General features: G+C 34.8%; 1 long non-coding RNA gene across 2 annotated transcripts; it reads left to right on the top strand.

Moving 5' to 3' along the window:
* Positions 1 to 21,507: 21,507 nt before the first annotated feature.
* On the top strand, positions 21,508 to 61,293 carry LOC137855212 (uncharacterized). Of its 2 annotated transcripts, none has more exons than XR_011095600.1 (3): positions 21,508 to 21,647; positions 46,794 to 46,957; positions 58,879 to 61,292. It is a non-coding gene; the product is annotated as an uncharacterized lncRNA (long non-coding RNA). The 2 variants fall into 2 exon arrangements; XR_011095601.1 differs by lacking the exon at positions 21,508 to 21,647 and adding an exon at positions 45,443 to 45,919 and having other exon boundaries at positions 58,879 to 61,293.
* The last annotated feature ends 10,796 nt before the right edge of the window (positions 61,294 to 72,089 follow it).

Below are 72,089 nucleotides of genomic sequence, written 5' to 3'. Positions count from 1 at the left end.
TTTTCTATCTGAAACTCTGTTTTCTAAATTTCAGCTTGCAGTAAATCTTTTGTAAATATCTACCAAAAAAGCAAACAAATAAACAAACAAACAAAACTAATATAGTACATGAAAATACTGTCAGATCATCAACTACAAGAACACCAAGGAACAGTGCAAAAATTAGAACATAACATGTTTTCCTACAGAAACGTAGTCCATTGACAAATGTCAGTGATGGAATAGGTATATGTATACCTACACTAACTGCAGAGGCAACAAAGTATTTTCATAACAGTCTGTGAAAATGTATTTTTTCTTACAATAATATGTATACTTGACTTCTATTATCATTTTATCTCCTGCAACTCTTCAGAAATATGTAGCAGTAAAGTATCCCGAGTTGCTAATTAACTGAACAGACTTCCTATATGTTGGAGAAAGAATAATGAGACTATGTGTATATCAAGCTAACTTTGAAGAGAATAATAAAAATTATTTACTTTTTTTTTTTTTTTGAGTTTGCACTGGAATAAGTTTAGACTGTTTTTAATTGCATAGTTACATGACTTATGTAAAACAACGGTGATCTCATGACTGGAATATTAATACCAGCACATACAAATGTGAGAAGAGTTGTATGATAAAGTCTACTCAGAATACTTGAACATTTTTCTGACGAAGTCAGAAACAGGGATTTAACTTGATCCACATTATTTTTAAAAGTAATCCTCAAGAATAATTTTTTTTGTTATGGGGAAAATGTGGCCTGAACTATACCAAATATCCAGTGTTTTTTTATTTGTTTGTTTGTTTGTTTTATGGTGAGGAATACCAAAGAACTAGTATATTTTAAACAGAATATCTATCAGGGTATTTCTGATAAGCTAACAGTCTTTTCAATACTACTTTGGAAGTCTGCTGCTTCCTGGCCATCTTGGGGAGGCATCACTCTTACTCAGGAAAGAGGAGAGGTTGATAATATTCATTTCCATGCTTTCTTCTGATAGCATCCTCCCTTTATAACAGAGAAGATTTTAAAAGCCTGCATTAAAAAGTCAGGAATTTGGACACTTACAGTAAATATACAAATTAGAAATAATCACAGCATAAAGATCTTAATAATATGTCTCTGCCTTCCTCAAAATATTGTTTTTTAGGAAGAGATTCATAAGAACTATCTATACTATATATGCCCATGGTAGAAATGGTCCATAGGATGTCTTGCTGGACATTTATGTCCACTTTTATGTGAAGTTGTAGAAAGTAATAAAAAGTATAGATAACTTCCTATAGCATATGACAATTCAGTTTTCTGAAAATATTTAGACTGTAATTTAAAATGTCTGGATGTCACTGTCTCAATAAATAATAATAATAATAATAATAATAATATATATATATATATATATATATAAACTGATAGAACAACCTATTTTTAACAGAATTTAAGGAATGTGAAAAACACTTGTTTTCGCCCAGTGAAAAATACTTCTTCTAGTCCAGAAACAGGTTATGATTTTCCTTCCCCATTTTATAATTTCAGAAGCAAGGATATTCATTTTGTATATGCAAAACTGGATGAGCATTTCACTGATTTATATTATTATTATTGTTGTTGTTGTTGTTATTGTTGTTGTTGTTATTTCGTGGTGGGAGATAAGTCATACACTAACAAATCCAGAATCTAACTTAGACAACATAAGACAAACAGTCATTTTATAAATATATGTGTGGAAATAATGAAGATAAAAAATCGTGAAACTCTTTTGGATGAATCACTACTGGTAAGTAAAGTGACTTCTATTCAGAGAATCTTCCTCAGGTGTTTTCTTTTCATGTTTGCTAGTCTGTATTTCTCAGTTCACATATGGTGTTAAATTAAGCCTTGTGTCTGCCTGATTTGACTCTCTCCCTTTTTCATCAGATGCAGTGTTTTTGCCCCCAATCTTAGATATTTCCATTATATGTGCAGTGACTACTACAATAGTTTCTTAACATTTTAGTTTAAAATTCACTCTCACCTTTGACCTCAGAGGTTGTAGAGAACTTATTAGATTCAGTAAGAAAAATAAAGGATAAAATATGAATATTTTAATATATTCCTCTTAGGGTAGAAGTATCAGCTTGATCTTGAGTTAACCAGAAAAGGTCTTACCAATTTCTGTTACTGAAGAGTCTGCCCATTGTTTGGAAAACTGGGAATTATTTGCCCATTTCTTTCTAACTTCCAGCAATCTAGAATTTAGATTATAATACAGTTTAAATTGTACTATAGCTCATTTGAAATAAATCTATACATATCGATAGCATATTTTTATTATATTCAATGCTTAATTTTATTGTCTCATTAAAATTTGCAACTCCAGATGCCATTGCCATCACTGTAATAAAATATTCTTATTCATTTCAGAGAGTGAATGATAGTCGTAAAAGGAATATGTTTCAGAAGACTAGTTAGACTCCAATTTTGTATAAATTATCATGACCCAATTCATTCTTTAAAAAACATTTTTATTGTTTAATTCTGGATTTTTATTTATTTATTTATTTTAAATATGTTTAACTTTGGAATCAAGGATACAACTGGTTCATGAAATAATTTTGCAACAATTTATTAATTGTACAGAAAATAATTTTTAAAAAGCAGGAAAAACACACTGAGATATTGTGACATATGACCCTTTCAATAAGATTTACTGCTGTGTAAGAATGGATAGGGTCACCACGATCTTAAGATCAACTATGCATCATGGCAACAGTATATTGGGAGGAAAGTATCTACCAAATGAATGGGCAAGATGGAAACTGATCCAAAACTTAGATAATGCAATGTTTGCTGGTTAATTTGTTTTTCTGCAAGGGTTAAGCATATAAAACAAATGGGCAAGTTGGCTGATTGTCACTTTGATGATGCTCAGTTTGAGGGCTGTTCTTTTATTAGGCATTATCTCTGACAGCACTGCTATCAGAGATAACTGCTTAGATAAAGATAGTATATTGTTCTTACTAACAGGATCCTTTCTTAGAATTTAGGATCCTGCCTAACAAAAGTTGTTATTAAGAATATGCCTGTCTAGGACTTCAACAGTGAGTGCAGGTGGTACAGTTGCAATGTTAGAAATGTACAAAAAGTTTATTTCACTATAAGAGAAGGCCTTATTCTTTAAGTCCCCCAAACATGGAGAATTATATCCAGTAATATGTGTGCTCTTTTCTGACTGAACACTTCTTTCATGCAACAGATGCATACTTAGCATATTTGCATATAGCACTTGATTGAGGTGAGCTGTTCATATGCAGGAGGGCAAGGCTGCTCTCTAGAAAGATATTAGCAAGATGGAAGAATGAGGCAACAGGATCTCCTGAAGTTTGACAGATGCATGGGAAAGTCTTGCATTTGGGACAGAACATCTCTATGTGTTAAAGTAGACAGGCTAGAAAACAACTCATCAGTAAAGGACCTATGTGTTCTGATGGACAAGAAACCAAACTAGTTAGAAATATGCTCTTAAGATAATCGCTTGCTGGACTGTATTAACAAGAGGGTAACTCAACATTCACAAGGCCAAACTTGTATAACTCTGTCAAGCCTTGGTCCTCCAAGTACAAGATACATACGCAACATTTTGGCCCAGTGGAGTGCCACTAAGTTTGTCAGGCACCTGGATCAAATGTGATATGAGAAGAAGCTGAAGGAGTTTAATTTGTTTATCCTGAAGGATCAAAAACTAATGAGGACAACTAATTACAGTGTTCCAAAAAGCTGGGAGATCATATTAAAAAGCCAAAACCAGACAAGGCTGGGGAATCTCCATCCTTAGATATTTTAAAGACTCAACTGGATATAGAACTGAAAAAAAAACTGAGCAACTTTAAAATTAGAAAGATTTTGAGCACATGATCTCCAGAGAGTCCAAACCAAATAAAATTAGGTGATAAATGTCAAAAATGGTAGGTCCTTACAAGCAGTTCAGCAACTTTCAGTGATATACAACCTTTCTATCATTGTGGAAATAGATGTGAAAAATGTAAATGCACATACTATCTCTTTGAAATTTTCCTTGATAATTTGACATTGAATATTAAAAATGAGTCCAGAAGAACTAAGTATAATTTTATTTTATTTTATTTTATTTTATTTTATTTTATTTTATTTTATTTTATTTTATTTTATTTTATGTTTTGTTTAGCTAAAGGGCAAGTCCTTTTAACTTCTTTTAAGAAATAAATTGGGAAAAAATGGATAGCAATGGATAAAATCAAAACTTTTAAGATCCTCTATTAATGAGAATAACATTTGCATTCATATTTTACAAAGGTGGTTTGTAATTCTATTTCCCTGTATAACTGAATAATCAAAATAGACATAATAGCCAAACTGCACTAACTAATTAGTTCTGGTATCAGCCAAACAGAATAGAAATTTAATTTTGTTTTCTATTTCCTTAGTTTGATTTTACCAGTTATTACACAAATGGATTTCTCACTTAAGAAGCAGCAGAAATATCTTTAACATATTGGACTGTAAGAAGAAAATAATTAGGAACAGTGGTAATAGAAATAATAATAGAAAGTAGAGCTATTGTGTAGGGAAAAAATAAATAAATAAAACGTTGATAGAACCTCTGTGTTTAAGGGCAGAGTATGTGATGGTTATGATGGGAGGGGAAAGAGGAAAGAACCTTTTGGAATATTGTCTCTGAATAAAATCTGACAGCTTTGACTAAGGGTGAGTAAAGAAATATGTATTGCATGCATAGTATCTCATTTGTCTTGAAGAATGTAAACTATTTCAGAAATACAGATTCTGATTAAATAGATACCATTAGGAAACAAACAATATGTAATGAATGACTAAAGGTTCAAAGGAATCAGGCAGATTGGCAGATGCCACATACAGCAAATGAATTTTCAAACAAATGAAACCAGACAAATACCAGCTATTCATTTAATCCTTGGTGCAATTGTGTAACAGGTAAGTATTAGCTCCATGTAGGATATTTTTACTTGAAACATTTTGTTTCTTTTAGTTTCAGGATATTAATTCGATTCTATGATTAAAGAAAAGAGACACAGTCAAATTCTGTTTTTCAAATGAGTGAGCTCACATTTGGTTACATGTCTCAGTTTTACTGAGTGTGATTAGGAAACTGTGGTATTAATGCAATATTTTGGGAATTACACTCAGTTCGAATTAATTTTTTATGCAAGTTGTTATTTTTCATTCAATTTAGTGAAGAAATACCAGTAAAATGTAATGGAAAGACAACATTATTCAGGTATTTTTGTACATAATCTTTAAGATTATTATATATTATATATTATATATATAATATAATATTCCAGTGCCTATATACTATTATATCCATAATGATTCAAGTACACTGATAGTTATATAACTTGAAGAGTTTGCCTCTGAAATTTCTCAAATTCCTATCAGTATAATAGACAAAAGAGTGACCAGTCTTTAGTGCCTGTATGCAATTCAATACTGACATCATAAACACAGACACGTCAAATATAATTCTCAAAACATTTAAATGAATTCTAATGGAAAGGATTATAATCTCCTTACATATCCAGTCATGGCACTCCCATTGTATTTGACAATAGACCAATTACAGGAGTAGTGGGAATCAATCAAACAAACAAACAAACCAAACCAAACCAAAAACAAAATCAAACAAACAAACAAAAAACTGTACTGTTACCTGTGGGGGAAATAAGATACCACCTTTCTGAAAGACTATATTACTGTCAGTTTCAGACATTTTTCTTGATATTTGCTTATGTTACATAGATTCAGTAAATAACATATTTCATAACGTTTTTAGTCCATAAAACAAGTAGAAACTGCGAAGCAATATCCAAAGACATTCAGAACAATGTAAGAGGCTGATGGGCCTAAAAAGTATTCAATGCCCGATGATCAGAACACATTGCACATTTGTCTGTATTTTAAGGTTTTTCAAAAAAAAAAAAAAAAAGAAATTGTAGCAATTTTGGATTTTTTTTTTTTTTTATGGTTCAAATTATAAAGTACATTCAAACAAAGAAGTTTTGCACAGACTTTAATATAGGTGTTAAAGTTCATTGATAGAATAGGAATGAGAAATGATAGAAACAGGTCATCAGATGTGCAGGGATAGGATTGGGAAAGCCAAGGCACAGGTGGAAAAGAGCTTGGCAAGGGATGCAAAGAATAACCAGAAGGGATTCTGTAGGTACATTGCTCAGAAAAGAAAGGCCAAGGAGACTGTACCTCCTCTGATGGATGAAAAGGGTGAACTGGCAACAACAGACATGGAGAAGGCTGAGATACTCAGTAACTCTTTGCCTCAATCTTCACTGCTTACCTTGTCTCTTGTTTTCCTGAACCCATAGATGAGGGCTGAGGGAGCAAAGTCCCTCCCACTGTAAGCAAAGAGCAGGTTCGAGACCACCTGATGCAACTGCACAGGTACAAGTCCATGGGACCTGATTATATGCATCTGAGGGTCCTGAAGGAATTGGCTGATGTAGTTGCCAAACCTCTCTCCATCATATTTGAAAAGTCCTGACAGTCAGGTGAAATCCCTAGTGAGTGGAAAAAGGGAAATATCCCTCCCATTTTCAAAAAGCATAGAAACGGAACCTGGGAAACTAGACTGGTGAGCCTCACCTCTGTGTCTGGAAAAGATCCTTCTGGAAGCAATTTCAAGTCACATGAAAGACAAAAAGGTGATACAAGACAGCCAGCACGGCTTCACCAAGAGCAAATCGTACTTGACCAATCTGGTAACCTTCCATGATGGAGTGACTGCATCAGTAGACAAGGGAAGACCGACCGATATCATCTGCCTGGAATACTGTAAGGCTTTTGACACGGTCCCACATGATATCCTGATCTCCAAATTGTAGAGATATAAACTTGAAGCGTGGACCATTCAGTGGATAAGGAATTGGCTTGAAGGTCACACACAGGGTGTAGATCCGTGAAGACTGGTGTCCCTCAAGGGCCTGTTTTGGGACCAGTATTGTTTAATAACTTTATCATTGACATAGACAGTGGGATTGAGTTCACACTCAGCAAGTTTACAGATGACACCAAGCTGAGTGGAGCAGCTGATGCAATAGAAGGAAGGGATGCCATACAAAGGGACCGGTACAAGATGGAGAAGTGGGACCATATTAACCTAGTGATCTTCAACAAGTCTAAGTGCAAGATGCTGCACCTGGGTCAGAGAAATCCCAGACAGAAATACACAGAATCACAGAATTATCTAGCTTGGAAGAGACCTCAAGATCATCGAGTCCAACCTCTGACCTAACACTAACAAGTCCTCCACTAAACCATATCGCTAACTTCAACATCTAAAAGTCTTTTAAAGACCTCCAGGGATGGTGACTCCACCACTTCCCTGGGCAGCCCGTTCCAATGCCTCACAACCCTCTCGGTAAAGAAGTTCTTCCTCAGATCAAACCTAAAACACCCCTGGCGCAACTTAAGCCCATTCCCCCTCGTCCTGTCACCAGGCACGTGGGAGAACAGACCAACCCCCACCTCACTACAGCCTCCTTTAATGCACTTATAAAGAGCGATAAGGTTGCCCCTGAGCCTCCTCTTCTCCAGGCTGAACAAGCCCAGCTCCTCATAAGACTTGTTCTCCAAACCCCTCACCAGCTTTGTTGCCCTTCTCTGGACTCACTCGAGCACCTCAATGTCCTTCTTGTAGCGAGGGGCCCAAAACTGAACACAGTACTTGAGGTGCAGACTCACCAGAGCCGAGTACAGGGGGATGATCACCTCCCTAGCCCTGCTGGCCACACTGCTTCTTATACAAGCCAGGATGCTGTTGGCCTTCTTGGCCACCTGAGCACACTGCTGGCTCATATTCAGCCGACTATCAACCATCACTCCCAGGTCCTTCTCTGCCTGGCAGCTTTCCAACCACTCATCTCCCAGCCTGTAGCTCTGCTTGGGGTTGTTGTGCCCCAGGTAGAGGACCCAGCACTTGGCCTTGTTGAACTTCATGCAGTTGACCTCAGCCCATCGGTCCAGCCTTTCCAGATCCTCCTGCAGAGCCTTCCTACCCTTGAGCAGATTGACACATGCACCTAACTTGGTGTCATCTGCGAACTTACTGAGGGTGCACTCAATGCCCTCATCCAGATCATCGATGAAGATATTAAAGAGGACCGGCCCCAGCACCGAGCCCTGGGGAACGCCACTAGTGACCGTCCTCCAACTGGATTTGAATCCATTTACCACGACTCTTTGGGCCCGGCTATCCATCCAGTTTCTAACCCAACGAAGCATGTGCCAGTCCAATCCACGAGCAGCCAGTTTCTTGAGGAGAATGCTGTGGGAAATGGTGTCAAAAACCTTGCTGAAGTCAAGGTAGACCACATCCACAGCCTTTCCCTCATCCACCCAGCATATCACTTTGTCATAGAAGGAGATCAGGTTTGTCAAGCAGGACCTGCCTTTCATAAACCCATGCTGACTGGGCCTGATCACCTGGTTTGCCTGTAAGTGTCTCGTGATGACTCAAGATAATCTGCTCCATGAGCTTCCCCAGCACTGAGATCAAAGTGACAGGCCTGTAGTTTCCCGGTTACAGACAGAAGTACAGACTGGGAGAAGAACTCATTGAGAGCAGCCCTGCAGAGAAGGACTTCAGAGTCCTGGTGGACAAAAAGCGCATCATGAACCAGCAGCACAAGCTTGCAGCCCAGAAGGCCAACTGCATCCCAGGCTGCATCAAAAGAGGAGTGACCAGCAGGTCGAGGGAGGTGATTGTCCCCCTCTACTCTGTCCTCATGAGGCCCCACCTGGATTACTGCATCTAGGTTTGGGGTGCCCAGCAAAAGAAGGATCTGGATCTGTTAGAGTGGGTCCAGAGGAGGGCCACAAAGATGATCAGAGGGCTGGAGCACCTGTCCTATGAAGAAAGGCTGAGAGAGCTGTGCATGTTCAGCCTGGTGAAGAGAAGGCATTACCCAAAGGGTGATGTAATTGCAACTTCAGTACTTTTATACTTCTTATAAAAAAGATTGAGAGCAACTTTTTACTCAGTCAGATAATGACAGGACAAGGGGGAATGGTTTTAAACTAAAAGGGGGGAGGTTTAGAATAGAGGTTAGGAGGAAATTCATTACTCAGAAGGTGGTGAGGCACTGGAACAGGTTTTCCAAGGAGGTTGTGGTTGCCTCATTCCTGAAGGTGTTTAAGGACAGGTTGGATGAGGCCCTGGGGAACATGATTTAGTGGGTGGCATTCCTGCCCATGTCATGGAGGTTAAACTAAATGGTTTTAATGTTCCTGCTAAACCAAGTCATTCTATGATTCTTTGATTCTGTGATTCTGTGATCTGTTGAAATGCTGCCACTGATTTTTATTTTTTTTCCTAGTGGTATTATCTGCTTTTTATGTCTTTATAGGTGTTATTTATTGTTAAATTTTTAAATTGCCTTATCTGCGTGTCTATTATTTGTGCAAAGGCATTTAACTAGATTCCAGCCACTATTCTTATGATATTGATTGAAAAATTAACATTAACACAAAACTAATCCTAAATTAAATTAGAAATTTGTTTGTTTTTTTTTTTGGCTACAAATATTTGCTGACCGTATAAAATAGCTACACTCAACTCTACTTTGCCTATGGACATGGTTTTTTAATCTGCTAATGGAATATTTCTTATTACCTGAGAAATATTGCCAGGTTGAGATCCTTGCTAAATATGAATAATTTGGAAGTACTAGTAAGCAGATTTGTTACTTAAGGGGTAGATTATCACATGTTTCACATCTTGGCATTTCTCAACTATAGTTTATCTAAAAGGCAACAGCTTAAATCTTTATCATAGCCATCTGTTTTGCTATAACACTATAGTTGTAACATATAAAATGTGTTTCTAGCAATTTATCTTTTTTATATAAGGCTGATTCATAATTAATTATTGCCAATCCAACACTAGTATATTTTTTTCATATTTCAGTGATACCAAATTAGAATAGCATTAATATTTTCTGTCTATGCCCTCACAGAAGTTGTGGAATTGCTTCACAGAAGCTGTCATAATTTTTTGCCTGAACATGATTTAAAATTCTGTTAAAGAGATCTAGACTTACCACAGTTTATAAGTGATTACAGGCATTTCAAAGTGTATTAGTAGCATTTATTTCAAGAACAATTGTATCTTTTTGGGGAAGACTGAAACAAAAACATAGTTAGAGATATTATTGTTTAGGGATAGTGACATCCCTCCTTTGGAGTTATCAACTATGAAAGAAGTAGTAGACATTCAGTAGTACCTTTGAGATTCTAGACAGAATGGAAATATTATATGAATTCATCAGGCTGGTTATTGTCTTACATAAATTTGAAATGACACAAAGGGAATTTGAGTTCCTACCAAGATTAGTTGAAGTTGTGGTGCAATTCCATCATAGTTTTTAACTGGAAGTTTAACAAACACAGAAGTAATATTTAAAAATTCATGAACTTTCAATAGTCTTCACTGAATTGTAGCAATACTATATATGCTCTGTGGTATATTAACTTTGCATTATTTAGTATTCACTCTCTTTATATTCCTTTCCAACCAAGGCAATAAAATGCTAATTAAAAAACACATTTGTCACTGAGGAAACTTGAGATTTGTCTACAGTTTCAATGATTAATTAACTTTCTGTATGTCCTTAGGTATGTTGTGCCTTTAGACATACTGATAATCAGTATAAACATGCATTGGCAGAGATGGATCCTATTAGTGGGAATGTGCGGAGGCCACCTCAAAAAAAAAAAAAAAAAGGTAATATAAAAAGAAATAACATTATTTTTCCTTTCATTGAAGTAAGGTTTCCTGAAAAACAAAACAAAACAAACAAAAAAACAAAAACCAACCAAACAAACAAAAAAAACACATAGATGTTATTTCCATAAGCCAATTGGAGGAATATTTGAGGTTGAATGATCCTTCAAATCTGACTGTAAAACAGTGCTCAAATAAGCCTGTGTATGTATTCTGAGTTTGGACTTTTTCCTCTGGGGACACATATGTGTAGTGGGAGAGGGTATGATTTTTATCTGAAGTTTTCATTGATGTTTTACATCTTTTATTTCTCCTAAAGCTCTTTTTGACATGTTTCTCATCCATTGCTAGTTTCTGTATTAGAAAAAGAAAATATTGTGCACTAACTAAACAGAAATATAATACAGCTACGGTGAGAGCATGCTAAACCCTATATAAAGAATAGCTCTCAGAGGGGATATTAAGGCCAGAGTATATTTTGGTTCATATTTCTTCAGAATCTGTTTTGCTCTATACTGTTCCATTTTGAGATCTGTTTTCTCTAGGGAAGTTATAACACTTGCAGTTAAGTACATATGTGCTCTATAAAATAATCTTAAAATTAGACAGCAATCAATCAGTCAATTTGTGTTGAAATAAATTATATCTGGAAAAAAAAAAAAAAAAAGTGAACAAAAGTTACTGTACAAAATTGCCAGTTTTGCCAAATTCATGAGTTGAAGATTTCAGTTCAAATAGTTTTAAGGTTTTTTATATAAAACAAACTAAACAATAGTAAAAACAGTCCTTGGTTTTTAACAAGTTGAAAACTAAACATCCACTTTATTATAAATTTCTTTTGGCATTATGTTTTTGACTGTAGTGATCAAGAGGTTTTGATGTTCATTCATTTATTTCTTTGTGCTGGGGAAGTGGAGACAAGGTGCTCCCCAGGAAATAGAATTGAAGCAAAGCAAAGCAAAGCAAAACATAACATAAACAAACAAACAAGCTGGAATGAACATTTCTGTGTGTTCTTCTACTTTCACCCACTCTCCCTACATTATTAGGTATTAATTCCAGTTAATGCTGATATAAATAAAATGTAAGGTCTTTTAATATTAAGAAAAAGTTTTTTCCCTATCAAAGTTCTTATTTTTGTCAAATTAGTATTTCTGTTACTCTTCCCTTCCAGAAAGTAAGCTGGAAATGCTCAAGAGGTTGAGAGGGACACAGCCAAGACCCAAATTTGGACCCAAATGGACTAAAGGAATATCCCATACTACATGATACCATGTTCAGCAATAAAAGCTCAGGGAAAAGGAGAAAAGGAGGGACATTTGGAGTTACAGTACTTGTCTTCTCAAAAAAATATTACTTAAGATGAAGCCCTGCTTTCCTGGAAATGGGTGAGCATGTCTGCTGATGGAAAGTAGTGAATGAATTCCTTATTTTACTTTGCTTGTGCATGCAGCTTTTGCTCTTTTGCTTTACTTATTAAACAGTATTTACTTCATCCTGCAAGTTTTCACACTCTTACCCTTCTGATTCTTTCCCTTATCCCACTGTGAGCAAGCAGCCATGTAGGGCTTAGCTGATTACCAGGTATAAACCACAGCACTTTGTTCACTTAATATCACCATTTGCATGAAACAGCTAGAGAAATTTAGCTATCCATTGCCAAGTAATTCTTATTCAGGTAGTTATAACACTTTGTTTAGAAAACACTGCTGAAATTCAATCTATGCATGGGGCTAAAGATATATGTTAATAATTTCAGGTTTGAAAACACTGGCTTATGACATTGCCTGCAGGAGATTTTTTTCTCCTGGCACTTGGAAGGATGGCTGGGGGGGGGGGGGAGGGAGAAGTGGGGAGGGAAGTAAAAAAGTAAAGATAATAAGATCTTTCTAGATTACCCAGGTGTATCAGAAATCTTTTCTGTGAATTAGTGTCCTTTAGAGATCAAGCAACTGCAAAAATCAGACAGAGTTAAATGTTTGGACTTAGTTAAATGTTTAAATTAAATGTTTGGACAGAGTTAAATGTTTATTCTATGCTAAAGCGTTGTTTAATTTTGTTGTGATCTCTGAAAAAAAAAAAAAAGGAAAAGAGTACTATACTGTATTTTATTTTAATTGTTATTTTAATTTATAATGAAACATTTAAATCAAATACTGGATTTATTTCTAAAAGTTTACACAAGATTGAGCACAAGATACAGTTTTAATATTGGAGCTACCAGATTGAAACAATCTGGTTTCATACTAGTTGGGCAATTAAGCAACATAGCATATCTGGATTCTGTCAGTAGGGATTGAAAGGTTTTCTAACTAATATTTCAGTCCTTCTATTAACAATTAATTTTTCAAGAGTTGAGAGGACAGCTAAGATATTTTGCATTACTTTTTTTTTTTTTTTTTTATCAGGTACTAACATTTTATTTCCTTTTATAAAATGTGCAGAAGAACCCTTTTGACAGCATTTTCAAACTTAGTTTCCAAAGGTCAGAAAGTATTTTATTTTCTACTATGCATTGGATTTTGTATAAATTTTATATAGAAACATTTGTGTAAATAGCTTAGTAAAATATATGTTAAATGACCAATTTACTTATGTATAGCATTTGAAATCACTTTTAGAAGCTTTCCAACCGGTGAGTAACAGACTTCATTAAGTCTTACAAGAAGTTCGGCCTTTTGTTAGCAGGCAGTGGTTATCCAACTAGTACCTAAAAGGGCACAAGAAAGCTGGGAGGGATTCTTTGTCAGGGAATATAGTGATAGGAGTAAGGTTTAAAATCATTACAAAAAGCAATGGTTTTTAACTTAAAAAGCGTAGATTTAGATTAGATATAAAGAAGAAATTCTTTACTGTGAGATTGGTGAGGCACTGGAAGGCATTGCTCATAGAAGGTGTGGATGCCCCAATCCTGGAAGTGTTTAAGGTCAGGTTGGATGGGGTTTTGAGCAACCTGATTTAGTGAGAGGTATCTCTGTAGCAGGGGGTTTGGAAATAGGTGATCTTTAAGGTCCCTTCCAACTCAAACCATTCTATGATTTTATGATTCTATGGTTCTATGGTTCTTATATGATTATTATGGTTAATTTTGTTGTTATCATAATTCCTCACTTGCACTGCATTAGTGCCTAATACTCCTGGAACTGTGTTCCACAGTGTAGTACCCTCAAAAGCTACCATTTATGCTATTTACTTACCTAATTCTATACTGCAGATTTTATTGTGATTGTACATCATGTCTTTTAGGATATTACTAAGCAAAATGTAATTAATTTATCAGAAAACAGATTAAGAGGTGATAGTTTTAACTTAAAAAAAGAAGAGAGAATCTAAGAGCTAATCCACGAGCTATAGGAAAATAGTTTTTACTGTTATGATAATTAATGATGAAATAGAAAGCATTTAAGTCAAGACTGATGATTATTTTAGAGGGAGAACCAAGCTTAAGAATGAAATATAGTCTTGATTCAAAAATCAGTTGGCACAGGGAATTTTCTTATGCCTCATTCCCAAAGAGTCAGAGCTATTTATTTAAGCATAACAAGTACCTCTTTTGTTTTCTTTGTGTCATGGGAATTATTTTTTTTTCCTTTATATCTTAATTCCTAGTTATTTACTTACTGGCAATATGAATGATGTAACCATGACTTATCACTAAAAATTTCCAGGACTAGGGACTAGCCTTTGTTTAAGCCATAGCATGATGTAATGAGCAGGATGTGATGAGCAGAAAGTTGGTTCAAATGGGAAAAGAAAAATGAAGAAAAAAAAAAAAAAAGCTACAATTATTACTACCTTAGTTCTAAGATAAATATATATATATATATATATATATATATGGATTTTTTATTTTTCTAGATTTCAAAGTGCCTCAGAAATGAATTTATTTTAAAGTGAATAAAATAATTTGGCTCATGTAAGTATCCAAGTATTTTCTGGAGAATTAGGCTCCATTTGAATTAAAGCACAATGTCTTTTGACATCAATAAAGACTGCATTTCTAATCCCGCACTGAACTCATATGAGTAAATCCACCATGAACAAAAGGCATTACTCAGCCTTCAACAACACAGCTATTGTGAAAATTGTCAGCATCTCTGACCTGTTTCTAGAATGCAAATAGTGTCTGTTTATACCCTATACAACCATATATATTCAAAGATACTTTAGTCTTTCAAAATAGGTTAGATTCCACCCAAAATGCAATGCAGAAGAAAAGGCAACATTGGAAAAAAATAAAAATAAAAAAAATAAAAGGCAGAGAAAATCTGATAAACACTTTTTCAGAAAATATTAGGGGAATGTGGACTTGTTTGAGTCAGCATGAACTATTGAACATTAGGGCTTTTACCTGTAATGAAATAATTATTTCTTTTTTATTTTAAATACTACATAAAAGCTACTTAGAGGTAATGTGAGTTGCAAAATCAGAGTTTTTTTTGTTTGTTTGTTTGTGTTTGTTGTTGTTTTGCTTTTTAGCAGTTTGCAACTAAAAATGATATCTTCTTGAAGCCTAAAATTAAGTCTAAACTACTTCAGTAGTCTCAACATTAATGGAAAGAGAGAGCTATTTCTGGAAAATGAAGGTATATATAACTTCTGATACATATTGTGACTGTACATTTCCTAGGCTTATACTGGTAATTATACTGGATTCATCTTACTTAAAGATGGCCATCAAAACACTGGGCAAGTAGTGCAAGCTATTTGTTAAGACTTTCTCTACAGGCACTTCCAGAAGTGCCATTATGCTACTTCTGGCCAGAGAGAAATTGCAGAAGTGTAATTCAGACTAGACACTAAACACACAAAGTTATGAGAAAATTTTCACTGGACATTTTTTTAAAGGACTTTGTTAGAATTTGTCTGTAGCTAATAGTTCTGTGTACAGATATAAGTGGTATAGATATTTTTACATAGACAATTTACATCTTTTTACATATGTGATAAATATATTTAATTAAGAGCAGGTATACAAATGATAATAAGTATTCACCTTTTTCACCTTTTTATTTTTTTCACTTCTTTCCTAGGTGCTTCTCTCCCCACACTACACCAACAACAATGAATTAAATCATTGACAAGCTCTATGAGAAGTCTCATTGCCCATCTTCTTCCCAGCAGGTGAAATCTTCAATCCATTGACTTGATAGATTTTATGGAAGGATGGAGATCTTTTTTTCCTTGCAAATATTTTTCCACCCTATTCAAAATTCCTGTCAAAGGTTCTTTGTATATGTGAGCTTCACACACCTTTTTACACAAACTACTAAATGGATGAATGTAGCCATCCCTACATTATTGTTACAGGAAGCAGAAGGAGGGAATTTTCCAATGAAAAGTTTGTTTAATTTTTATTCTTCATTATTTATGACACTAAAGAATTGGTGAGTGGCTGAATGGGAATTAGGATCAGATCTGGGCAAAAGAACATTCCTAGGATATATTTCTTCCAAGTTTAGAATTCTATTGCAGTAATTATTGTTACTGCAATATGGGTGATTGGCTATAACAGATAGAGAACAAAGAAATGAAATGTTAGTGGTATTTTAGTATTCAGTTCTACTGCAAAAATGGATTTAGTCATGAATCAGAGCTAGGTTCAACAGTATACAAATAAACAAAAAAATCTGCCTCTTTTACTTAAAAATGGCATTCACTTTTCTGTCCTAGGGAGCTCAAGTTAGGCTTGGGACAAAGAGAAGAAATGGAGAGACTAATGTGATGGACAGAGAACTCATATTTCTGTAAGAGGATCATGTTTTTCATTAAACAAGGGCACACCTACTTTACTGTTTAGTTACAATCAGTTTGCAGTCAGCATCAAAGTAGTTCCTCAGCTGGTTACTTTTTAAGAGCTACCTTTTAAGAGTAAAGAAGCCAGCAATCCCATTGTTTCATAAGACAAATATGAAGGGCAGATGAACAACTTGGATGAAAAGGGAACTCCTCTTGGAACTCTAGCAGAAAAAGGTGTGTGATCTCTCTAAACAAGGTCAGGCCATACAGGAAGATTACAGAGCTACAGTAAGGAAGGAAGGAAAATTACAAAAGGACAAAGCTGAGCTAAAGATGAAACTGGCCAGTAACATTTCAGATTTACAAAAGGGATTTTTTTTAAGTATGTTAATAGCAAGAGGATGTATAAGGAAAATGTTGAACTGTTACTGGATGAAGCTGATTACATGAAAAATAGGGATGATAAAAGGCAGAGGTATTTAATGCTTTTGTTGCCTCAGTCTTTAATATTAATGATAGGCCTTAGGTTGCCCAGTACTGTAAGTTGGAGGACCATGACTGGGGAAGCAGCAAAATTTCATTTGTTGACACTGAAATTGTCAGGAATCAGTTGTATCATTCAAAAGTATTTACAACAGTCTTCTCAAAGTAATCAGACAAAAGAAAATACAAGTGAGGAAATGAAGGTGAAATAATAGTTGCCTTGGATCCAAGAGGACTTGGTTGCTGAATGTTTATAAGTCTACTGGTCCTGATGACATTCACCCAAGTACAGAGGGAGCTAGTGCATGTTATAACAGGACTCTTCTCGCTTATCTACCAAAGGTCTTGGGAATCTAGGTAGGTCCTCAATGACTTCAAGCTAGACAACATTGTTCCAGTTTACCAGTGGACTAGGTTTACATGGCAAGATTTTGGTAGCAGGGGAGCTGAAGGGATAGCCTCTGTAAGAAGAGTCCAGAAGGTTCCCCATGTTAGGTAAGAGACAGTTTCAGCCAGCTCCAAAATGGACCCGTCCCTGGCCAGAACTGAGCCAATGACCAATGCTGATTATGCCTCTGTGGGAGCAGATTTAAGAAAGGAAAAGGCTGTACAACAGCAGCTGAGAGAGAGAAGTGAGAGAATGTAGACAGAAACAACACCAAGGTCAGTGAAGAAGGAGGGGGAGGAGGTGCTCTAGGTGCTGGAGCAGAAGTTCCCCTGAGTCCTGTAGAAAAGACTGTGGTGGAGCAGGCTGTCCCCCTGCATCCCATGCTGTACCACAGCAGAGCAGATATTTACATTGTAGACTGTAGAGGATCCCCTGGTGGAGCAGGTGGATGTGGCCTGGAGGAGGTTGTGACCCATGGAGAACCCCTGCAGAAGCAGGACCTGGGACAGATCTCTAACCTTGTGGAGAGGAGCCATTCCTGAAGGACTGCACCCCATAGCTAGGACCCATATCACAACAGTTCTTGAAGAAACAAAGTGAAGAACTGCACTTTGTGGGAAGCCCATTGGGCTTCAGGAAGGACAGTATCCTGTGGGAGGAACTCCACAATGGAGCAGGGGGAAGAGAGTGACCAGGGAGGAGTGGCTGATGGTGAAGTGCTATGGCAGGACCACAACTTCCATTCTCAATTCTGTGCTGCTCAGGAGAGGTGATAGAAAAGGATGGATGGAGGGAAGTTGTTTTTAGTTTGATTTTGGTTTCTCACTGCTCTAGTCTGTTAGTAACAGGCAATAAATTATATCAATCTCATGCTGAGTCTGTTTTGCCCATGAAGCTACTTGGGGAGTGATCTCCCTATACTTATTTCAGCCCTTGAGACCTCATTCATTGTAATTTCACTCCCTCTTCCTTTGAGGAGGGGGAGTGAGAGAATGGTTGCGGTGGAGTTTAGCTGTTCATCAGAGTGAAAACACCACAAAAAGAAGGACACAAGAGAAGACCCCGGAAATTACTGACCAGTTACTGTTAGTTTAACTTCAGTAGCTGAAAAAAATTATGGATGAGTTTATCCTGGGTTCCATTTAAAGACTCTTAAAGAATTGCATAATCTTCATGTCCAGTCAACATGAGTTCATGAAGGGAAAGTTTTGTCTCATTAATTTGATATCTTTCTCTGGTAAGATCATCCACTTAGTTGGAAGGCAGTAGATATAGTTTTTTTTTCTGGATTTTGGCAAGGCTTTTAATACTGTATCCTTCACAGTATCTTTCTGGAAAAATTGTCCAAATCTGAGATGAACAGGTACATGGTACGCTGGGTGAAGAGCTGGCTGGACAGTAAGGCACAAAGGGTTGTAGTTAATTGGACTACACCTGGCTGGTGGCCAGTCACTAGTGGTATTCCCCAAGGAGCAACCCAGGGGCCAGTTTTGTTCAATGTGTCTATCAGTGATCTGGATGTTGAGTGCATCCTTAATGAGTTTGCTAACAGTACTAAATTGGAAGGTGCTGTTGGGCTCTTTTGAGGGATGATTTGCAGAGGAATCTAGACAGATCGGAATACTGGGCTATCAGCAACACCATGAAATTTAGCAAGGACAAAAGCTAGATCCTGCACATGTAATAGAGTAATACTGGACAGAAGTATAAACTGGAAGATGAGTGGTTGGAGAACAACCCTGCAGAGAGGGTCTGGGGTTGCTGGTTGACAGTAGGCTCAATACGAGCTAACAGTGCACCCTGGCAGCCAAAAGTGCATATTCTGGCATACATTACCCCACCATATTTAGCATTGATGCAGCCTCAGATGGAATATTATGTCCAGTTCTGGGCCCTAAAATCTAGAAAGGATGTTAAGATACTTACTTACAGTTCTTATGTGGCTGAACTAAAATTCAAAATTTTCAAATTTCTCCACAGATGGAGTTTAGTCAGACTTTTACAAAGAACACAACACAGAAATGTGTAAAGACTTATCTAACAACAAAGCAATCAACACTGAACCTCAGAAGGTCTTGTCAATCTGAGTCAACATTAGCATTCAGAAATTTCTCTGTGAAGTCCTACTGTCTTTTCAGAATGGTTTGACTGCTTGAAGGTCTCCCTGACATGCTAAAAAAAACTTAGAAGCTGAAAAAAATCGTGCAAGACATACAAGTAAAATTTACAATATTAACATTTTCTGTAAGGTAGGTAGTTGTTTTTTTTTAATGAAGATTTGACCATGGATGTGAAATGCCATTTCTGTAGACTGTGTAAGCTACACCATACCAAAGAAACACAGAAACATAGGGCAATGTGTACAACAGTGTCTTGAGTCAAAATCAGGATACTAAGTATTGACTAAATAATAACAGCTCACACCTCTTGATATGTTTTATTGTTCACACTGAATATTTTTAAAAAGCAGTTAAAAAATAATATTTCAATATTTCTTTCTAAATCCTTCTCCCTAGATTTCATCTAGATTCATACATAGTACATACACAAATAAACACAAAAACATTTTTAATAAGAATATACAGAATAATAGATAAGCAGTCACATAAAACTATGATGTTAGTCTGTCACAGGATCTGCTGATATAAATCACTAGCTCTTTGTTTTGCAAGCTCAGTTTAGTTATTTATTTTTTATAATTTTAGATTTTTTTAAACCTGCATAAAACATTCAAATGACTGCAAAAATAATAACTTTGTTTCATCTCTTTTATTTTTTTCCTGAGTGATTTTCAGCTTGTTTCTCATAACATTCTGTCCCATCTTGTTTTGAGAATAATACCCTTTTGTTAAAGATTTTATTATGGTGATGACCTAAGAGTCCTAACACTTGTGAGGATAAAAGGGAACAATGCTTTTTTTCATTCCTTGGCTCCAAGGCAACTATTAATTCCTGTTGTTTCCTCACTTGCATTTTCTTTGGTCTGCTTAATAAATACTTTAAGAAAGGATGTTGTAACTACCTTTTTTAATCTTTCCCTTCTTCCCTGGTTTAGCTGTTGGGGATTCAAGACTCCAATGATCAGCTGCCAGATCTTGATTCACACTACTGAGAAAGAGCTGTAGAGAGATAAGAAAGGCAAAATTACAGACCTGGGTTTGTTAAAATTGAATTGTTTTGTGCTGAAGGATACAGGAAGGAAAATACCAGCATGGAAGGATGTAAAATGCTAAATCAAAATAACCAGAAAAGGTTGTCAGACTAGGGAGGAATCCTTGGGTCAACTCGTCTGTGTCAGCAGAGATAGTGGATGATGCCAGTTGAGTAACACTGAGGATTTGTTCCAGAGGGTTGCAAAGGTTAATCCTTCTCCTCCCAGCTGATGCCAGTCAGGGCAGCAAAGACTCTGGATGCCTTATCAGGGTGATGAGTGCATTACTCCTAAGCCTAATAGCTGATTTAAGACCTTGAGTTACATTTTTGATATAGAATGGCATATTTGTATTTTTCCATTCTTCACATTTGTGTTTTGTTCTACAAGTTTTTGAAAGTGTTAAATATAGAGAAGCACAACAGTTGCCAGTGAGTGCAACAGATCAGGTATAATGATCAACCTATGAATATATTGCAAATGAAATAAAACTTGGAGGATCTAATAAATATAGAGACCTTACTAGGAATAAAGATGAAGAAGAAATTCCCACTAAACCCTTAGAAAGTTGTTAGTTCTTCCCAGCCTTTCCTATGTCACACCTTTTGGACTCTTTTGCTTTGCTGAATCACCCTAGTCTTTCATTTAACTAGACGGCTTCCTTGCTGTAATTACTAGGTATCTCTCTTACAACTTTTTCTTAAATAATTATAATGCATATAGGTAATTTTACAGGGTCTCAGAATTGTCTAGCTATCATAGATATCCCTTTTCAGAATCAGGCCAGACTTATTCCTGGAGCCATATATAGGAACTGTTACAGATTCAACTTTAAAAAAAAATGAAAGTCTTCAGCTGTTCCTATGGTAACCAATTGGCTCACTGGAGTGAGAACTACAGTACATTTTTTCAGGGCAAGTTTTAAAAACAGACTCCATGCACATTTAAATACCAAAATACTCCACTGTCACTAATAGAAGACAAATACTCTGTCTTTTGTTTGTGGTTTTTCTCTGAATCTCTTCTCTCTCTCTCTCCCTCTCTTTCTGCCTTTCCTCATGCTCCTGATGTTATTTGACAAAGCAGCTATGTGCAAGACTTTAAGGTGGGTGAACATGTGACATAGAGGTGTATCTATAAGGTATAAAATGTTGTGATAAGATGACTTTAAATAATACCTTCAAGACAAAGTTATTGTCTGATTTTTTAATTATTGTTTTCTTTTTAAATGTGTTTGAATATATAAAACTCAACTCTGTTTATTAGGTAAAGCAACTGTACTTGGGAGCTCTTGAATACAGATAGTTGATTCTTTTGTGCTGCCTAAAAAAGAATAGATTTAATCTTTGTAATCCTTATTGGTGCTCTTGATTTGGGAAAAGATAATTTTGTTCAGTGCTTCCTGGCAGTGTAATGCAATTAAAAACATCTAGATTGTTTGTGGCTCCCACTAGTATTCTGATTTGCTCCTTCTGTCCTTGGTCACTTTCTGTTCCTTGCTCTGAAATGTTATCTCCCCGCAGAAATTACACTAGTTTGAACAATTATGTCATTGATATGGACCAGAAAGGTAAACAAAACAGTAATTTATCACCTTCATGACAGCAATAGTCAGTGGTCTAATATTCTTCGTGTTCTGTAGTTCTCAATGTTGCAATTGGACAGATGGGATTTTCATTACTTTTTTTTTTTTTTTTTTTTTGTGTGTGTGTGTGGTTTACTGGTTTTGGCTGGGATAGAGTTAGTTTTCTTTGTGGTACCTCATATGGTGATGTGTTTTGGATTTATGACAAAAAAATGTGTTGATAACACTCTGATATTCTAGTTATTGCTGAGCAGAGCTTTCACAGAGTCAATGTCTTTACTGCTTCTCTCTGCTCTGTCAATGAAGAGATGGTTGTGCATAACAAGCTGGGAGGGGACATAGCCAAGACAGCAGATACAAATGGACCAAAGGGGTATCCCATACCATATGATACCATGTTGAGCAATAAAAGCTGGGGTAAAGAAGGAAAAAACAGAGGAACATTCAATGTGATGGTGTTTGTCTTCCCAAGTAATGGTTATATGTGATGAGTCCTGCTTTCCTGGAAATGGCTACATATCTGTCTGCTGGTGTGAAGCAGTTAATGAATTTCTAATTTTGTCTTGCTTGCATGTAAAGCTTTTGCTTTACCTATCATACTGTCTTTATCTCAACCCATGAGTTCTCAAACTTTTACCCTTCTGATTCTCTCCCTAGCCCCATTGTGGGGGAATGAGCAAACAGCTGTGAGGGGGTTAGCTGCCTACCAGGGTTAAGCCATAGCATGCCGGAAATGTCAACTTTTGGTACTGCACATGACGTGACAAATAGTTTCTGAACAACACTGTTAGGTAGGTGCTTATTTCTGTCAACTTTTAGAAACGTTAACAATGGTAGCTGTGGTTATAAATCTGTAAATAATGTACAAATTTTTACATCTCATGTCCACTTTTTTTATCCTCCTAAATGGCAAAGGTGTGTTTATTTTAGCACAAGAAATTTAAACCATAACTACTGTGTCATAAAAATAAAAAAATAAATGAGAGGAACAACTCATTACAATAGAATTTCATTGTTGTTAACATTAATGCCACAATCACAGAAATCTCCAAAAAAAACACTATGTGTCTGGCTTAGGATACACAAGTTTTACACAGAATCAGAGCTCAAGAATGATAGCTATTAGGTTGAACCGTGAAGGATAAGTAGAGGCAAATACCTTGTATTTGAAACATTCTATATTTAAGAATGGGCCTTATGTGGACATGGTCAGTATTTTAAAAACTGATGCACTTCTAACAAGTTTTTGGTACCTATGAATGCTAACTCTGAAATGTTGAAGGTAGGTCTATGAGCAGTTACAGGGTGTAAGGGCTTAACATTGCCCTGACAAATTTATAGATGTGGGATACAGTAATAGACAGCAGACCAGCAGCTTTAGGGATAAACAATTTATCCCCCCAGAGCAATACAGTAACAAACATAAATCAGTATTACAACTATCTGGGTCATTTCAGTAGAAGAGTTATATGGTTTGAATCAATATAAAATTCTGTAATCCAGTAATAACAGGCTAGACTCAATATCTGAGCATGCAAAGACTTATACAACAGTGGTTATCAGGCAGGCTGGCAAGAAACAGGACATGGTGTCTTCTTCAAATGAGTGACTCAAACCAGCCCACAAGCTCAGGGAATTCCAAATTTAATGACTGGACTGTCATCTATTGTTGAATTGTGTATGCACTATGTGGGTGTTCTTCTTGCTGTGGATAAGTGGAGAGCAGTGGATATTGTTTATCTTGACAGTACAAACTCTGACACTGTCTTTCATAACATCATCATAGACAAACTGACAAAATATGGGTTAGATAAGTGGGCAGTGAGGTGAGCTGAAAACTGTTGGAATGACTGCACCCAAAGTGCTGTCATCAGTGGCACAAAATCCATGTGGATATCAGTCAATAGTGATGTACCCTGGTTGTAAACACTGTGGCCAATACTGTTCCACCTCTTCATTAATGACCTGTATGATGGGACAGAGTGCACCCTCAACAGCTTTGCAGACATTACAAACTGAAAAGAGTGACTTATACACTGCATGGTTGTGCTGTCATTCAGAGGGACCTCAAGAGGCTGGAGATATAGGTAGAGAGGAATCTGATGAAGTTCAGCAAAAAAAATATGAAGTCCTTCACTGGGGGAAGAATAACCCAAAGTGCCAGTATGTGCTGAGGGTTGACCCACCTTTCCCAAGAAGCACCTAGGTGTCCTTCTGGATAACAAGATTGATCATGAACCATCACTGTCCCCTAGCAGCAAAGGTGGCCAACAGCATCCTGGGCTGCATTAGGCAAAGTATTGCCAGCAGTCTGAGGGAGATGATCTTTCCCTTCTACTCAGAACCATTGAGACCACATCTGGAGTATTGGGTCCAGTTGTGGACTCCCCAGTACGAGACTTGCACTTACTACAGTGTATGTAGCACAAGGCCATGAAAATGATCTAGCATCTGGAACATGTCACAAAACAAACTGAGCCAGCTGGGACTATTCAGCTTGGAGAACAAAAGGTTCAGAGGGGACCTGAATGTGTACGGAAGAGATTGAACAAGAGGGAGTGTGACTCTACTCAGTAGTGCCCACTGACAGGACAAGAAGCTGTGGACACAAAACATATGAAGTTCCATCTGAACACAAGCAGGTGGTCAAACATTGTAACAGATTGCACCAAGATGCTATGGCAGAGATATTCAAAACCAAACTTGATGTGGTCCTGAACAACGTACTCTAGCTGATCCTGCTTGAGCACAGAGCTTGGACTATACGATCCCAAGAGCTGCCTACCTACCCCAACCATTCTATGATTTTTTGATGTAATGACCTCAATTTGATAGAAAAGCTCAACAGAGGGTTCCTGAATTTGTCTTTTGGGCTTAAAATATCTCTATTGTTTATAAGTCCCTATTTCTACTTCAAATCTAATTCTAAATTTCTACTTCAAACTAGATTTTTCAGCTTTTGATTTGCATGTACAAGACTCCACAGACTTATGACAGGATTTATCTCATGTGAGTCTTTCAACAATTCCAAATCGGAGGGAAACAGTTTTCATAGGATATACCTATACATATAGAGATAAATATATTTTACTAAATTTAGTCTTATGTCATTCAGATATGTTGTTGTAGCTCTTGTCTTTAACACTGATTAACGAAGTAGTGTAAAATATTCTTCCAATGCAAACATATGCAAATCAACAATTAAAGGTAAGAGGGCTATTTTTGTCAAATCAATCAGATATTTTATCTATTTAAAACTGTAAAAGCATAATCTGCAATACATAATTTATGATTAACAAAGACTATTAATAATTACGTGGTAAGATGATATAGTAAGATCAGAAGTGTAATTTGTATTTGAAATGCGGAAGTTTCTTTTTATGTGTCTCCAATTAAATAGTAGGTCTGTAAAAATTATTTTCATTTTGTTCACTGTGCGTAACTGTGAGAGAAAGGACATTCTCATCCTTATGGAACAGTCTTAAATGGCCCATATTTATCCAGTAAACATAATTGTTAAATTACACAGTATAATAGCAAAGCACAAGAACAAGTCAATTATACTGAACAGCTTTTTCAAAATCTGTAACTTTCAGTATACTGCCTTATGTACAAGGTTGCCTCTTTGCTCTGGTAATAAGCTTGAAGTTCAGTGTTTCTTTTAAGAAGGACCATGTAATTACAACCTCTTTTCATGTTGAATGGCCAAAACAGCTGTACCTATACTTAGAAATTCTAGGAGAAATGCAGAAGTGGATTTTCAAAAGCACACAGTTTCCTTGTATGCTTCTACTGAAATTGCTGATAAACTCATGCGACTAGCAAGCAGATACTGTTATCCCTATTCAGGAAAATTAGTTGTCAGAGACAAATAAACCTATGCCTAGGAGATACTACTTGGATCTGGGAGGGTGATTTTGTTACTGTTCTTCCCCTTTTTATCATTCTCAGTTCAGTTAAGAATGAAGAGCAAATATAAAAATATGTTAAACAAAATTAGATTTAAAAAATATTCTTTTACAATTGTCTTATTCATAATTTTGCAACACTGTTCTAAACTATGATAACCTTTAGTGAAATGAGTAGAGCTACACTGGTGTGAAACGGGTGAGATAATAGAGTCATATCCTGTGATTTCTGTTTTCTTAAAAGATAAAATAGCGAAGTGTAAGAAAAAATCATGTAATTTCTACATAGTTTCAGTATTTCTACAAGAAATTCTGTGTAATGATGCTATATATTTTTAATTTCATAATTAGATCTTTCAAAAGTCCCTAAATTGCTGACTGAAATGCTGACTGAATTTAGAAAAAGAAAAGAAAAATAGAAAATTACAAAGGTAACCTTTTCCACCTAAAAGGAATTTGACTACAAGTGATAAAAGCAGAGGGATGTGCATATATTAAAAACAAACAGACAAACAACAAAAACTAATAAATGTGTGGATTTCTTGTTGGTATATTTTTCTATTCTTTAGATGGCAGAAAAACAGAGGAAAAGGCAATCTTATTGTACTGGAGTGCTCATAATATAAGCAACCCTTTTTGTAACTTTATATTGCTGTAGGTTTGTAATGGTCCAAGGCACTTTAATAATTAGTCTACAGGGAGCCTTAATAGAGTAGGGCAACTCTTAATTAACTTAATCCCCAGTACATGAGTTGACCATGAGACATCAAACCACATTTTACCTTGAAGGGGATGTGAACTCAGAGGAAATCTCATTTTTTAACTACAGTAGGGTTGCATTTTGTCTTTCCCTCTAGCACAGTGTGGTGTGTAGCTAAACACATTTTGCTATTCTGGCCTGTAGTATCCTAGAGCCTTTATTTTCATCAGAATTGCTAATAACTGAAGATGGCAATTTCAGCATAATTATTTTAAGACAGAAACATTATCATAGAGTGAGAGTCATATCAGTTAAAATACATAATTAAGAAGTGATTTTACTTTTTTATTATTATTATTTCTCTATTGTACTTTATTGATATTCAGAAAAGAACTGGAACTGTTTAAAATATATGGAAGATGCAGATAACATTTAACTAAAGCTTTCACAACATTTTTTAATTAGAAATATTCTATGCTCTTAGAAATATTCTATACTGTTATAATTTAATATTGAGGAAATTATTCCATTATATGATTATTCTGCAAGCATGCTTTATAGCTTTATAAGAATTTGTTTTGTATTTTATATTATATTCTTGCTTCTTATCAAGACATTTATGATGTCTTAATGGCGGGAAAAAAAAAAAAAAGAAAAAAAAAACATTCTGAAGAGAAGCAGCCAGAAGTCTTCCCATTTTCATTTTTATATTACTATTCACATCTCTGGTAGTAATATTTTTGACAAAGTGAGTGCTGATTTAGGACTATTTTACTAAGGTACCTAAGACTGCATGAAAACACTGGTTGTCACTGCATTATACGGAGTACCACTGTGGACAGCCTATTATCTGTCCCAATGTTTTGGGAAACACACAGTTTCTTAAGATACTTTCTGTTGGTATGTTAGCCAATACCTCTAATGCTACAAATAAGGTTAAAACCAGTCATATTCAGGTAAACCAAATCTCCAGCTGAACAATTGCATTGCTCATTGTCGACAAGAAAGGTATACCAAGTTAATAATTGTACAGGATCTGAATCAATGGTAGAGCTCAGGACATAAATGTGTTTGTGATAAATAATTATGTGATTTGTAGGATATTTCTTGACAAATGATTTTAAACACGATGGAAAGAATCAGAAATCTTTGTGTGTAGTGAATGAAATTAAGTAGTCAAAAATGATATTATTAGCAAAAATGAACATGTTTGTTCTAGTTATTACAATATTTTTTTTCTCATTAAACCACTTTGTTTTTATTCAGTACTGTTGTATGTATTCAAAAGCACAGTATTTCTTAGTGAATTTTCTTTTACTATTAATCCTCTTAAAAAAAAATAAATCAATCTTCAAATATCTTGGTATAGTCAGGTTAATTTCCATAGCTATAAATCCTTTATAACAAATGAGTTTTAATTAGTCCCTTTACTTGGCCATGTACAAAGGGAAGGAATCAACTTGCAATCCATCTATTGTTAGGTTATAGTGAATTAAAAAGTCCCATATGTTTAAGATGTTCAGGTTAGTATCCTTCCAACTTAATAGATACAAACTGATGAATTTCAAAGTGGTTTTCAAGTGTTTGTTTCTGTTTCAAAATAAAGCACAGTTTTCTGAAGCTCACTGAGGTGAAAGAACAGTAGAAAATAATTCCAAAGAAATCCAAGTATGTACACTGCTACAAACTGAAACAAAATCTCCAAACAAATGTCCCTAAACTTAGACCACCTGAAACTTCTTCCAACCTATTCTTATTTGGAGTATAAAATCAAAAGATACTTGGTACTGGGTCCAGCTGCATTCAGGAGTCAAAGAGAATTCATTAATCTTTAATCTGTTCTGTATTTTGCCATTTGTTTGTAGTCTCATAGTACATACAGTTCAGGTTGAAAGATACCTCAGAACGTCATCCAATCAAACCTTGGGCTCAAAATAAGACCAGACCAGGTTTCCCTGCTTTTTGTCCAGTCAAGTTTGGAAAACCTCCATGGATGGAGACTGTACAACTTCTCTGGCAAGCCTGTTCTACTGCTTCATTGTTCTTTATGAGTAAGAAGTTTCTCTTGTCTCATAATGTTTATCTGAAATTTTATGTTTGATTTTACTGAGACCATTGAAAAGAAAAGAAACAGTAGGCACATTATGTGGAATTTTTTATATGACACTAAAAAACAACCTGAAGTGACCGAGTCCTTCAGAAAGTCAGCAATGTAGTAAAATTAGCTGGAACACACAGGATGTAAGAAGGTGTTAAGGGAGCTGGGTTTAGGAAGGAAGGCTAAGAGGGGAGTTTATTGTTCTCTTTGGTTGCCTAGCAGAAAGTTATAGAGATGAAAGAATCGGTTGCTTCTCACAAGTGCACAGAAAAAGGATATGGGGAAATAGACAATAGTTGCAACAAAATAAATTCTGATTATATATGAGGAGGAAAAAAATCACAATAAGGTTGGTCATTCTTGAGCTAATTATATCCTCACAAATGGAATTTTACATACATGAATGCTAAAAAGGCCCAGCACATCACAAATATTAAGTATCATTCACGGTTGATCAATTTTGGTTAATAAATGAACCTCTATTTTTGCAAACTTTTCTGTGAACCCTATTTGTTCCTTCTTAATTTAACGTTCAATATGTACTAAATGCAAAAGTGAAAAGTAACTCTGTGAAGGACAAAACTTGTAGTTTGTGCCTGTGTAGCATAGTCTTTTCCCACAATTTATAAGCAGGTACAATTCCAGATGTGATTTAATGTAGTACCTGTGATAAGGTCAGAAAAAAATATATAAAAATAAAAAAAAATAAAAAAATAATCAAGAACATTATCTCATCTGTTTATTTGCTTGATTGCTTTTTATTTGCTTGGAACCAAATGATTTACAATTTAAAATCAGTTTAACAAATGATTTTAACCAAATTGATTTAAACAAATGATATACAATTGTTTGATTGTTTGAAATCTCCTGTATTTTAACAAAGTTTTTCCAATATTTTTCCATAATATGAAGCCTGACTGAGATCTCTGACATTGATATAAAAAGCATTTTACAGTAGATCATGCAAATCCTTTGCCTAAACAAGTCATAATTCTATCTTTACAGACACTAAACTACAGTAGATTTTTTTTGAATACAACTATTTATTAATTTATTCATACAAACCCAATTATAGGTATGCCTATAGATCTCATGATTCTCTTCAAAATGGAACTACAGTGGAAACCTAAGGCAAGTACATAAGAGCTTTTAGAGTCCTCCATAGTTCCATTCAAATTTGTAAGGGCTTGTATCTTCCTTAGAGGGAAAGCAATACAGACATGAGAATTTCTAAAACATCTGGAAACATGACTATAAATGACTCCTTTGTCCAAAATAATTCAGAACCACAAATATCCAGGCCATGTAGACATCTTCTATTAATGATGCCATTAAAATACCAACTCTGGATGAATGTATATATTGAGAACAAAATAAATGGAAAGAACAAGAGACTGCCAGTGAATCAGGGCAGAAATTTTTACACTGATTATGTTATCCATAGACCAAGAATTTTTGTTAGCTGACTGCTCACAGTTAATGATTTAGATGCTTGGAAACATTAGCAATTAAAGTTCTTTTGCCCCGTAATTCAAAGGATCTATGCTTTGGAAATATAGAGGGGGAAAAAAAAAACACATACACCAACAACAAAATTACAATTTATTCTGTTATAATTGGTATTGATACTATTATTAATGTTTTTCAACCAAAAGAAGAAGAAGCTGCAGCTAAGACTCAGCAGTCTATAAATCCAGATGTAACATTTCTTTTTTTCACTAGACTTAGCAAAATACCTGTTAGGAAGTGGCAGTTTTCATTACTACTCTAAAGTCACTCAGGCATCAAAATATATCAGGCAGTGCTGATTCATCAGCTAAGAAATCTGCTTCCTACATTAAAACAGAGACACAGGACCAAAGAACTGCAATATACAGGGAGATAAGTGCAAATGAAAAAAAAATAAAATTTAGTTTCTCTGACATAAGATGCATGAATATATTTCTGTGCTATTATCTATTGAAAGTATCATCTCTTATGAGGTGAAAAAATATTGAATAGATTGACTTAATTATATACAGAGATGAGATAATAAAGAGAAAAAAAGGGGAAAAAAAAAGTGAAAGCCAATATATTTCTGATTAAATGGCATTTTTGCTTAAACTAAAATACATAAATCCTTCTAAATTAAAACATATGCTTCCACTAGAATCAATAATACATAATTACATTTGTGTTGACAAGAACATGCTAATAATTATTATCATAGTTTCACTGTATGAAATGAAAAGGGAATGTCCTTACTCATTTTTTTTTCCAATATGAAAAGTAATTATTCTGTTTTACCAATTTCTGTACTTAACAGCACACATAGTAAACAAAACACCATCAATAATCACCTGTCATATGCTATTCTTTTCTTAAATGTAATCTTTTCTTTGTTAATTAAAGATTAATGTATGTGTATAGTTAGTATTCTGTAATGGCACTACTTTATTACCCCAATAGAATGTTTGTTTTTATTCTGGAAGAAAATTAAATAAAACTGAAAACATCACTTGGAGGATTTTGTGAATTTCAGCAAAATTCACCAGCAGGTTTTTCAGTTACAATTTAAAAATATTCATCCTTATCTAATTGTGAGGCATATTTCTGCATTTTATTACTAGTAATACACTTTAGATTGCTTTTAATTTTTATTAGAACTGTAGAAGTAATAAATTTGTAAGGCAATGAAGGCAGATTTTCTTCTCTCTTTTACTCAATCAATAAAGTTATTTAAATAAAAAAGTTTTAAATCAAAATCCTCTTTTCCTAGTCAGATATGAACACTTTCACTACACTTCTTATACATAATTAGATGAAATGTACTGGTGATGATAATTCAGCTGGAAATAATGGAATTTGTTTCTCAGATTCAAAATTATAAGAAGCATATTCACTTATGAAGAACATTAACTTAGATCACAAATTAATCAGGTTTGTTCACTTTTGCTAATGAATGAAATCCGTAGAGTTTGGATAGAGACCAAGGATTTAACTGTGACGGTGTACTGGGTCTGGCTGGGATGTTAACTTTCCCTGAAGAAGCCCATACAGTGCTGTGCCCTGCAGTTGTAGCTAGAACAGCAGTGGTATCACATCAGTGTTGTGTCTGCTGCTGAGCAGTGCTGGCACAGCATCAGGACTCTCTCTAACCCTCCCAGGGGGTGGGCAAAAAAGTGAGAAAGGAACATCACCACAGCAGCTGACATAAACCAACCAAAGGGATATTCCATACCATTTTTGCTTGACACTGCTAGTAGGCTGGCAGGGATACTTCTACTATAATTTATCTCTAGTTTCTTAATGATTCCCTTTCTATTACTAGTCTAGCATAATTTCAACAAGTATGAAAATTTCTAGTGATAGGAAAGATGTATGCTTCTACAGGGAAGCCAAAAAGTAATATTTCCCTTGTTATGTAAAACTAGTTTCTGAACAGGATCCCATGTTAAAAATGGATATGCCAATAGTCAGTAAGCCCTTAAGAAATTATGAAGGATGATGTTTATGAGTTAATAATCTGTTTCTTCCAAAATTTTCCCCATTGATGAAACATAATTGGTTTTCTAGCAGAATGGTGCCAGTGCCATGCAAGACTATTCAATTCTCTGCTTTAAGTCAAGTGGAAATGGTTTTAAACTAAAAGATAGGAGGTAGGTTTAGATTAGGTATTAGAAGGAAATTCTTCACTAAGAAGGTGGTGAGACACTGTAATTGATTGCCCAGAGCAGCTGTGGATGCCCCATTGCTGTAAGTGTTCAAGGCCAGGTTGGGTGGGGTTTTAAGGAACCTGTTCTAGTGGAAAGTGTTCCTGCCTACGGCAGGAGGTTGGAATTAGATGGTCTTCAAGGTCCCTTCCAATGCAAACCATTCTGTGATTTTGTGATGTCAAGGCACATAAGAGGGAGTGGAATGCCAGGGAAAGATACATGGTCAAATGTCTTCCTTGTACTCTCTAGCCTCTTATCTTCATGTGGCGTTATTAGTCACTGTCAGAAGGCTAGAGTAAAGAATGGCATTTCCATAGCTACTGTAAAACACCATCTGGTATTCTGCATAAACTACATGGTAAATCATGGTAACACTACAGTGTTATTTTACAATAACACTATAAATAACGTGTCGACCATAAATGTGTATCACCTAGAACAGCCTTATACTCTGAGACTTTTAAAAAAAATGTTCTTTAACTGTAAAAATTTTGTGGTGTTCTGGCTTTGCTCAGTGACTTGTAACTGCAACCTCATCTGCTCTATGAAGTTGAGTTCTGAAAAATGAGCTCTGAAGAAAAAACTTGAAAAATGTTTAAATACTTCACAACATTTGTAGTCAATTCTCACTCTTTTGATATTTTGTGATTCAAAATGAATGCATGCAGCAACATCTTCCTATATTACTATTTTACTGTAATTTGAATTCTAATACAAAAGTAGCATCCAGATACTGAGTTTGATCACAAAAAATAAAATAAAATAAAATAAAATAAAATAAAATAATAAAATAAAATAAAATAAAATAAAATAAAATAAAATAAAATAAAATAAAATAAAATAAAATACTCTTGTGCTCAGACACAGCTTTGGGCTACAGTTTATTCCTGGAGTTACTAAGAGAATTTAAGGAAGAAAATTAAGAGACAGAAAAGATGGTCTTGGATAGATTACTTCTTTGCTGAATGTTGCATTAAGCACCTACTAGGGCACTAGTAGTTGTATCCAATATCTTTATGTTGTCCAGACTGCCATTACTGGAAAACTCATTAACTTTATACCAGGTAAGGTCAACAGAGTGTATGTCTTTTTCATATTTAATATTCCACTTTTTATCAAAACAAGTATATAACATAACCAGCCATTTTTCAGCAGAAGGCATTTTAACTGTCTTCTTCAAAATTTAATGTTTCTCAACATGCTCATCAGAAAGCTGTTAAGGGAGTTATTAGAACAATACCTGCCACTTTCTTAGTGTCATTCTATTTAGTATCCCTTAAATTCTAAAAAAAAAAAAAAAAAAAAAAAAAAACACCTGCTAAAAATCTAAAAATTAGGATATTACCTTCTGCTTTACCTGATCTGAAAATCTGCATTTTATTTATGGTTAGCTTCTTTTTTATCATTAGCCATTCCACGAGGAGTTAAAAAAAGGAAAAGTGCAGATCTTTCAGTTATTTCTTGTGTCAATTTGCATGTAAGGAGACTTTTTTCTTGTATTGACTTTAAAGATGCATGCAAGCTTGTACTGAGTGGCTAGATTATTATTATTTTTTTTTTTTTTTTCAGATTTAGCAAAGCCCTGCCAGGGGACTTTTAATGCTGTCATCGATATTCGTTTTACTGTCAGGGATATTACACTGAGAAGAAAGACCTGGCACACTGACTTCCCCTTGAAGTTTTGATAGTACGTTGCCTGCAGTTTAACAGTGTGAAAATAATGCTGCGCTGCAAGCAGAACTAGGGAATTTTCCTCTTGTTAATTTAGAAAAGGAAAAAAAAAAGTCTTTAAACCACATAGGCTGTAATATATATATATAGTACAAGTTTATGGAGTATATTATGGAGTAAATATTTAAATACTTTTAATAAGAGTAAATTAAAAGAAGTTCTGTGAGGGTGGCTGAGCACTAGAACAGGGTGCCCAGAGAAGTGTCCATGGAGATATTCATAATCTGACATGCTCAACCTGCTCTAGAACTCCCTGCTTTATCAGGGGGTTGTGTCAGAAGACACAACTTTCCACTTCTGCCATTCTGTGATTCTTCTGTGAAAGCAGAGAGTTTCTGTATGACAGTTTTAATAGACTATTTAAATGGATTTTCTTTACTTTAAATATTGCAAGTATGCAGAAAGAAGTGTACCTTGATTTAAAAGCTAGAGGATAGCAATATTTCCTTTAACAGTTTGACACATTTCCTTGAAAAATTTAAAGATAAGATTGTGACATAACAGCTAAATTGAGATTAAAAATATGCTAGCTGTATCACCTATCTAATGACGCAAAAATAGTTGAACATCTTATTTAACTACAAGCTGAAAGTTATAGAGACCACATCAACCAAAGAAGATAAGCAACCCCTTCTAGTCATCCTTACTTGACCTTCTAGCTAACTTCTAAGGACCTACAGATGTCTAGAGATTAACACACACTATTCCCCACTGCCTCCCTTGAATTCAAACTTCTATTATATACTGGTAATTCTCCCCCAAAGCAATAACTCCTGGGGCATCATTCAGACTTTGCAACTCAATGGCCATATTTTCTCAGAACATGTGAAGGATATACTAACTGTGATAACTGGTGACCAGGAAGATGCTTCTTTCTGTGCTCACTGGGGAAGTGAAATGTTCTTGATTCTTATCTGCTTTGTTCCTATCATCAGACTCATTTATACCATTATAACACCAACATCAAACTCATTTTATGGACTTAAACCAAGTAAAGGGTAAAAGAGGTTTGCTTGTTTTGTTTGTTTGTCAATTTTTATCAATTCTTTTTTTTTTTTTTTTTTTACAAAAAATTCTGTGATAACACTGTAGTCACTTCTTTAACTTTTTTTACCCTCAGAAGCCAGACTGTTGGCTGAAGTAAGCTGCCTTTGCTCCACCCTGTCTTTGTTGGCACTCTTACGAACTGATCCTGAACTTTTCACTGCTCTGAAACAGATGATATTTTGAGGGCTTAATACTTTGTCTAAATGAGAACTTCTATGAATTACAACAAGAAAAAAAAAAAGTAAGTCTTCTAATGTTGGGTTTAAACTAAAATCTTGAAGAAATTTTGTTTCTATAGTTTTATTTCATTTTGGTTTCAGGTTGGAAATTAGGATAAATTTCTTCTCAGAAAGAGTGGTTAGGCATTGGAATGGGTTGCCCAGGGAAGTATTGGATTCACCATCCCTGGGGGTGTTTAAGGAAAGGTTGGATGTGGTGCTTAGGGATATGTTTAGTGGGTGATATTGGTGGTAAGGGGATGGTTGGACCAGACATCCTTTTCCAGCCTTAGTGATTCTATGGTTTGTACATGTCTTAGCAATACTATCTTAATGTTAAGAAGTAGAAGACTTGATAACCTGAGAATAAATGTGAATATTTAGTCCTCTGTGACAAGTAATTATGTATTTTAGTTATAAAATTAAAATGAATTAGCTAATTGAGTTAATTTTAAATGGAAGATATTAAAGTGTTTAGAAGGAACAACAGGTTATAATGTTCCAATCATTACCAACAATGGAGGTTTTCCACTATTTTTAATTTTATGAGAAACAGATTAATGATGTGATATTTCAGGTTTCATTCTAATTATTCAGAAAAAAAAATAATAATAATAATAAAAAGACTGCAATATCTACTGCCTGGCATGGTTTCCTCTGTAAATTAAATTATTGTTATTACCATTATGAATATCTCAACTGACCATTCCTTTTGTGTGTTTTGCAAATAATTGAAAACTTAAAGAAAAAAAATCATGGAAATGAGACAGTATCATAACAGGCTATGTTTCGACAGCATATTAGCAGAAGTCCTAAAATATATTAAGCATAAATATTTTAATATATTATGTTGGCAACCAAGATAAAAGAGAACTAAATTAATGAAACAGATCTACTATTTTGACAAACATTCAGAAGTGAGTCTGAATCTCAAGACCCTCTATTTCTGTTTTGAGCTTGCTTATTGTAAACTGAATTTTCTCTATTGAAATTCATAATAATCAAATAAAATATATTAAGAACTTTCAGTATTTTTGCATTCATTATGCATTATTATTATTATTATTACTATTTTTAAACAGACCTGATACAGTGTATTATTTTTTTATGGTTTGCCAGATCTTTTTATCCTTGTGGATGTGAGTTGATATAATGTAATGGATGAATTTAAATATATATATATAATGCCTTAAGAGTTTTCAATTGTCTGCTACAGTGGGAATAGAGCTAAAAGTCTTTATAAAATCAGAGTTAGAGAAGTCTTTTAGGGATTGTCTTCCCTCTTGTGAGTAGAAAGCAGAACCAAAAAATGTGTCATCACGTTTAGTGTGTCATCACGAGTGTGTCATCATATGGAATGGCATATTCCTTAGGTCAGCTACCCTGGTGGTGTCCCCTCCCCACTTCTTGTCTATCCCCAGCCTGCTGGCTTTGTGGGGGTTACAGGGATTGTTGGTGCTGTCCCAGCACTGCTCAGCAATAGACAAAACGCTGGTGTGGAGTGCAAAAGATTCTACAAGTGCAGAGAACAGCACACTATAAGCCACTGCAGAGGAGGTTAACTCCATCTCAGCCAAGCCCAGTACAACATGTCCCCATGAACCTGTCCAAACATCCAGAGCTGTGTCTGACCCTTGCTCCCCTCACTAGACCTGATACTGACCACCACCAGGCTGACATCTCAGCCTGCCCTCAGCCCATCCCCAGGAACGTATTCTGGTTCTTTTGCTGCCTGGCTGGGGCTGTGGAGCAGGAAGTTTGCTGCTGCCTCAACTCTACACAAACCTGTGCACCAAGAGGAACAAAGACAAAGGACAGGAAACCCATGGACATGTGTGGAGATATGACATCTCTAGGATTGCAGAGATTTGGTGGGTCAGCACAAAAATCTTTCAGGTGTGTTGGGAGCAATTTTTGACAAAGGTTTTGATGGGCATACTGGACTACATGCTGTACTGGATGTGCTGTTTACAAATTCAAAAAAGCTGTCCAGTGGTGTGATGGTTCATGACTGCAGTGATCATGATATACTAAACTTTAAAATCCTAAAGTGATACCTAAATAAACTCTTTGGACCTTGTGAGAGGCTTTTACTAGTGGATTCTCAGGAGGTCTGGCCTGAAGGGCAAAAGAAAGCAAGGTAACAGCTTGAGCTTCAGAGACAGCCTCTTCAAACAACAGATTCTAGATGAATGTACAAGAAAATGAGTGGGTAAGGCACATACCGCAATGGCTGAACCCAGCACTCTTCTCTCAGCTTGAACACAACAAATGGCCTTTTGCTACGGAGGAGGACAACAGAAGAACTGCTTCAGCAAACAGTGATAAAATTAGAACCTGTCTTAAGAATTCAATACAATTTCACAAGCTGGCAGACAATTGGCTAAATAAAACTAAGGAATATGGGTCTCTTTCTGGATGAAGTAATCAGCTTTTGATGAAATGTATCAGCGATTAAATGAAAAAAAATGCATCAATGAAGCAAAAAAATGCAAAAATGAATAAGTGAAGAAGGCTAACTACATACTGGGTTGCAATAGCAAGAGTGTAGCTTTGCTGTTGATGGAGATGGTTATTGATGGTATTTAGTATTTATTGAGCCACATCTGTATTGTATACAATTGTATATGGCTATCAGCCCATCAACAATAGAGACACATAAAGAAACTGGAACAAGTCCAGTGAAGAAGAACTAAGAGTGCTGAGGGCTGTAGCACACACTGCACAACAAAAGACAGAGATATAGGTTATTTAGTTTGGAGACAGATTAGGAAAGATTTAGTTGAAATATTCAAGGGTTACAAAGATGATGGTGCTACATGTGGAGCTGCACAGTGACATGCACAGGATAACTGGCAGTAGCTGCAGCAATGGAAGTTTTCATTGGGCATAAGAAAAATAAATAAATAAATAAATCCCAGTGAAGGTGGCCAAACACACGAGCAGATTTTCACATGAGATTTTGAAGTATCAGTTGGAGATATTTTATTTTTGAATGCTAAAGGTCCTAAGCAACCTGAGTTATATTTGGGATTTAACCAGATGATTTCCAAAGGTCCCTTTCAGTGTCATTATTTTCTCTGACTACTCTATCATTATTCTAGTTAGGTTAGTACTGAGTGCAAAAAATGACAAAGAATGACAAAGAATGTAATAAATTTCTTTCAGACACCTTCTATATAGTCATGGAAGTTAATAGCACTCAAAATTGGAACTGTTTTTTGCAATGTATTTTTTCATATCTACATCAAATATATGAAACTAAACTCTTTTACAGGGTGGGGCTCAGTGGAATGTCCCATAAAATTCAGCATGGCAGAATTATTTTGGGAGGTATTTGCATTCTAAAGGGACTGTAGACTGGAGAAAAGTATCAGGATTTTATGCATATTCAACAGTAGCTGAAAGCTCAAAAGAGATATACAAGAAAAAAAATATTTATTTTCAGATAGATAGACTGAACTGCTTATCTAATCAGGCCATTTTAAGATGCAGCTGAAGCAGTTATTAGGAGACAGGTAGAATTTATTTAGGTCTAATTCTACTATGCTGAACTGAAATGGTAGTATTTTTTTCTGACCTAGATGATTCTATGGTTCTAATTTTAAAAGTATTATAGCTCTCTGTGAGTCTACATTTCATTGCAGTACTTGCAGAATATAACGTGTACCATTTCTTAAAGCTTTTTTTTTTTTTTTTAACAAAGAGTAAAGAAATACTAGACAGCTTTATGACAAAAAGAACAACAACAACACATTTTCTTCTGTCTTTACAGAATTGTTTCAGTCATATATGTGCATGACCATGTTGAAAATATACCTATCTGCCAGGTCTCAGGAAGCAATGGGGAAACTGAAAATACAGCAGGCTGGACAGATAGGCTTGATTCAGATTCATACTACAAAGGTTCAAAAACCAGCCGAGGCAAGAACACAGTTCTAAGGAAATATTTAGAGAAGGTGCAGAAAACCACCCATGATGATACAGGTAAAAGTTATTATTAAGTCGTAGTGTGAAATGGCAGAATTCCCTTCTAGCTATTGTGGTCAGGCAGAGTATTTTGTTCTGATACAGCTGGTTAGAGGGATGGAAATACTGAAGAAAAGATGAAGCCAGCATTCCTTTTAAAGGAGGCTACCATGGGACAGGAATATTAAGAAATGGATGATGTAAGACATTTACTTAGAAAGCATCTACATATTAAAAGTCAATAAGATATATTTCCTAGTGTCCAGACAGAACTCTTATTCTGCTGTCAATGTACAAAGATATCAATCAGTGCAGTATAGAATAAGAGGGAATGCAAAGTGTATGGAAATCATAATCCAAATTGTACTGGCTTGGTTATGTCAGCACAAACTGTGTTCATTTATGCAACTTGGACAAGTTCTCCAACAGCACTGAATGTAGATATGTCATCATATCAGCCCTTCTTATTCAGAATATAGGCTAAGTTGACTTCCAAAATCATGGTGACGATAAGAAAAATGTTTTGTTTTGTTGTTTTGTTTTGTTTTGATTTGATTTGTTTTGTTTTGTTTTAAAGCTCCTCCTAAGTCCCCTGTGCACATCTGGCCTCCGATCACACAGAACTCATTGAGAGCTGAATGAGAATTCTCCCTTAGAGATTATAAACTGTGATCTAGAAAAGTGGTCAGCTCAGTACATATGCCCTTGAATTTTCCTTCCATGCAGTGAAGCTGACAGCACTTTGTTATCCACCATCTCAAATCCCACAATGTTTAATTGATACATACTAAATTTTAACCAGAACTAGACCTAGACAGTAAATCTGTTCTTATGGCGTGCTATGCTCAGCATAGCATGGTCCACAGCTGACAACGAGTAAAGGTCACTGCAATAAAAGTCCCTGTTGTGTGTGCACAGAATGCTCTGGAGATGGTGACTGTAGGACACCACCAGAATTTCAGTACTAAAAAATATATAAACTGCATAATTCTAACTTGATCATATTTAAATGTGGAGGGAACAGTTACTTGATTTGGCGTTCTTTCTACAACTGTGTTGCCCTTTAATTCTGTTGAGCATTAATTTCCCCAAACATATCTGAACAGTTATTTTCTAAGATGGTGGTAATGCCACTTATTTTTAAGATAGTCTGATCATTTTCATTACTAGATTCTGCTTTCAGTTGCTCAGAATATCAATAAATTTCATCTACTTGGGTATATATTTTCCATTTCAAATGATTGCTTCAGATTGATTTTCTTTGTGTTTTTCTTTTCCTTTTTTAACTTTAATGTCACATAAAGCAGCTCATGTATTTCTGAGAATGAAAGCAGAAAAGAATATATTGTTTGCCAATGTTAAATGAACTCCAGCCTTTTTTTTTTTTTTTAAGATGTAGAATATCATCATATTTTGGATCAGATATTTAGAAATTGATTGGGAGTGGCCTTTGTTTGAAAGATATTCCTTTAATCTTTTATATGAAAATCTATTCTAATCTTTTAGAGGCCTTTCAGAAATTAAAGTTAATATAGAACATCTTTGCTTACATCGAACATTCTCAATTCTATTGTAAAGGAGGACTTTTTTTATTTATTTATTTTTTATTTTTTTTTCCCAAAGCTCCAGGCTTTTGTTAACCAGCAACTGTAAATTGTTGCTGGTATGCTTCTAGAGAATCTCATACTAGATTGTAATAGAAATAAACTGTCCAGGTCAAGTGAAATTCAGTTCAGACCAAAGAGAATAAAAGGGAAAATAGAATGGAAATAAAAGTTTGGATTTAGCACTGAAACAGGCAGAATGAGAATAAAACAAAATCTAAACCTTGAATTTTAACAAATAATTGGTCATGGAGAGCAGGAGATAAGTGAAAATTGTAAAAAGCCAGAGGAACTGTTTTTTCACAGATAGCCTTCCATCTTATATGTAATGTACCATACAGATTCAGCAACAGAAATGTCTGGCATTCTTCTGTATTACCTATTCCCAATTTATCCCTAGGCCAAAAAACAAAACTCCTATGGTAAAGCATCTTTTAAAAATATATATCAAATTAATGAACAGTTTGGATTGGAAGGGACCTTAAAATTATCTAGTTCCAACCCCACCGTCATGGGCACAGACACCTTCCACTAGACCATTTTGCACAAAGCCCCATCCAGCCTGGCCTTGAACACTTCCAGGGATGAGGCATCCACAACTACTCTAGGCAATATGTTCCAGTGCCTCACCACCCTATGAGTGAAGAATTTCCTCCTAATATGTCATCTAAATCTACCCTATTTTAAAGGCATTAGTCCTTACTCTTCACTACACTCTCTGACAGAGTCCCTCCCCAGGTTTCCTGTATGTCCCCGTTTGTGGTGGTTTTCCTGTGCTGGGCAGCCAAACACCACAACCGCTCTCTCACTCTCTCTCCTTAGATGAGGAGGGGAAGAAGTAAAGCAAAGAACAACTCACGGGTTGAGATAAGGATAATTTAATTAAAGGGAAATAATAATAATAATAATTATTACCCAGGATATGGTTGGCTTTCTGGGCTACAAGCACATGTTGCTGACTCATGTTGAGCTTTTCATCAACCAACATCCACAGGTCCTTCTCATCAGGGCTGAATCCATTCAATCCAGGGCTCAATCCATTCTCTTACCAGCCTGTGTTTGCGTTTGGGATTGCCCCAGCCCACATGCAGAACCTAGCACTTGGCCTTGTTGAACCTCATGACGTTTCCTTGTCCCACCTCTCAAGCCTGTCAAGGTCCCTTTGGATGGCATCCCTCTCCCCCTGCTTGGAGTCATCATATTCACGCACACACACACACATATAGACACACATATATATATATTCATTATATATATATATACCATGATTTTCATGATTTTTATTGATATATATATACTGTATCCACTTGGATCTACAAAACTCAAAGGCTGGAGATTTCACTGCCTGTTTTGTCAACCTTGTCCAATGCTTGGCTACTCTAACTGTGAAAAAGTTTTCCCTTATATTCAGTCAGGGCTTCAGTTGCTTCGAATTAACTTTATTTTTTCATACTTTTAAACAATAAGTGATTAAACAACAATAAAAATGGTTTACAGAGATAAAAAAAAAAACAAAAACATCTAGAAAATAGGAGAGTTCAAATGACTCAGAAAAACATCGTATGTTTAAGAGCAGTAATTTAAGTTATTGGTCTCGTGTTGTGTGTAGATATTATACATCTAGATGACAGCTATGCTGTCTATATTTACACTTGAATATATTATTTTTTAGCAGCTAGTGGTTTGAAACAAAACTGGACTTTTTGGTTGATGAATAAAAGAAAAAAAAAAAGAAAACTAAATACAACGGTTTATATAACTCTTAAAAACCATGTAGTGGGTTTACGTGGCAAGGTTTTGGTAGCAGGGGGCCATAGGGGTGGCTTCTGTGAGAAGGGTCTAGAAGCTGCCCCATGTTTGGGAACAGCCCCATTGTTTTCCAGAGCTGAGCCAATAAGCGATGTTGTTTTGTGCCTCTGTGAGAGCATATTTAAGACAGGGAAAAAAATGCTGTGCCACACAGCAGCTGGGAGAGTGAAAGGAGTGAGGAACAGCCTTGCAGGCGCCAAGGTCAGTGCAGAAGGAGGGGGAGAGGTGCTCCAGGCGCCGGAGCAGAAGTCCCCTGTGGCCTGTGGTGAGGACCATGGTGAAGCAGGATGGCCCCTGCAGCCCGTGGAGTACCACAGTGGAACAGGGTTCCACGCTGCAGCCTGTGGAGGAGACCACGGTGGAGCAGGTGGCCCTGCACTGATGGAGGCTGCAGCCTGTGGAAGAACCCTGCCGGAGCAGATTCCAGGTCAGACCTGTAGCCTGTGGAGAGGAGCCCATGCAGGAGCAGGTGACCTGGCAGGAGCTGCTGCCCGTGGGGGAGCCAGGTTGGAGCAGTTTTCTCCTGAGGGATGGACCCCGTGGTACGGACCCATATCTGGAGCAGCTCTGGCAGAGCTGCTGCCTGTGGGAAGCCCACACTGGATCAGTTCATCAAGGACTGTATCCCGTGGGTGGGACCCCACAGCACAGGGGATGAGAGTGACCGAGAAGGAGCGGCAGGGAAGAAGCGCTGTAGACTGACCATAACCCCCATTCCCCCATTCCCCTGCGCCGCTTGGGGGGAGGAGGTGGAAGAGGATGGATGGGGGGGGAGGTGCTTTTGGTTTCTTTCCTTTGTTTCTCACTTCTCTAGCTTGTTAGTAATGAGCAATAAATCTTACTATCTCCTTATGCCGAGTCTGTTTTGCCCGTTACAATAATTACTGCATGATTTTCTCGTCCTTATCTCAACCTTTGAGCCCTTTTCACATATTTTCTCCCCATTCCTCTTTGAGGAGGGGGAGTGAGAGAGCGGCTCAGCTGCCCACTCGAGTGGAACCACAACAAACCTGTACAATATTTAATTTTTTATTAATAAATCTGGTAGAACCTTTGGGTGGATTCTAATTCATTTGTGTGTTGAATAGCACCCTACCCCAAGAGAAAACCATCCAGCACCAGTGGGAGAAATTCCTTTGACCAAAGTGAAATGTGGAGGTGTTATGAGAAGATCTGGATCATACGGTTCAGTGGAATAAAACTCAGTTCTTAATGAAAAAGGATGTCTACACTTCACCCAAAAGATGTTCTGAACATTTTTATCTTATTTTTTTTTCAAAGAAAGGTAGTATATTTAGTAGATTTTGTTGATACCAATGTTAAACCCACAGATCTTGCAATTTTCTTTTTCTTCTTATTAGAAAATCTTTTTTAAAAATGCCATGCTATCTCTAGTATGTACTGGAATGAGTCTCAAGCTTTATCATTATTACCGAGCCTGTCTGAATTTAAGAAGAGATTGGACTGTGCACTTGGTCACATGGTCTGAACTTTTGGGTAGACCTGTGTGGTGTCAAGATTGGACTTGATGATCCTTAAGGGTCCCTTCCAACTCAGGATCTTCTATGATTCTATGATTATTAAAACAAAGGAGAAAAGTATTTTTTGCCTTCTGCAAATTACTATGTATTAGATGGGTTTACCCTTCTGATTCAAAAAAAGTAAAACAGAAATCCATAAAATAGAAATTATTCATGGATTAAATATTGCCATCTCACTGCTAATGGTTTAAATAAATTATTGGTGTAGAGATTCCCTTAGCTGTTTAAAAATAGCAAAAGTATCTCCAATTATTCGTGTTTAATATTGCTCAGTGAATGAGGGTGAATCTTTGACCCTGCTAATGCCTCAAATGCCTTGTTAAGAATAAGAAGGATGTCTCGAGTTTTGGGGAGCACACAGTTCTGTATAACAGCTATATAAGAGTAATAAGGCAAAGGAATTAAAGAATAATTAGAAACTGTTAAGTTTATTTTTTTTAGGTGGTGGGGTTCTAAACAGAAATTTTTGTAGTAGTCTTTGTATGCATTCATATAAGAATTCATATGCATGTCAGTGCATATAATACAGCAGAGGTTTAAATGAAGACCACAAAACAAAATTAGTACAGATTATTTGCTATTAAGATAATTCTAACAGAGACTACCATTTTTCATGTGTTGGAAAATAAATAATAGCCTCCTTGCTGTAGGATCTTGTAATTTACTCCCATGTGTCCTTTTTTACAGTCTATGTGAGTTACCAAATACCCAACTCTGTGAGCATGGGGATAACCAACTGTGGTGGTTTTACCGTGCTGGGCAGCTAAACCCCACAACCGCTCTCTCACTCCCCCTCCTTTAAATGAGGAGGGGGAGAAGTAAAGCAAAGAACAACTCACGGGTTGAGATAAGGATAATTTAATTAAAGGGAAATAATTATAATAATTAAATAAAGACTACCATGAACTAAACAATTTAACTAAGGGGAAATAAAAAGGGAAAGGGGAAAAGGGAGGGGAAAAGGAAAAAAATAAAAAGAAGGGAGGAAAACAAACAAACAAAATAAATGAAGGCTATATGGAAGTGCAGAGGAAAGAAATTACTCTCTACTTCCCATAAATGAGCGATGATTGACCACGTCCTTGAAGCAAGGCCTCAACGCACACAGCCGGTGTTGAGAGGAGGACCGACGTCTTCCAAACAAGAGCCCACCCCTCCCCTCTTCTTCCTGTTTCCACCTTTTATTGCTGAGTGTGACGTCACATGGTATGGAATATCCCCTTGGTTGTTTTAGGTCAGCTGCCCTAGTGATGTTTCTCTCCTCACTTTTTGCCCACCCCCTAGGAGGGTTAGAGAAAGGCCCAATACTTTGTGCCACTGCTGCTCAGCAGTGGACACAACACTGGTGTGATAACACTGCTGTTCCAGCTACAAGTACAGAGTACGGTACTGTATGGGCTGCTGCCGGGAAAGTTAACATTCCAGCCAGACCCAGTACACCAACTAAATAATGACTCGGGACTGTGACAAAGGTAAGTTTTCTCATATTTCCTCTGTATTGTACTTCCTAGATTTTGAAAAAGCCCCTGCACAATAGGCCTCAACAATAGGAAAAGAACCAGAAAAATAATGGATTCTTTCTTATCTCTTGTACATTTCTCGTGTTCCGTTATCCTGTTTCTCTGAAACAGAAGGTTCTGGGTTTCAAAGGTGGTATACAAAAAGGTTAATTAACCAGATAAATAGACAATGAAAATTTTTTGAAAGAAGAAGAAAGGAATTTTCAACAGACTGTCTTTCTCTGAGCCATATCTTTTGATATCGTTCACAAAGTGACTTGGTATATAAACTGTATCAAGCTGTGGAAGAAATCATATCTATTCTGTACCTGCTACTGTAGACTTTGAACTATAACTGTGTCCTTGGTACTGTTTTGTGTTTCAGAGTTTGGATTTTGGGTTAAAATTGCTCATATATTTATACTTTTATGTCATTTCTTTCATGCCAGAGGGTTATTTCATCACTTTATTCTTAGATCTGATACATAGATATATGAGCAGTTGTGTGAAATTGTGTGATGATAAAGATACTTGTTTATACTACTGAAAAAAAAAATACTAAATTCATTGACAAGAGATAAAAGCAATTAACTTGCACTCATTATTACTATTTTTTAATCTTTTACAGTCCCTGGTTATGCTGATTGAATTCACAGATTAAAATGTTCTGTCCCTGTTTTGTATAATTAACAGTTTAGCTGTTAGGAAATGAAAGAAAAAAAAAAAAAGCTTGCACAGTACTGCTGCCACCACCAGGAAAACAAGACTATGTGACTTGCAGAATTGTGCAAGTTTTCTAACACTTTGTGTCTTTTCTCCCCTTCTGTTCCTGTCTCCTGTTGCACAGGGCTCCCAGGATACACCTACATCACATACTGTAGAAATCCTTCAGCAAGTAGGATTTCTTTCTCTGCTGTAAATCTAAGTGGAAGGAAGATGACTCTCCTGACTCACAGTTCAGGGTGCTTCTTATTTTCCTAATTGTGGAGTGTGATACCCATGTTGATGAAGGTGGGTAAAATCATATCTTCAGATTTTAAGAAATTAAAGACAATACTGTTTTTTGTATTTTGTTCTCCTCCAGGACTTCCTAGGCTTCCACCAGGCTTCCTAGGCATTATAATGACTATCATAAACAACAGAAAGTATGAACACGTTATCTTCCTGTTGAGTATGATATAATGTTTGTGGAATTAATTATGTAATAAGGAAAGAATAGCCTCAAACAAAATGCTAAAAACTTTGTAATTATCAGTATTTTCAGTGAAAAGGGGTTTAGAAAGCATTTTATGGCATTTGTGCAGGTTTCTGTGTTTCTATAAACATAAAATTCCATGGTAAGTATGATAAGTACTCTTACATGGGGCTCATTTAATTTTTTGTTTTGTTTGTTTGTTTTATCTACTTGGAATTATGTAGCCTTCATTTATCTTTTAGGCTCAAAAACTACTCCAAAAATTTGTGTGATAAGACTTAAAATTTTCTGTGCAACTGCATATTTATCCAGCATTATGATTCTACAAGTAATTAATACTCTTTGTTAAGCAATTGGCTGAAGGGTAAAAATGTAATGGCTTTTGTTACAGAGAAAATACCTAATGTGTCTTTTAAACTGTAAATGAAGAAACATTGCTAGCTATCCCAAATTGCAATGCCCAACAATTTTTATATTTTTCATCATGTTTTATGTACTTTCAACCAGTGGTAAGACTTTTTATTTTTTTCTTTCCTGAAGATATTAATATTTATGTATTTTCATTATTGCCAGACAGACAACATCTTCTCAACGGTCAGATGAGGTTGTCTGGAAATTGTAGAGCTACAACATTAGTTCATTTATTATTAATGGAGCTCATAAATACTCACACTATCCAAAATAGCCTTAAACAATTGCACTTGAGCATGATCTGAATTCTTTTCTTCCCCAGGGAGTTCTATTTTCTGGTATATAATTAGGTGTCATCAGCTGTGATGGGAAGAACTCTACTCCACCCTATTTCTCACAATAAATGACAGATATTATAGCCTACAGCTACTAAAATATTTGTCTAACTAGAAAACAAAAACAAGCAATATGGAGAGGCTATTATTTTTGACAAAAATATAATTGGGTTAGTTTCTAATAAACTTTATTTTAAGTCTGCTTTACAAAATATGAAAGACTCTTCTTGGAACACAAAGTCCAGCCAAAACCCTGCAGCAAATTTAAAGTAATTGCAGTGAAGACTATTGTAAGTGACCTTGAAAAATATTTGATCTGTGAGTTACACTAGTCATTGTATATGTGAAGGATCAGATTCATAAACAGTTAGAGAAAATTTTATATACAGCTCTATACTCTGCCCCTATTTTGGAGGTTTGCACTCCTGCACAGAGAGCAGAACTCATAGAAACCACAGACTCATAGAAAGAAGAAAATTTGCACTGAGGCTATTTTTCTTTAAAACACCAAGATCCAAAGTGAAAATATTTCTGCATTATTTGTTGGATGAACTTTTGCTTATGCATGAAGGAAACAGAGAGAGGCAGGCCACACAGTAGGGTCAAGACTTACCGCAGCAATTTAAGGAAGCCATCCTAGTTGTGAAGTTGTGAGTATTCCTAAACTCTGAGACCTGTAGAAAACCTGTAGAAAGCTTAGTTTAAGCCTAAAGCCAGACTCGTTATTCTTGCCATTTTTAAGCACTTATTTTTTGAAAGTGACTCTTTCAACTTAATGTAATGAATTGAATGTTTAACAATACATGGAATCATTAACGTGGAATATTAGCTAATAACGTTTTATTTACGAAACATATTCACACACTATAGCTAAGACAAATATTTGTCATACACAGAAAAATTAGGTTAGACAGGACAGTAATAAAAATCTCACAGTATGGAGCTGAGGGGGCAAATATACTTTAGCAGGCTGATAAAATGAATAAGCCACATACAATTTTGTCAATACAAATTAATATTCAAAGCCAAACAGATTATTCCTTGAGGAAAATAAAATAAAATAAAAATAATAATAACAATAAAAATAAGAGGTAACAAGCTTAGCAGTGAAATGACATGACTTCTAACCCTGGCATTGAAATAACAATATGAACAGTCATCCAGAAACCTTTTGAGTAGTACTTGAGATGAATGTACATAGTCCCTTGAAATGATATTTAAAATAACGCAAATGTTTTCTTTTTACAAGGAAATTTAACTTAATTCTGCTCATAAAACAATGAACATTTACATATATTGGGTGTAAAATTAGTTATCAGAAAACTCCAAATTAGAAGAGACAAATGAGGAGGTGAATGGCAAATGTCATTAACAGCCAAAGCCCTTAGCTGTATAATATTTCAGAATTACGAATTCTGTGGCCTTGTCCCTATTGACATACATTGCAATTTCAACTGGATCCTATGAATATACTGCTTAACTATTTTTAGACTAAGGATCAAATTTGAAAATGTTTGTTTTCTGATATTTTAATACAAATTCAATCTTACATAAAAAATAAAAAATAAAATAAATAAAATAAAAATCCCTGTACTGGAATGACAAATAATCAATGGCATCCTCTTGGATGCACTATACAGAAGAGTAGACTTAAGTTTGATCTAATGACATTTGCAAAAATCAAGATGACAAAAAGATGAAGGGAAAGGAACATACTGAGAAAATGAAAAATAACCGAAAAGATGTACAGCTGACATTGATTAAAATCACTGAAGAATCACCAAAACAAAAATAAACGCACTGCTTCTGTTACTGAGATTCAAAATAAAAAGACATTTGGGAATGTTTCTTCACAGTCTCTGGACTCCTTTGTATACCGCTACATGTACTGTATAGCTGTTGTCGTATTTTTCTTGCAAAGAAATATTCAGTGGCAGAAACTTTAATAATAGAATCAATGACACTCTTACCTATTTTTCCTTGGAAAGGATGGGATCTTAAAAGCAAGATCCTAGAATAACTTGTATTAGACTTTAATTTAAACAAATAACTTTATCCATTTAATTTTCCATATACAATGCTGCATTAATATAACATAAAGAAGTAGCAGAATGAAGTATAACCCCAGATCAATTTCTGAACCTGATGGTACAACCATTAACAAAGAAAACCTCTTCAGGTTACTTATTTATTTATTTATTTATTTAGAGAGAGAGAGAGATTAAAAAAAAAAAAAAAAGAAAAGAGAGAGAGACAGCAGAGCCTCCTGAGCTATTATCCAACATTTGCCTAGACATGTTCTGTTTATCAAAATATAATAAAGATAAGTAAAGATCATTGAAGATAAGTTATCAGTGAAGCTCTTTTACACTTCCAAACAATATGTTTAATAGCATCTTAAGAATTTTATTGAATCTTGTCATAATGTAGGAATTCAGTAGTAATAAGTAATTTAGTAATTTAATAAAGTCCAGTTTCAGGTAGATCAGTTCAGGTTAAAATAGGATTGCATTTCTTATTTGCCTGGTGTTTTACTTTTTTTTTTTTACAAAATCTGATTCATTTGTTTAAGAAAAAAATAAAGGTATATACAGCAAGTATCAGGAATGTCAAAAAATTAGTAGTGTACAATAGAAAAATCAATGCCTACTACATTCCAAACAACTCTTCTGTTTCTCCTATTCACATTTACACACAACAGAAAAAAATAAAATTCATGGAAAGTGTGTCTTTGCAGTCTATTTTGAAGAACATTTCAGCATAGGTTATGGCTTAAGGAGGTCTCGTCAATCATTGCAGCCTTTATGCTACCTCCTCAGTTAAGCTGGTATAACTGTTTGCAACTCTGTGCCACAGGACTGAGAAACTGATCCAGAGGAAAAATAAAAAATAAAAAAAATAATAAAAAAAAAAATAGTCATTTTTAACCAAAGGAAATGAAGATGAGAAGAGCCAGATATATACAAACTGCTTGAGTCAGTACAGGTGCTGAAATAAGTGTTTATCAAACTGTAGTCTTTTGTGTCTTGTCCTGTCACATGTGCAAAAGCTTGAACTGAGAAGTTACTCAGTGGTGTATGCTCACTGACTGCAACAAGAGTAAATTAAGAGCAGAGAAAAAAGATTCCTTCAACATCTGCCCCACCCTCCTATACTGGTAGCAGAGCCTAGAGAAGGGCCTTAAAATTACTATTAGGGCTATTTATTTATTTATTTATTTTTATTCCCTTGGGCTGCAAAGCATTATGAGATGTGGAAAAACATGAAAACTTCTTTGAAATGAAGCAGAGAGAATAGGAAACCTGAGAAATTATATATGCTAACTGTAATAAAAATAATGGTACCAATGTAGTGAATGTAGTGCACAGCGAACAGACATACTTTAGTTTTTATGTCATTGTCTACTGTTCCAGACCTACAAATAGGTATTGAAATATTATCTTATATATCCTGAAGATTTTTACAAAGCACCCTCCTACTCTCAAGAACTGTAATTATAACTCATACAGTATGATAATGAAGCTCACAAATCCCTGGAGCGGAACCCTCTGTCAGCCTCCCCTGGCACTAAACACATTCAAGGCTCTGTTGATCTGACAAAGCTAACTCTAATACAGAAGTACAGTAACATGCACTAGTCTTTGAACATAAGAATATCTAGAAAAAATCAACATCACATTTACAAAGAGGACTTTTATATGTTTCCTACTGCATGGACACTACAGTAGATCTACTCCATTTATAATAACCATAATATTATGATAAATATTTGCTAATTCACAAAATGCAAATGCTGGTGATTATCATATTAATGCAATACCTATTGCTTGAATTCTAATATAACAGGATAATACATGCAGTTCACATTGCATATTTTTGACATGGGACTCTAAGTGTTGTGTTTTAACATGGCCAGCAGCTAAACACCACAGAGCTGTTTGTTCACCCTCCCCCTTCCCTTCTAGAATCGGGAAGAGAATCAGAAAAAATGAAGCCTGTGGGTAATAATAATAATAATAACAACAACAATAATAATAATAATATGTACAAACCAGTGATCCACAATGCAATTGCTCACTGCCCACTGAGACATGCCTAGCCTATCCCCAATCAGCCAGTCCCCCTACCCTGGCCATCCCCCCCATATTAATTGTTCAGCTTGATGTCATATGGTAGAGAATATCCCTTTGGCCAGTTTGGGTCAGCTGTCCTGGGTCTGTCCCCTCCCAGCTCCTGCTGCAACCCCAGCCTGCTTGCTGGCAAGACGGAGTGAGAAGCTGCAAAGTCCTTGGCACTGGACTTTAACTGCAACAATTAAAATATCAGTGTGTTATCATCTCATCCTAAATCCAAAACACAGCACCATACCAGCTACTAGGAGGAAAATTAAGTCTATCCTAGCTGAAAGCAGGACAGTAAAGAGATCATAATAATTTGCTTAAAGCTGAAAAAAAAAGATCTCAAAGGCAGACTGAAGAAGTTACTGATGTTTTGGTATCAATAGAAAATGACTAGAAATAAATAAATTCAGCAGAAGTGTATGTTTAAAAGAATTTTCAAAATCTTACCATTTCAAATTCCTTATAAATAATTTTGCTTTCATAACACTTTCTGGAGTGTTTAGTGATTATCAAGCTTTGCCATTAAAAAAAAATAAAATAAAATCAAAACTAACTTTGACTTTGGTGGTTAGTCAGTATGTTTGTTTTGAAAGTCCTGTATGATTATGTTATAGTTATCAATATCTTATCTCACAATACTGTTTCTGAGTAAAATGTGTATTGAAGTTCAATAATGAAAATAATTCTATGACCACAGACAATATAGGGAAACTATGGTTTCTTACCTGTCTAAAATGCTTTATAAAACTTTTTTTTTTTTTTTTTTTTTTTACCCAATTTTTAAATTTATTTTCACTATTTTGGTAAAAAAAGACCAGACATAGGTGCCCTGGTATCATTTATTTTGCTATGTCCAGTATTAGCTGTTACTATAAAATAATTGAATTCTAAAGTTGGATAAAAATATGTAAACACTTCATACTTTTGTAGATTGAAAAGCAGTTTCAAATACCCTACGCTCAAGTTACCACATGATGCAAGGAGTTATCATAGCTTGGTTGAGACAGTAGCACAAGCAGCAAATGCAGGACAAATGCCTCATTGAGCTACTGTTTATATCAGTATATAAACTGCTTATTTATCTGCACATATTTTAGTGTACAAATTAGTACTACACAGTGCTTTTCTGTGCCAGAGGCCTATCCCATATGGCCTTGAGCATCTCTGTACTGTTCTCTGGGATGCATTATAGATATACCTGTCAGCACTAGAACAATTGCTGGAAACAACTGTGAAAAGTTTCATTATTTCTCTTTTTAAAATCTATTAGTTCATCCCTCCCAGAGACTAACATAGTTGCTGTTTTTTTCAGAGGTTTTATTTTTTTGGTCATTTTTCTATACTGTATACACTCCTAGTTACTTCCTATAAGACGGAATCTATCACTACTGAATAATTAATTTGCCTCTTAGGAAGACTTTTTTGTGACATAATACTTCAATATTCCAACATTTTTTTCCTTACTTTTTATTTTGTAATGTAATATATATTACTGTACTGCTTTATGGAATGTCTCTTTTCAACTCCCTGGCTAATTGTAGTCCTCAATGTACCATCAAATATCATTAAAAATATGTCTAAATACATGTTCGCCAGGGGAGTTTTAGGTTAGATGTTAGGAAGAGCTTCTTTACTGAAAGGGTTGTGAGGCATTGGAACAGGCTGCCCAGGGAGGTGGTGGAGTCACCATCCCTGGAAGTCTTCAAAAGACGTTTAGATGTAGAGCTTAGGGATATGGTTTAGTGGGGACTGTTAGTGTTAGGTTAGAGGTTGGACTCGATGATCTTGAGGTCTCTTCCAACCTAGAAATTCTGTGATTCTGTGATTCTGTGATATGAAATTAAAATCCTTACTGGAAAGTTTGATGTAATTTCTAAATGATTCTTCAAAGAAGACATATTACTAATCAAAATTTATTATCCATGGTGACCAAGATGCAGTTGAAAGTAATCCCAAACCAGTTGATTCTACTGATTTCTTTTTCTCTAAAATCTGTTTGGAATCATGATCAGAGATCTGCATATAAATGTTTAAAAGTTTAAACCTTACAATTTATTATTTTTAAGTATTACAGTTACCCAAAATGTTATCCAAAGCCTTAGAAATGACTTTAAAAGTACAAGGAAGAGGTACAAGGAAGATCATTTTTCCTTTATTTTCAAATTGAACAATCACAAGTAGATTTCACAGAATATAATAAATAGCCAAATTATTTAAAGACATTTTTCAAGTTTTTTGTTTTGTTTTATTTTGTTTTTTTATTTCAGTGGATTGAGTGTTTCAAGTAATATATATATATTTAATAATACAACTAAAAATTCAAGGTTTGTAGATTAATAGTGATTAATCCAAAAGTGTATTGTATTTTGGTCTCTTTTAACTAAGACTTGAAAAATTCAGTTTAGACTTCTTTATACATGGTAGATAAACAAGAGAAGGTAACTCTATCAAACTTTAAATCTTCTGAAATTTATAATCTCACAACCTATAGCAAGATATAGTAGCCAAGATCAAAACTTACATTTAATTGCTTTTGTCATTTTTCTATAAATGAATTAATTTCATTTGACTATATTGTCTTATTGGTGAATTGTATGGTCAGATCCTTTATCTGACTCATGGAATTGCCTCAATAAGAGGACAGCTAGAAAGTTTTGGAAGTCCTGTTTCTCTATTCTGTTGTATTGAGGTAACATTTCACCTTCAAAAAAAAAAAAAAAAAAGATTTCTTTTGTGAAGATAAATAATATCAACATTTATAATATAATAGAAAGAAAAACACAGTTAAGGTAATTTAAGTACTTTTTCAGATCTGATAGATGATGTTTCAGTTTACAGTATCAAACAAGATTTAAAACACTTGGATTCTATACTAATGCGGAGATAAGAAATACCCTATACCTAATGAATCAATCATTATTTTTTGGGTATTTTTCAGTACAACAAATGGCCACAGAAACCTATTATTTCTTCTAATTTTATTCTTTTTTTTTCCCTAGTTAAATAATTTCATGAAAACTCAGAAAATGTTGTACATTATTTTAAATCACACAACAATTTGAAATTTTTCTTAATGATAATGCAAACTCAAAAACAGACTCTCCAGGCAAATCTCTTCCATATGGTTCCATTTTTATGCTTTCTGGGGCCAGAAAACAATACTCACTATTTCTTTAATAGTTTCATGTTTATACTGAGGGAGATAAAGATCTTTCTCATGATTAGGCTTTATACTGCATTCACAAATGAGTAAGGTGGAGTTAAACCAGAATTATATGCCAAAATGTACCATTCAGCAGCTGCCTGACTGGGGAGATAAAACATATGTAAGCATCTGTCCTTCTGTTTCTGGGCATAACAAATTGACCATCCCACATAACCCCAAATCAGGACTTGAAAATAATCATTTCTGTGTCTATATCTTCAACAGGACTGTCCCAGCAGGTATTTTTCTTTTTTCTTACTACAGTGAAGGCTTTGAAATGGATTCTGCACAGTGATACAGATGTGCTTTCACAGAGGGACTGCTTCATTTTAAATCAGAAACTACTTGTGAATATATTAAAAAACATATGGTGTTCTCTGTTCATTGTAAGCAACTTGAGATGAAACTTGCAATTGGAGCAGAACAGATCTCATCCTGATGGAAGTGTTGCATTGTAGGTCAGCATATGATGTTTGTGCTGGTTAACAATGAACACTTGTGACAAGTCAGAGTAATAATGAACTTATGTCTAACTCCAAACTTCCCACAAACAATAGGAATTGGAGGAATGGAATAAGAAACAGGTAAATACAACGTAACATAAATTATATTTTGGTATCATTGACACAAATGATTTGATATGAGTCATTATGGCGTTTTCTATAGAAAGCAAGATATGTATTTCTACAAATGCTAAGAGAATCGTGGAATAGCAATTTTTATTATTTCAGATAGGCCCATACACAAGAGCACTCCCTCCTTCTGCTCAAGATAAAGTCACCAACACAAAAGCCAGTTCATTTTATCTTTAAATGTTCAAATTAAATTTCATTCTCATAGTGAAATAGATATACCTTTAATGACATAGATGAATCTATTCAACCAAATCAGGATTACACTGACCTTCAGGGGAGTTTTGTTAAGATTTTATCCATTATGATGATCCTTATTTACTTAGTGACTGAAGGTCTTGATCAAAGATTTGTTTACTATTTGTAACTTATGAAAAGTCATTTTTTTTGAATGAAAAAGAAAAAAAAGAAAAAAGTCTCAGTGTCCTTTATTTTCTAAGTATAAGGGAAGTTATAGCTACAGGTAGCGTGGAATTTTTTGAAGAATTTTTTTTTTATTTATTTATTAATGGTGAAATATAAGTGCGTACATTACAGAAGATATTATGAAATAACAGTTATGAAAACATTGGGGTAAATGGCAACATCTACAACTGCTAAGCTGTAAGAATGCTCCCTTTATTTGGAAGAGAAACCTAGAAAAAATTATTGAACACTTTTATTAAAATATATTTTTATTTTTTGTAAATGGAAAATAATACTCACTTATACACTCTGTTATACTAAATAAACAAAAAAATACAAGAAAATAACCTGGCCCTTCCAATTTCAAGGCTGTATCATCCTTTCATATTTTTCTGGAGGGGAAAAAATACTTATTATTTTGTTAAACATGCAACTTTTGAGAATAATTTGGAATAACTGTATTGAGAATAACTGTATTGAAATTTTTTTTCTGATATATGACATAAATCTTTCTTATTGCAAATGATTATTTTTGTTTCACATTTGGTGGCAACATTAACATCAAAAGATTTTTCTCCTTTCAACAATTTGTACATTGTAAGACTGTTATCATGGCACTCCACAGTTCTTTTTTCAAGACAAAGAAAGGGTTTTTTTTGTTTTGTTTTGTTTTTCATTCATCCTTTGCTCAGTGGTCATATTTTCAAATCTACTAACCTTTTGTTGCTTTTTTCGTTTTCCTTTCTTTTATTAGGACTTAAAGCTACATTCAGTAATCCCATCAAGACATCACAAATGCTGACTAGACTGAAATATGTGCTCCATATGTCTCCGGACTTACTTTAAATCATCCTTTTTTTTTTTTTTTCTTTTCTTTTCTAGTTTTACAACATTACCTAACACTCCATTTGCACTCAGTTGTAATCCTTAGCCCCTTTTCTGCAGTATATCTGCCTAGTGAACCATTCTACATTTTACATTTTTATTTCCTTCTAAGGCAGTATGAATATGTCTTTTTTATATTCTATTTTATTGGTTTTGTACCATTTCTTCAGTTCATCAAAATCATGCTGAATCTAATCCTACCTCCCAGAATGTCCATATCCCTCCTGGTCGTTGTTACCCACTAATACTGCTCCATCGAGTAAGTATAAATGAAAATACTGCATAATGCTGCACTAAAACACTTCTTTCAGTCTGACAGTGAACAGATGCTAAGTTGTCTCTGCTAAGCAATTCAACTGATTTTGCAGTAATTTCAGTCAGAACATATTTCCATACTTTGAAATATGACAGTATCATATGGAATTATCACACGTCAAGACAGAAAAAGTACATAAGTGCTTGCCCATTACCCACTTAGCAATTTCTGCCATCATGGAAGGAAATCAGATTGGCCTGCTGTGATTTGTAACTGTGTTGTGATTTCAGTAATTCTGTTGTGGTTACTTTTAGTCAACTTCAGATTTTCTAGGTACTGACAGAGAAAATCACTGATTAATTATTTATTCCTGTATCATAGTATGAACTAGGCAGATGATACATAATACTTTTTTCTTTTTTTAGTTTACTAGTTGTATTTTTCCATTAGATGTCCCTTCAGCCTTTATCTGTACTGAAGAGTTCTCAAAGATGACTGCTAATGGTTCAGAGAGGATTTTGCTTCATAAATACTTTAGGGAAAAATGTTAAATCATGATGGTTTTAGCAGATATGGTTCATCTAAGAATTTTTGTATCTCAACCAATTATGCCATGTAGTTCTAGCACTTTGTTATTAATATTAAATATTTTAAGCTTAATTTAAAAATTAACCTTTTTAGTGAAGAATGAAGAAAAAATATAGTGAAAGTTTTATGCTTCATTATGTCATCTGTTATTTGTTGTTTTCTGTGAAGTAATAAACTTTTTTTTTTTTTTTTTTTAAAGACTTTGTGGAACCCCTTTCCATGTTTCTTTTTATGTACATTACTTGTGTTGTTGTTGTTTTGTTTTTTTTTTTAGCCTTTCTAGATTTGCTGTTGAAGTGCCAGAGTACTTTCTAGATTTACTGCTGAAGTGCCAGAGTACTTTCCTTTTAATGGACTCGAATCTAAAAGAGATAAAAGGACTAAGTCTTGTTAAAAGCAGCAGGATTTTTAAACAGTAACGGGACTCACCATTTACATGAATGAAAATCAGATTTCATGTATGCAATAACTGACCTCTATTACTAACTACCGTCAAGTATTATCACACACTTGAAATCAGTACTCATGAACTACAAATTTCTAATATTTTTTTTCCAGTAGGATAAAAGTTAAATCATTACATTTTATTTTCTCCTGATGTGATCAATCATGTGACAGTGTTCTCTAAGTTTAGAGATTCCATTAATTGTCTGTTAAAACAACTTGATGTAAATCTTTGTTAATCCCATATTTTTGAAATATTATTCCAAAATATACTTTCTGAAATAATTTAAAACAACAACAAAAAGTTTGAGACAGATAGAGGCAAATTAAATTGTTTAAATTTAAATTGCAGGAGGGAAATTTAAAAATGTTTAGTTAGCTCTTCTTTAATATATCTGTTCAGGCCAGTTTCTTACTTTAATTATCTTAATCTTTTTTTTTTTCTTTCTTTGTAGAAAATATCAGATTACACACTAAAAAAGGGAAAGTTCGGATCATCTACATGCACATGATGCCTTAAAAAGTCACATAGACATGGTCCAGCGTTCTGCAAGAATCACTGAGAAGCATCAAACTTCTTGGCTCATATCATTGCCAAGGAAAAAAATATTTTCAGTGTTACATACTATAAACATGGAGTCTTTTCCAAATATAAAGGTAAACTCTCTAGAAATCCATTAAAAATTGTAATATTTAAATACAAATTGTTTTATTCAGTTTACGTCAGTTTACTTTGGTGATACTTGGAATAAATTATACATATGATATTCAATTCCATAGCTGTTATGAACTGACAAGACTCCAGTGGATCCAAGAAAGCTAAATATGTTTATTACAGTAACACAGCTGCCCTAATAAGAATAGAAAATAATTGGAATTTGTATTAATTAGTCCTTTTCCTTTAAAAAAGTACGGACAGATAACATTTATCACTTAATCTCTGGAGTGTAAAACATGGTACCAAAAATCAATGTACATACGAAATAATAAAATTTCTGTTCCTAACTTCTAATAACATGGCTTTGTTGCAACTACCATCTATTTATCTTTTCATTGTGTCTTTATCAACCTGTAAACAGCATCAGAATACAATACATATACATGATGGATTATTGCTATTAGGCTCATGAGAATAGCAGGCATGAAGTATGAGAACAGAGTTCAGCTAGCAAGTATGATATAAATTATGTATAAGCAGCTTTTAGTGTCAAGCACTTTGAAAAGTTCACTAAGTGCATGTAACTGAAGTAAATCCACTAACCCTATGTCACCACAGAACTATTTCCTTTAAAAGTGTATGTTAGGCATTTTTCAATATACTTAAAAAGTGTATGAAAGTAACTCATTTTAATTATGTAAGCATGGCACTGATCTAGACATAAAAGGAGAAAGTTTGCAGGACCATTGTAAGGCCTGAGGACCTAATTACCATTCAAGTCTGATTTATGATCTAACCTATGATTTTATGACTTGAAATACTAGAGTCTGACTGCTTGAGAGTCCGTCCTCATCTTCTTCTGCACTGTTACTGTTAGATTGCACAGAAATCCTTAGGGTGATTCCCTTCAGCTTGAATTTTGAGTGTATAGAACGTAAGAGGGAGCACTGGTCTAGGTTGGTTTTTGTTTTGTTTTGTTTTGTTTTGTTTTCCACCCTCTATCAGACCATTTTTATGCACATCCCAGTTGCCTTTGCATGCTTCAGATTCTATGGACCTCTATGAAAGTAGGATGTGACAGGTTTGGGACTCTGGAAATTATGAGAGCTGGTTGCTCCCTTTTGTAGTTGTACCAACTTCTTTGATATATGGTATCCACTATACTACAACTACTACCACCACCACTAATACTACCACTAACACTATTAAGGGACATCGTTTAGTTATGGGACTTGGTAGGTCGGGTTGATGGTTGGACTTGGTGATCCTGAAGGTCTTTTTGACCTAGATGATTTTATTTGTATGATTCTGTATTTCTCCTTTTCCTTCTCCTACTTCTCCTTCTACTACTACTACTACTACTATTACATTTCTTTCCCAGGGTATTTAAAAACATTCAGATGAAATTTTGCAAGCCTATGGGAGTCTGGGTAGATCCATTGTTGAAAAATAAACAGAATTGCATTGCCTGTTTATTTTGGGCCTGTTTATTCCTTGCCTTGCTTTATCTATAAGAAATGATAACATTTTATTGTCCTTAATTCTTGACTATATAGGCAGACTAGCTAAAGCAACAACGTATAATGAGCATTCATTCTTACATTCTTCATAGTGTTTGAAAATTAAACTGTTCTTTTCCTCTAACATATGCAGAGACATGGACACACCAACAAACACACACACACAGCCTGGTGGGATTAAAGCACTATGTGTGGCTCAACATCTTGTGCAAGATCAGGAAACTACAGAGAAAAATATTTTTTTAATTTGAAGATTTGAAAGAACCATTCTTAGAGAAAAGGGAGGAGGCTTCTGATGTTAGCGATCTTGCCCCTTTCATATTTTAAAAAGACTAAAAGAAAGTTCCTCTTTCATTGGCCTGAGGTAGAAAATAAGTGGCTTTCCCAACTCTAAATATTTAAAGAAGCCCTCATAAAACTTGAAAAAGGGTTGAGACGTTTCTTTGTGGGACTAAATTCTTAAGGGTATAGGAAGACATACATTGATATTTACCTCCTATAATACTTTACTTCTTCTATAATAAATGTGTCACCAGGGTATTAATATCATTTTGTACACTTTGCAGTATCTTGCTTTTATATACTTTCAAAGAGTCTATAAGAGTCTACAATAGAAGTTCTAAACAGAAAGATTTTTAATACTCCTTCCTGCATGAGTGTACATATATCAAAAGTGAAAAACTAAGATAGGTCTATCAATCATGACTATTGATAGATTTAAGTGTTGACTTGAGACACCCAAGGTAATTCTTATTATACAAGATATTCTATTACTTGTTTTGAATGTTTACTGAAATGGGCTGAATAGAGCTGAATTTATGGTCAAGCTGATACTGGAGCTAAAATCCTTGAAAGTCAACATCCCACAGTTTAGTGTAGCCTTTCAAATAGAAATTAAAGCACTGAAAAAGCTATTTGTTTGCAGTTCATAGGCAAGATACTAGTTTCAATGTAACTTGTTACCATCTAACCAACTTTAAACATTTTTAAATAAAACAGTGCATTTTCAGAACATTTTAAGCATTATAATTTTCTAGATTTTAATTATATTAATTGTTTTTCTGTATTGTGTTGCATATCCATTCTTTCCATATTTTATTTTTTTATTTTATTTTATTTTATTTTATTTTATTTTATTTTATTTTATTTTATTTTATTTTATTTTATTTTATTTTATTTTATTTTATTTATTTTATTTTATTTCCGATTCTCAGAATATATACTATTTGTAAAATAAGACAATTTACTGGAGGAATACTGAGGAATATTTTATCTCACTCATATATACATAGCAAAGCATTATTTATTTGCTGCACAATAGTACCTAAAGGCCCCAGAAAGCATTAGGCGTTCACTGTAAAAAGAACTGCACAAGTATACAGAAGGACACAAGTAAATGTGCCGTTTCATAGGCAAGCTGGTAGCCCTTGTTCCTTCAGACAGACATGAGTATCAGCCCTGTCTATGGCACCATGACACCCTTTCATGCCTTCAGCAAGTAGTGAACTTTAAGGCTGGTTCCTCAGCTGGCACAGCTGAGAAAATGGAAACAGAGACATATTTTTATTCCCCTGACTTGAGAATCAGCCAGGGGCAATCTAATCTGTACTGCAATTTACAGCAGTCTGTCTGCCCAAGGAGCTACTCCAGCAGCTGAGAAGCACCAAAGCCTAAGGTCATTCTCCTTCTGCCAAAAGAGCCTGTACGCTAGGGTTAGAAAGTGAAGAGCATTAAGATTTGCTTCTGCTTTTTCAGCTGGAATGTCTCATAGCATCTGTAATAGAATTGATGATGTTGTGACAACATTTAGTTTCATTATCATGAGATAGTAGCATTTGAGAAATAAAAGAATGGTTTATTTTAATCACTGATTTCTATAAATATGTACTTTTCAGTCTCTGGTAATTCTACATATAGATATTTGTTTACTATTAAAATACAAAGATATGATTTCATTGTTTGCTAGAAGACATACTGAAAACATTTTGTCTTATATTTCCCAAAGTTTTTTATTGCTTACTCCTGTGTGACAATTAGGGAAATCTGTCTCCAAAGAGCTTATGATTTCTTGTTGATAACTGAGAACTCATAAAAACAATGTTTGCATGACAATGCAGTTTCCTTTTTGAAAGTTTGTACTTCCTTTTCTACTCCTTCAAATTACAGTGGCATAAATGCCACAGAACTTTAAAACAGAAATTCTTTCAGCTCACAAAACAACATTTTTATACTCTAAAACGGCTAATGGGAAAAATAGTTTACCCTCTCAAAAATCTAACTCTTCTCAGCCCCTTGAAGAGAGAAGAGTACACTTTGAATCAGATGATGCAAATGGGTAGTGAGTCACATGTTTTAGGGGACTGGAGAAAAGGTCTCTCACCAGTTACATTAGAATGAAGAAGCCTGAGGCCAAGCCCAGAGCAGAAGGCAGACAGTAGAAATAGTGGAGGAGATGATATCACTGTTTCAGATGATGAATATACTCTCCAGACAAGCACTATGCCACATGAGAGAATCTCAGCCAAAGGAGTGGAAGAGCTTGAGTCTGAAGTTTAATGATCTTGCCTAAATCTTCCATCATCTGATTTCCCAGAAGTTAAGAGTAGCCAGTTCAGAAACTCTTATGACATCAGCTATCATGGGCCCTAAGGTGGCACATTAACATACTTGCAAGTGCTAGATTCTTGAAAAGACTGGGAATGACTTAGCTACTGTAAAGTAGTTAAGGTAAATGTCCCTAGGACTAGCGGAAAACTGAGCAGAGTTCTTGAGGTTAAAACTTAGATTTGAATTCCTACATCTAGAGGCAGTCTTCCAAAGACACAGTTTGTTGTGCATCTGAAGATCAACTCCATTGAAATACTGCATAAAAACCTCAGCTGTGCAAGTGATAATATCACATGCTGAAGTCAGTTGGGATATTTGAAATCATGAAGATACACCTGAAGGTATTCACTTGGAGTTATGGAATTTTCCTTTGACTACACTTTTTCTTTCTTTACCACACTTGTGCTTAACTTTCAAGTTAAATATGATGACCACTCTAATCTGGAGACAGAGAAATTATTTTCTGAAAAATATTCATTAAAAAAAAAAAAGAAGAAAGCCCCAAAGTTTCATTAGGGTTTCTTGTGAAAACTAGAGTTGATGTAGATTCTGTGCTTGGAGCAAATCTGCAGAACTTTATCTCTACAGACCGTAGTTATGAAGAAGAAGGAGGAAGGAGGATATGAGCAAATATGAGTCTTTCTACTTTATTGAGCAAAAAGCAAGTGCACATGAGTGTTGGAGATGATGCTCTGTCCAGGCAGAATGTTGTCAATGCAAGTCTGGAATAAAAAATAAAATAACAATAAATAAATTAATAAATACATAATGATAATAATAATAATTAAAAAAAAAAAAAGTGCCATGATGTGAAACAAATGTTACCACCACTGCAATTCTGACTTTGTGCCCTGAGAAACAGCAAAAATATGTCAGTGCCAGTTTACTGCTATTTTGCAATGCAAGGATGTGTATCACTGAAACTAGTGCATTGCAAAAGAGTTCAAAGATAATGCAAGTCTGAAGAGTGAATCTTTAATGTGAATAATTGAACTAATTCCCATTGCTAAACAGTATACTGCTTTCATGTGTCAGACTCTTCATCGTTATGATTTGTAATAGTCAGATATGCTAAAGTCTCTTTTTATTTCAGTACTAAGAAACACAGTCTAAAAGTACAATTTTACTGAGCCTACCTTGTTATTATAACCTTGTCATTTCAGCATTGTTTTAAAACATTTTTTTTCTTAAAAAAAGTTCTACGTTGAGTACAGTTACATAAATTTACAAATATATTTTTTTCCTATAGACTGTTTTGTTTTGTTGCTGTTTTGTTTTGTTTTCCTGCTACCTATCAGAACTCCTAAAAATAACTAATAGCAAGACCAATTCGGGTGTTCCAAAATCTAAGAAGTAAAAAGAAATCACAGAGTCCTTGGTGAAGAACAGAGGTGCAGAATTCCTGAATCCCACAATTATTTTAATATCATTTACTGAATGCTGGTGTATTTTACTTGGAATCTGTCAGCTAGTATTAATGTTGGGCAACGTGCAATATTGTCAATTTAAAAAACTTCCTCTTCTGCATGAAAAATACTGTTAAATAACTTTAAATAAATAATATGTATATATATATAATAATTAAAAAAAAAAAAAAAAAAACAACAAAAAAAAAAACACTCTAACTCCTCAATTTCATATAGCAGAGAAAGAATCCTAATATTCCCAGTCTGCCTATGCTGTTGCAAAAAGATTCACATGACACACTGGGGACTAACATCATAAATGATTCTAAATCCATGAAATTTATGTATCTGCCTAAGTGAGTATGGAAACTGAAGTGATACAGGAGTGTTCTTGCTATAATGAGCCAAAAGGAATTTTTTTTCAGTTGCTTTCTTTTCTGAAGAAAATAGTGGAAGTACTCTAAGGTGTAACAAAATATCATTGCATTCAAATTCCTGTTATTGTCCTTACAAAGTTATTATCCAAACACAAAATCTCTATATTCATATCTTAAAACATAGATTTTATTACTGTTTAATTCTTCAGTTCTGAGTAGGATTTTGCATAAATTTCCAGGATGAATAAAGCTCTGTGCTTACAGTGTTGGATGTTGTCTGTTGTGTTATAGCAAACATTCTGTGCTACACCAAAAGATATTTACTGAAGTAAAAACCCAAGCAAGCAGCCTCCATCAGATGATGAAATAATACCCTATGATCTTAGGGAGTTTTATTCAAATTGGTGACAATAGTGATTTACCTGTTGTGAAAGCAGTCTTCACTAAAATACATCTAATTCTGTTCTAATACAGTCTTTTTCTCATAGTAAATTAAATACATTTTTAATATTTCTGGTTTGGTGGCTTGGTTGCATCGTCCATTATTGCACAATATTTGTAAAGTTGGAGGTGAAAACCGTATTACACGAACAGAATCCGAACAGTCTGAAATATGTGAAATACTTTGGGGTCTTTCAGCATTGGCAGGAGCCTCCAGAACTGTTTGGTGTCTGTCACCCAAAGGTCCATTGTAAGTACTGTATGCAATGTACTCTGCCTTTGCTGCTTCTGCATATGGCTTCTGGAGCTATAACAGGTTATACGTAGTTAACTTATTATCATAGCTTGTAATAATATTTGCATAACATTGCACATCTTTAATGATACTCACCCCAACCATTGCTAATACCACACAGAGCAGGTACTAGACCTCTAACAGAGTAGATAGGAATAGAGTTTTGGTCTTGTATTATCATAAATTGTTTCTGATGTGTAATTGTGCCATCAGACAGACTTTCTTCAGGTCTCTGCATAGCCCAGAATGTCTGAAGTCTCTGCTAATTATCCCAAAATTTCCAGTGTGTGACTTGTAATAATGCTGCATTAGCAATACTCAGCACCTTTCCCTTCTATTTTGTATGCTTTCTCTATACTTACTATGTTGAGAATTTTTAATTAAATTTTGTATTACTAGAAAAGTATTCAAAATAATCTCTTTGAACTGTGGTGCCACTCCAATAGCTGTCCAATGGCTGGACTGCATTTAAAAGCAGCTAATATCACTTCAACAAACAGTACACTGAGCAAGTTGGCTGAAAAACCACTTGCATTGATGTACTCACTAAAAGTGATGCCCTTTTAGAGTGTGATAGAGGTGTCACTTGTTCTGCTTGCATTGCAGACTAACTCATGAAAACAGAACATTTACTCTACAAAGATGCCCATATACAGAAGCCTACCCTATTTTCCTGGATCTACATTCAAATTGTATGCATAAACTGGGCATAGTAACCAAAGCTTGATATGTTTTAGAAAATACTGTCTGTATGGGAACAAGGATGATCTGCCTGTCTAGAGGTCTTGTACCTTACACACATTATACGTAAGGAAGTAACGAGACCAAAAGCAACTGTTCAGTCCAAATGGAGGTGCAAGTGCATTCCTCTTCCTCTACAGCAAAATTGTATTTAACATTTCTTATGTTACAAATACCTAGGGCTAAAAAAGTTTGACCTTTGCTTCACAGGATGTGAAGTATGTTTTTGATGTAGAGAGAGGATCAGTGAGTACAAGCTTACTTTTGTACAACATTCTTTCCATTGGGCCCTTTTTCTTAATTTACCCTCTGGAAAGGTGAATATAAACATACGTGTCAGTGTATGAATGAGAGCAATGGAAATAAAGAAGGACAGATCTCTGTTATCACTCTTAAGCTCTACATCTTCTTGTCCCTCATTCCTTGATTAATATGTCAGTAACAGTTTTCCAGACAATTTACTCAGGTTTTTGTATTATATTTGTTTTTCAAAACTGTAACAGCTGACTAAAAATAAAAGAAACAAACATAAGATTATCATGGTATTGCTGCTGCTAGGAGATCAGCTTTGCCTGACAATCAGAAGTGACCATCTCAATTAAATTAGGTTTTTCATTAATTCTGTAAAAGCATTCTTTGTAGACTCTATTTTTATTTTATCATGCATATGCTCTTCCCTCTAACTATTACTTAGCTTTGGTATTATTCTGAGTCTTTTAATATATTTAATTTAAGATTTAATTAGTTGTACAAAGTTTACAATTTGAAGAGAATTATATCTGCATATTTTGTCCTATCCCCACTTCCAAGATGTCTGTATGATTTAAACATAAAATTTATCAACAAACAAAACAACAATAAAGGAAAAAAAAACACTCTGAACTTCTATAAAAATTGTCAGTTTCCTACCTTTCTGGATTTGACCTGCAAAGCCAAAAGTTTAAATACTAAAAATATTTAGATTTAACCTAATTAAAATATGTATCTTGTTAAAAGTTACAAAGGTTTCAAAGTTCTTTAAGAACTTTAAATAAGAACATGGCTTTAATTTATGATCAAAAGCAGCTTTCGAAGTAGTACCGAAAGTGAATCACTAACTGCATCTTCATTTAATGAGAAGAAATACTTCAGTGAAAATCAAAGGTAAGGACACTTTGGACCTGGGACTTTACTACTCATAATGCTACATAAGCTACCACCAAATTAAATGCTAAACACTGAGAATCAACATGTCATAAGTCAGTTTTCTCATAAGACCAAAAAGAGGCAAAATTACACACTCAACCTCACTTCCTTTAGGAAAGGTATGAAAGATATGTATAATGATATAAAATAAATTATACATAAAAATATTGCAGGCTTATAAAGAAAAGGAGACAGAAAAAAACTCAAGATTGTGATAAATATTATTTCAGTATAGCAGAACCATAACCATAACGAACCATTAATCATAATGGTCTGTGTACTTCAATTCAGAATTCCATTGTAGTGGACGGGTATATTGCAAGTAAGAAAATCACATTTTGACATATAGGATTGTAAACTCTTTTCTTTTGAAATGAACTGAAGAATTTATGCTGATTTTGGCAGGGTCTAAAGAAAAGAGAATTACAGATATAGACTGTTTCTCTTAGAATGTATGCGTTTTGTATATATAGGTATATGTATATGCATGTGTATTGTATGTACATGTCTTTTGAAGTTTAAAGGAAAACTATTTAATACCAGTGGTTTTAATCAGGTTTTCCTGGCTCTTGGGACAACTCAAGAGACAAACAAAATAGCAGAAAAAATGTTTTCCACACTTTAAAAGGTGTGACTGAGGAAGTAAAAGTTATTTCACCTTGGTATTATGAAATAATTCTCCTTTTCAGGGCTCTTTCACTGAAGAACACAAACAAAAAAATATCATGAATACTTCTCAAGTCTCATGGAAAGGTATCTTTTGTCGAACTAACCTGGCAACTCTGTTGCTGTATCATCTTTGTATTTCTCTAAGGCTTCTGCAATAGTGTCACATGGCAGTTTTAATTCCCTATAATGCAAGATTTTTAATCAACAGGGCACACATTAGATAAATTAAAAAACACCTTATTGGCAGATATCAGTGAGCAGGGCTGTTCCAAGTGAGGTCCCCTGGGAGAGATTCCTGGTCCAACAGTACTCAGTGCATTCTTATAAACAATCTAGATGATGAAATAAAATCTTAGTTGATTAAATTTGCATATGACACAAAGATCGATGGGACAGGAAATAAAAAGGAAGATACTTTACTGTTAGCATTTAATCTAAATAATTTGGTTAAATTGTCAGAATCCAACAAAATGCAAGTACAGGTTACTGTACTTTGCAAGAAAGAACTAAGGGTTATACTACCAGATGAGAGATACAATCTTAGAAAGCAGTAAATCATAAAATATTTGGAGGTGACCTTTTTACAGCTGTTTCACCGTGTGCTTGCAGAGTAATGTTATGGCAAGCATTACTGGAAAGAAGTCCCATGGGCATGGGTTATCAAATTTAACCTTAAACACCACAGAATATAATCATGATAATTTCTATGGGAATAGAAAAGGATGGTAAGGGGGCAAATGTAAATATATGGCAAGATGAGGTAAATTTCTAAATAAATTATTTATATGGTTTTAGAATAATTTCACAGTTTCTACAAAAAGCATAATTATTCAACCACCATTTTGATCCTTGTCAGCCTTTAGTCTATTAATTCGTCTGGAGAGTCCATTGAAATCAATCCTTTTATGCACTTTTTCTCTTTTGTGTCCATTATTATATACAAAATATTAAAATATATATTGGGCAAGTCTGTCTATCTGTCGATATATCCTTCTATCTATCTATTAATCTGTATCTGGGTGTGCATATATACATCTACGTGCACACATACCAGCTTGTTATTACTATAGCATATTCAGTACTATTTCCGTACACCCTTGAGTCTGGAGTCTATAAAGATAAAAAACTGTTAAAGAGTGTCCAAAAGAGGGCTACAAAGATGGTGAAGGGTCTGGAGGGCATGGTATATGAGGGGCGGCTGAGGTCCCTTGGTTTGTTCAGCCTGGAGAAGGGAAGAGCAAGAAGCCTCATCGCAGTCTACAACTTCCTCGCAAGGGGGAGTGGAGGGGCAAGCGCTGATCTCTGCTCTCCGGTGTCAGTGACAGGACCCAAGGAAACAGCCTGAAGCTGTAACAGGGGCAGTTCAGGCTGGATATCAGGAAAAGGTTCTTCGCCCAAAGGGTGGCTGGGCTCTTCAGGGAAGTGGTCACAGCACCAAGCCTGTTCAAGTGTTTGAACAATGCTCTCAGATACATGGCCTGACTTTATGAGTGGTCCTTTGGGGACCCAAGAGTTGGACTCGATGATCCTTTAATTTCAATATATAAAATACAAGTGAAAGGTTATTATATATTTATTTATTTTATATGAGCAGAATATACTACCAAGAAAGAATTTCAGAATTTTCAACTCCTATGCAATCCACATCTAGTGAGTTAAAACTCTTGTGAAACTTAAGTCCTGTTTTTCATGCAGTATGGAGAAGATTGAAAATAAAAAGCTTTGGTATTAAACCTTCTCTACCAATTTCACAATATTTCCGTAGTTTCACAGTCAAAAATATAAATAATTTCATTTCTTCAAACTGGAATATCAGCAAAAAAAATATGGTTATAAAAAATACCATGAAAAAACTGTCCTGTTTTGCTCATTTTAAGACATTTAAGCAGTGGGAAAATCACGTCATGGAATCATGTAATCCTTGCCAGCAGCTGTTGCTACAAAGTGCCTATAAGGTCTTGGAGACAATATATAGAAAAGTAGGAAGGAGACCTCATCGCACTGAACTCTACTGTGGTTATATCAGTGCAATCTACTGAGGAGGTCTGAAGGTCAGAATCTATCAGATGATGCTTTGAGCTATGTTATAATAAGATAGAGAAATACGTGATAGAAATCTCTGAGCCAAGAAGTAGGAATTTGTAAGCTATAGTTCCTATCCATCTCTGGAAGTTAGTATATATTTAAAGTATATGTGCTATGCAATAGTTCTGTACAGATGGCTATTATTTTAAAGAATAATTTACATTTGATTTTTTAAGTCTTTCTACTATTGCTGGTATGGTTTAAAAGAGGGGAGAGGGTGTTTGATAATATGGTTTTCTACCAAAACATTGCTCTTAAACAAGTGATTAAGAACAACTAGTTAATCCATGTTAATTACTGAATGATCGAATATATATATATATATATATATATATATATATATATATATATATACACACACCTTCAGGAGGTCAAGCCAAAAATCAGTATTTCAGCAATGTGAGTGACATCTTCAACATAAAAAATACATATCGCTCTTAGAGGTGAAAGTTTTTGGATTTTGTTTGTTTTTAAGGGAGGCAATAAGTATATCTTACTTTTTCTGATAATGTAAAACATTTGTTTCTGTGGAGACCATGACAGTGTGTAAGCAAGCAAGTGATGTCTCACTGATGTCTCAGTTTAACCTTAACCTTTGCTTTGTCTGACAGAGAAATCTATAGTAAATACAATAAACTGTCAAGTTTACATTTCATCTATTTATAAGGTTGCAATTTTTTTTTCTCTTGAAGAGTAGGTGGTCAAATCATATTAAAGCCATGCCTGACATTCTTCCAGCAAACCAACTCTTCTAGTTATATAGTTCATTTTTTGGTTACTTCTTTGAATAAATTTCCATGTCTAATAGAACTTTATTTATAAGAGTACCAAAAAAGTATTGATACATTCATTGAACAGTAAAAAAATAGAAATGTCAAAGATGACACAGTATTTATTTTATAATTTTGTTTTCTCATGGAATTAAATACTCTGTAGACTTTCAAGCATAACAGCAGAAAATACAGTCAGAACACCCATGATGAAAAAATGTGAAATATTAGATTAATAAATAACAGCAAAAGTTATAAACATTTTGAGTATTTAAGAAATTTCCAAAATTTACTTTTATTACAGTCTTGATTGTAGCCTGTTAAGCTCAATAGATACCTCCCTGGGGGTACGCCCTTCTTTTCATTTTTATAGCCAAATCATTAATCCTGAATCCTTTACCCTGTATGGACTAAGTTTCTGTAGAACAGAAATGTTTTCTAGAACATTGTGCCTTTACCCTAAATAAAAAAATAAGTAAAATTATAAAATTATTCAATTCTCAGCAATTTTGAAGAAACAATGCTTTCTGCAATATAAAAGACCATATTTTCACTCCCTATTTGAACCACAAAACCTCCAATTTCATTCAATAAAAGAAAATGATCATTTTAATCTTCCTTTGTAGAATTGTGGCTTTTTTCCTTTGGCAAACTTATTACACTATCTGGCAGTATCCTGTGTATGTACAATGTACACCTATTTTTTTCCAAAATCCTGGATTCACACAGACAAGTCTCAAAATCTTCCTGGACAGCTTAGAAGTATATGTATGAACCTTTGCAGCATCTGCAATACAGCTGCTGTAACTATGATGAGATCTAGATATGTTTGAGTGAACAACTAAGAAAACCTGTCAAATATGTTTGAGTCAGTAGCCATTGCTAGACCTTGATGTTTTGAGAATTTGTTAT

Source organism: Anas acuta, chromosome 4 (assembly GCF_963932015.1).
Source record: "Anas acuta chromosome 4, bAnaAcu1.1, whole genome shotgun sequence".
Taxonomy (NCBI): Eukaryota; Metazoa; Chordata; class Aves; order Anseriformes; family Anatidae; genus Anas; species Anas acuta.
This window is presented reverse-complemented; position numbering and strand designations above follow the sequence as displayed.